This window comes from Gossypium hirsutum, chromosome D03, assembly GCF_007990345.1.
Source record: "Gossypium hirsutum isolate 1008001.06 chromosome D03, Gossypium_hirsutum_v2.1, whole genome shotgun sequence".
NCBI lineage: Eukaryota > Viridiplantae > Streptophyta > Magnoliopsida > Malvales > Malvaceae > Gossypium > Gossypium hirsutum.
This window is the reverse complement of record NC_053439.1, coordinates 53,019,172-53,082,987: the sequence shown is the minus strand read 5'-3', so window position 1 is coordinate 53,082,987 and position 63,816 is coordinate 53,019,172. Positions and strand designations below refer to the sequence as shown.

Below are 63,816 nucleotides of genomic sequence, written 5' to 3'. Positions count from 1 at the left end.
TGAGATTTAGGGTTTTATTTATCGGTTTGCTTTTTGAGATTTTGAGCTTTGTATTCAGAATTTTGGATAATATACGTTTAATACATTTAGGTTATTTTCTTCATATTGTACTCTCATATGTTTAATTATTTAGTGAAAAACCGAAGCTTCCTTTGCCCTTTTTTATCATTTTTTGATGAGTTTTTCACGTAAAATAATTATGTTCAATCTTCTCTACTTTTCTTATTCGTTGTTTATACGGGTCGATTTAAACTAAAACAATTTGAAATTTTTAAAATTCAAATTCATAAAAAAAATCTAATCGAACAAGAGGTTATCAAATGGCTGATTTTTTTTTCCCTGAAGGATTAAGATATTTTTCTTTTCCAAATTTAGCCTGGGACGTGTTAAAATTAGGATGCCGTGATGAAAATGAATCAAGTGGAACAAATATTGATATTCATCTACTTTGGCACCTTCTTAAGCAAAATCCAAAATGAATCAAGTGGACCAAAAACATTGCCTGTGTTGTTTAGTGGGCACATACATTCATTAAGAGACATTTTGGTACAACCTTGGCGTCTCATATGGGTGATGTTATGGCAGGCAAAATCAAAATCATTGCATGGCAATGAGTAGGAATATTAGTCACAAAATTATTAAAACACTAGTTTCAAAGAAAAAGGGTCAGTCCTATTTGATGCCTTTGGGGCTGCGATGAGTGATAACCCCAAGGTCAGGGTGTGCGGACCACATTGTCCTGGTTGTGCTTGCTCATGCAAACCAGCTGTCTCCCATTCAACTCTCATTTCTATATACTAAAAACCAAAACTACTTTGGAAAAAGGGTGAGATTTTGTGTTAATGGCTGAAATAAAAAGGTTGACTACGTAATATTTAAATTAAAAAATAACATATTCATTTAATAAATTTCAAAGTATCAACACAATTTTTTAGTTTTTAACGTGTTTTGGTCAAATAGCTATAATATTTTATTTTTATCTTTTAACTACAAATGTTAATTTTAAAAGGGATCTCACTATAATAATATCTCACTTTAGACGTTACTAACATTTAGTTGTTCAATATGTAAAAACTTTTTAGCTTGGTCCTTAAACCCTTTTTTTTTGTCCATATTAATCCTTAAATTTGATACTTTTTTTTGTTAAATTTTAGTCCATATGATAATGTGACACTTCATTGCCTAATTTTTTTTATAAAAAATGATTTTCAGTGGTGTCGTGGACTAAAACTAAAAATAGTTGTCAAGTTAAGGACGATGTTGGGAAATAATACCAAGTTCAGGGACTAAAAGTTGTTTTATCCTTTTATAGATGCATACATATAACATTTTGATTAAATTTAAGATTAATTAACATTTGGTATCTGAGTTTAACTTTAATGTATGATTTGGAATTTGAGTTTTTTATCTCAAATTTAGTATGTGAGTTTGACTTCAATATTTAATTTGGTAATTGAACCGAACAGTATCATGTGGCTCAATAATGTACTTAATTGGAATAAAATAAATTAATTACCAATTTGAACATCGAAATCAAACTCAAGAAACTATTAAAAAAATTAATATCAAATTAAATATTTAAATCAAACTTAAATACCAAATAATATATTAGTGATTTTATTTAAAATATATGTAAGAGCCCATCATTCTTTAATCTTATCCTCACCAACCAATGCCTCAAAGGTAAGCCACACTTTATTCACCTAATCATATAATTATTTTAAGATAATACCTTTATTTTAATAAACCCAAATTGTTTTGTTTTGTTTAATATATGAATCCACTGCATTGGATTTAGCTATGGTTAGATTTTCTAAAATTATTATGTTATGATATTTTTTTTAATAGAGTTTGAACATATTTAAATGCATATTTTTGTCTAATTTTAAGGTGGAAAAAGATTATGCGTAAAATTAGGAGAATTGGAAATGTCTCATTTTTTATTGATTTCAAATAAATATCGACATACACCCTCATAAAAAAATATTTTATCTTATAAATTTTTTTTTAGTCTTTATCTATCGACTCATGAAATCAGCTCAAATAAAGATTTAATTAAGATTTTTGAAATCAGGCCTATAATTAAACCAGTCAAACTATCGATTCGTTAATTTATTGGTTTGCTTAATTCAACTAAATAAATTATTAAAAATTTATAAAATAAATAAATAAAATTTTGATTCAAGCACGGATCCGGTTTCGTTCAAAGTATTTAAAATAAAGTAAAGAGAATGTTTTGTTTTGACATGCTGAGTCATCACAAATCGGATTTATTCAGAGGTGGCAAAGTACGATAGAGACGCCGCCTGGAATAATATTTTGTCGTGGTTTGGACAATGACGTCATTTTAACATGTTTTTTAGTTGCTCGATTTCCGACGTGGTAAAAAGCACGCCTAAAAGTGTGTACTGCTAAAACCACACGTGTGCTTCTAGTTGTTTCTCCACGTTTTCCTTTTGCTCTGGGCCCATTTTCCCACGTGTGGGCCTCTTACAGTACAAGCCTTTTCGCTTTCTGAGGGCCCAAATTTGATTTCATATTATTCTAATCTAATCCCATTTTTTCTTATTTAATTTATGATATGAAATAAACATTTTATATTTAAATTAGTGAAATTAATTTAAAAATACTATATAAACTTGTTTCTAATTTCTATTCCGACCTATAAAATACGAAAAACTAATTATTAAACTCGCTCTAATAAATCTTCAAAAAATTAGTTATTGGGCCATGAAAGCCCATTAAGTTACCATTTTCATTTTTGGTTTATAAATTTAACTTCATTTAAAACTTAATTTAACTTTTCCACTTAAAAAGAATAACTTGAATCATCTTAGTCTTTATTAACAAGTGTTGGGAGTAACGTAAAACACGCTGTAATTTAAAAAAAAAATTCATGTTCGAATTTTAAAGATATTATTGTTCAGAAGGGTAATTATGAACCTTGAGAGATTTAATCTTAATGGATCGTAAAATGAATACGGACCATACCAAATTACTGCAATTTCGAGTATATTGAGTTTGGTTCATTTTAGGTATGAATCATTAATGTTTATCAACGAGGTTTTAGGTTGGGTCATTGTTGGAGTTTGAAATGGATAGTTTGAATGGGAATTTCAACAGTTTTTTTAACATTTTTTCGTAATTTTTCATACAGTTAATATTTTAATAATTCAATCGTTGATTTTATCAAGATATTTATATTTGTGATGTATGTAAATTTTTGAACCAATCCAATATCTTTATTATATCGATCTAAAATATTGTCTATATTAATATATATTCAACAGTAGAAACTTTTTTTTTTAAATAAAACAAATAACTTAACATACATAATCTACATCAATAGAACATGAAATATGTTGAATCGTTACCATATTAATTGTATAAAATATTAAATTAGAGTGTAAAATCACAGTTTTACAATATTTTCGATTTGATTGGTTTGAAGTTTTGATTATTTTTTATGTAAGTAATTTTAATTTTAAGTTATTTCAAATTTGAATATTTAAAATATATTAGATTCTCAAATAAATTATTATTTTCGAATTTAACAAACTCAAATTTTATTTAAAAAATTAATTGAATCAATTTAAATCACTAGTTTTCAAAAGAAAAGAAAAACACAGTTTACTAATAGTAGCCGATTCCCCCAAAATAAGAAGAGAGAGAGATTAGTGATTAATTTCTGTATTATTATTTTTGATTAATTTCTCGATTATTAAGCCATTGTTTCGAAATGAGCAGGGGCGATCTCCTCAGCATCCATCCTTTAGAACTCAAGTTTCCTTGTAAGTCATTTTCTTCCCTCCTGTAATTTCTATTTTTCTTTGATTTTTTTATTTTTTTATTTTTTATTTTGTTTCTATGGATAGTTGCGCTGAGGAAACAGATCTCTTGCTCTCTTCAATTATCGAATAAAACCGATAATTATGTAGCTTTCAAGGTATATTCTTCATCATTCATATCGGTGTTTTAATTTTTAATTTTTTTTATTCTTTTTGCTCTGTTTGTGAACCTGAAAATTGTTTGAATCTCGAATTCGAAATTGTGGATTCCGTTTGTGAGTTAATTGATTTTATTTTTTCTTTTCAGGTGAAAACAACAAATCCGAAGAAGTATTGCGTTCGTCCTAACGCTGGTGTCGTCTTGCCTCGATCCACATCCGATGTTATAGGTACACTAAATAAATTACATTTTGTTAGCTCATTTACTGTTAATTTCTTATTATTAAGGGATGAATCCTATTACATTAGTGTAAAACTAATATTTTGACACTCCGATCATTGAATTCATCAATATTTTGTACTTGTCATGTAAAGTATCAAATCAATCTGATATTTCTATGGTATCTATCCAGAATACAGGAATTAACCGTGAAATATGATGGTTGAATTGTTAAAATATTTAATTTTACTGAAAGTTTACACTAATATAAGTAAATCGATTGGATTCCAGATAACTTGTAATTGATTTGTTGATATGAATTTAGTTACCATGCAAGCGCAAAAAGAGGCACCTCCTGATATGAATTGCAGGGATAAATTCCTCCTTCAAAGTGTAAAAGTAAATGATGGAATAACTGCAAAGGATATAACTTCAGAACTGGTATCTAATTATTTATATTATATTGTATTAGTATTATTGCTTGATGGTTAGGATGATCTATGGGGATCTTTTTTTATTTTTCCCAGTTTAACAAGGAAGCTGGGCATGTGGTTGAGGAATGCAAGTTGAAAGTCGTTTACCTTTCACCACCACAACCACCTTCACCAGTACATGAAGGTTCAGAAGAAGGGTCTTCACCGAGAGGCTCGGTTTCAGACAACGGACATGTCAATGCCGCAGAATTCTCTACAGTCAGATCTTGCTGCATATACTTATCGTTTCTCTTGTTGTCTGCAGTTCATTCTACAGATGCTAATGGTGTGCATTTTTGTTGCTGAATGCAGGCTGCTAAAGCATTTAACGAACAGCTTGAAGCTCAAGATTTATCTCCCGAGGTAAATTTCTTATTCTTTATTTGCTGTGTAATTGTTTGCTGCTGCATATGCATAGTTGATTTTAATTCATGTTTGTAAGTTGGTAATAGTCATTAGTTTTGGACCAGATGTAGTAACGTCCATATTTTTGGGTCAGATATATCCATTCACTTGCTTGGTTAAATGGATGGTTTCGAGTCAAATTATCTGCTTTTACAAACATTTTAGTTCTAATTGTTCAGACCAAAATGTATAGAGCTACCAACGGAACCCACCGACCCATAGTCTGATTTTGTTAGTCAGACAACAGGAGATCTATTGGAGTACCTGGAATTTGTCTCATATTCAATTTGATCATTGAATGTAGTGTTGCAGCTAGAAGGAACAATTGTTCTTGCGATTTTTCCCCCTTGTTCATGTGCATGCTTAACCGACTTTTGCAGTATTGAGTCCTGAAGCTCTGTAATCTTTAACATATATTGAATGTGATGTTGATACATGCCAAGTATATAATCCTCAATAATACTTTCTATAATAGCAGACAAGAACTCATATAACGAAGCTGACCGAGGAGAAAAAAAGCGCACTTCAACAATGTAACAAGATTCGTCATGAACTGGTGAGGGGAATAGATTGTGGCTTGATTGCTTGTAGAGTAGTAAAGTTCCTTGACCCCTTAATTTGCTAGTTAATGAAAATTCGATCAAACATCAATCTCCACCCTTTTTATTATGTTCTCTTCATCTCTGAGCCAACTTACACATAAAGATTACAAATGTTTTAGGAACTGTTGAAGCGCGAAGGCAACAAAAGCGGCGGCGGCGTGTCGTTCATGTTTGTCATCATCATCGGCTTGCTTGGCATATTTATGGGATATATGATGAAGAAGTCATAAGCGACTGTTTTCTTCAATTATCTCCTGCCTGTGCACGGGCCAAGACTTCAAATGCGGATTGTGACACGTGGCACCTGCATATTTTAGTTGATCTTTATGAATTTGATGAAGGAAAAAGGTTAGAAAAAGGTTAGCTCAGTCCAATTAGCAAAGACTTATTACAAGTGAATTCTTAATTCTTTGATTCTTGTAGTTGCTAGTTGTAGCATGCATTCTTTCTGTTACTTAGAAAAGAAAAAAAAGTGAGAAATTTTGTTAATGATTATACATAGCTTTGTAATGCTTAATCAGCTACCATTTTTTTTCCATGCATATTGATTGATGCATCATCATGAATTTATAAAGTTTATACCTAATTTTTTGAATTAAAATCTGAATATCATATTTTTTAAAAAATTATTTTTGGTTAAGATTGAATATCATAGTTGTTGTGGGGGGATCGACTCCTTCGGGAGAAGTATTTGAAGTGTAGTTTGCCGGACAGCCAACTTGGACCCCCCAACAACCGAAGGTATTGTCCCCGGGGGAGGGTTGTCTCCTGTGCTCTGCCAAGAGCCAGCATGCCGTGAACGGCTGCCCTAAAGGTCTGGTTCATGGAGCAGGGAGCACCTTGACTGTAAGTGGATGTACAGTCACCCACCAAGGGCGAGACGCCCCCCTCCATGAACCAGGCCCTCTGGGCAGCCGCTCACGACACGCTGTCTCTCCTCGAAGGCTGGGGACAAAACCCTCCCCCAAGGGACAATATTTTCGGTTGTTGGGGGTCCGAGTTGGTTGCCCGACGAACGACACTTCGAAGACTTCTCCCGAAAGAGTCGACCCCGTTCAACAATATTAATATCATACTTCGAAGACTTTTCCTTCGGTTGAAGGGAACCAATCAATTAGTTTGGTTAAAAAATTTGAAACTTCGACTTAACCAATTTCGTACTTTAATCAACTAACAAATAGATTTAGGTTTTAACGGGTTGAACCTTTGTTAGTTTGATTGTTTAAATTGGTTAATTTTGGTTAAAATTGTATATATTGCATTATATACATTTATTATATTCCGTAGATATTTTAAAAAATTATGTGTATATATTAAAATCTGCAAGTCCATTGATTTGGGTATAACTGCTAATCGATGGATATAATTCATTTTTGATCTCTTATAAGATCATCTTAACTATTATCATTAACTTGAATGAACTGATTCAAAAGAAAAAACATCGATGGAGTCAATTTGGATAAACAAAAGAAAGCAAGACCATAAAATCAGCTAATGGAATTGACTAATTGAGAGTTCATCCATTTGCCTATGGAATCAAGGATTAAAGTGTGAATAATAAAATTAACAGACACACGTCAAAACATTGAAACCGAATGATGGAAAATTACCAACAATTGACTTGCTAGCCCAAGAAATGAGCTTGAGCATGGCTGTACTTGGCATTGCAAAAGAAAACATTATTGCCTAAAGTGCAAACATGGTCCCATTAGGTCCCTAGCAGGTTCGGTTGTACGGACACAAGCTAGTTTAAAAGTGGGTGTCAAACTGGTGTGATTAGTTGGATTCATATAGCCGTCCGAATTCCAGCCAAGTTAATAGGGGGTTAAAAGTGAAAGCAGAAATCATGAATTATGAAATAAATTGATATAAAGACCGATAATATTAATTGTTATTGAAAGCTCAAAATTGAGATAGACATACGACAATATATTTTGTTGAGATGTTAACTATGTTATAAGATTGCATTCGATATTATAATGATAGTAGATATAGTTTAATATTTGGTTAGTATATACACCTTATGATCGTTAATCCATATCTTTATATGTTTTATATTTTGTTCTAATATTTAGATTATGGAAATACCACTGAGTTCATACTCAACGTACAATTTTATTTTCCGTCCATAGGTTAAGTGTTGGATCACATACATTTGTTGATATCAACATTCAGTCGTGATCTCCGACCTATCATGTTGGTGATACTTTAGTTAGTTTATTAGCATGTACTTAAGGGGCCTCATACCTATATTTTGCTAAATGGATGAAAGTTGATATTTTGGCATTGTTGGTGCATGTGTAAATGTTAGCTATTGATGATATGGATCCTGTGCTTATAATGTGTTGGATATGCTTAAAGATGAAATAGATACAATGCAAGGTAGTAAATAGATAAGGTATATTGAATGATGATTAATAGTGAAATGATTAAGTAAATAGCATGCTAATGTTAATATGAATTGGTAAGAAAAATATTGGTTATGTTAGACATGAAATGGTCATTTGTTGATAGATTGAACATGTATTGTGGATGACTTGGTTGAATTTGGGAATACTTTTTTATTGTGAATTGAAATGTTTTGGGTGTCATTTGAGGCATATTGGTATTTTGAATGAATGTGCTATGTCAAATTAGTATATTTTCTATTGGATTTATGCAGGTTTTGAGTAGGCATCATTGTGCATTTGAACATAGATTATGGTTTGAATATGGTTAGGCATGAAGTAGGCCCTAAATGACATATTTTATGTCACATGGTCTGACCACACGGCTATGTGTCACACGCAAGTTAGTGGCATGACTGTATGCCACTAAAATATAGGACGTATAGGAAACACACGATTTCCAATGGATACATGAGCTAGCCATACACTCGTGTGACTACTATAGATATGGTCATCTAGATTTCACACAGCCTCAGTTTGTTACACGGTCTAAATACATGGTCGTGTGACTTTTGTTGAATAATTGCATTTTTTACCCACACAACCATAGTGAGGTACACGGTTTTGATACATGGCCGTGTGACTCTAATTTCACACGGTTACAGCTTACCACACGGCCTGACCACACGGCCGTGTGACTCATGTTTTGCACAATTGCTCTTCTTTTTGTAAAAGTTTCAAAATGATTATTGTTTGATATCAGGTCAATTCTAGAGTTTTCGTAAGCTCAATTTAAACTCGATTTTGCTTGCAAAACATGATTTATGTGGATGTATGTAGTTATTCAATATTTAATTGAATTTTTTATTTATGAATTGTGTGTAATTGTTCCGATAATTGCCGTAGCATCTTATCGCTCAGATTCGATGACAGGACCTAGTGAGGGGTGTTACATATTTCCAATATTGCTAGAAATACTGACAATTAGCTAAGAATGCATAGCTTAAAGTAGTTGAGCAAGATGGTTTTCTATATTTTTCATAAAAGCTTTGAAGTAATGTTTGTCTTCCTCTAACTTGTTCATCCTAACATTTAGAGGTAATTTTCGTACTATTCTATGATTTCTCTCTTGATTATTAGACTTAAAAGGGTGCATTAATTATATGGTTTTTGCGGAGGCCTCAGGAAACTAGAGGAATTAGGATTGACATTGTTGTTCCATAAAAAAATTTGGATGGTTCCTCTATAGGACATTATAAAATCTACAATTATTAAACTTTTCTCCAAAGATTTTTTTATATGTGTTACCTTCATAGGATATCCATGATTCATTTATGTTAACTCTATTTTCCTAATTCGATCCATCTTTTTCTCATGGTTGTCATTGTATCTTTTGTGATAAAAATGACTATTACTTGAAATAGTAAATGATTAGTCATTTCATGATTCCTTTATATTAAACTTGTTTTCCTAATTTGATCTATTTTTATCTTGTCGTCATCATTGTATCTTCTATGATGAAAATGATCATTACTTGCAATAGTAAATGAGTAGTCATTTGTCCTAGACAAATGACTCGTGGCCACATGTCATTTTCATAATCTATACAATACAAGTGAGAGCATATCATTTACTCTTTTAATTGAGTTATGATTTTACTATTGTGAGTGAAGTTATGCCATGTATAAGTCGGGACCTAACATATCAACTTTCGGCTCATTACCATAAGAGCACAAATTTCCAATATATATATAAAAGGTCAATTACAACATAAAGGGCCTAAAGCCTAAAAAATACAACAAACAAAGACTAAAGGCTAAGCCCAATCAAACCCAATCCTCAAAAAACCCTAGAGAGGCATCAATGTCACACCATAAAAACAAAGAGCTTCTCCAAACAAAGGAAAGCAAGTAAAGTTTTTCAAAAAGCAAAGGCCACAATAGAGACTTGAGGAATGGATGGCCAAATCATGGGTGAACCCATAGAGCACCAAGACAACTGCCTCTTACTGATGGCCTAAGTCCAACGAAGAAAAGAAAAGGCGGGATCTTGAGTTATTATGCAAAAAGATGCAAGGAGGAAAACAAAACAAAATGGTAATAAAAAATGTGAGAAACCTCGGTCCGGAGGTCAGATAGCCACTCATATGCAAAACATGAACCAATGCCTGAAACTACCCATAACCCCTCACCAACCCATAAATAGGAGGATAATGCGTTTTAGCGCACTTGAACCCATATCTTATTGCTTTGGCAATAATGCCTATGCCAATCTAGTTAAGACTGAATCGATAAGAAATGATTTTTTTTTACTTTTAAATCTATTTTTTCGCAAATTTTTATGAAATTTGAATGTTTTAATGAATAATATTATCTATTTGATTATTTTCAGAAAAAAAATACTTTTTCTCAAATAGAAATGGTGACATAAATATTTAAATATCAATATTCAATTTATTATTTCAAATATTAAAATATATTAATGTGAATAATTAACTATATTAACTTATAACATTATAAAAATAAAAAAAATCATATTATATACAATTTTGAAAAGAACTTATAAACATAATCTTAAATATAGTACAAGTTACAAATAATACATGATTCATCAATTAAAATTAAAATTAACTCAAGGTGGTATCCTGGTTTCAAAATAAATATAATATGTGGACTGATTTACTAAAGAAGGCCTGGGCTGCCTTATAGCCTTGTGGGTATAATGGCACTCTTTCATATTCCTCAATCCTTATATAATTCAATATACATTTTCTTATATTTTAAGGTGATTTTTTTTCATTAAATTTAAGGTGAATTTATGTAAAAAAGTTTCAAATAAATTTTTATATTTTAAAATTATAATTACTTGATTTTATATATGTTATTTAATTCTTTAAAATTAACATAAAATAAAAAACTGAAGAATTTTGAATTAAATCAGAACAGTACCAGAGAAATTATTTTTGAATCAGGGTCGAAGTCAGGTGCAAACACTAAAACTATTCAAATTCATAATGACTTGATCAAGAAATCGACACTCAAGACTTGAACTCGTAATATATATAATATCAATTGTGGGCAGAAGAGAACAAAATTAAAAGCCTCACCTTATCCCAAAACCGAAAGGAAACTGATACAAAAGCTTTCTTCACTTTTCTTTTTCTTCTCTCTTACAAGTTGAGAAGATATATATATATATAGCTCACTGTCAAAAAGATGTTTAGCTTTTAGTGAATTTCTCTTTATTGGCAATGGACTAATTACTTTATTCATGCATGTTTCCCCAAATAAATTCGTCTCTTGCTATTACATTTTCCTTACTTTCTAGCAATTTGTATAAAGATGATGGGTTTTTTTTTGTGAGTGTCACTCTCAAACATTTGGCATGATGTACTATTTGGTTAATTGCACCCGATATCCTCAAATTATGACTTAGATTTTAAATTGATCTTTCCATAAACCTATTCATCAAATCAGGCATTTGAATCTAACGTAGAGTATATTCAAACCACGTAGATCAAGTTGAACCCCTCGTAAGACACCCCTTGCTTGAGCATACTTAAGACCCCTCACCCAACGACAAATAGGTTCATCTGTCACCTGTAGTTTTAAGGACAGCAATGCCAGAGCAAGATAACCTACGACAGAAGCGAGACCACGCAACACGTACCATAACGACAATCAACCTGCAACAGCAGTGGTCATTTGGGACTTGACCTCTGATTTGTCCACACAACCATATGGTCCGCCATGTGATATTATAAGGCAACAGACAACCCTTATATAAACCCAAGTGCACGAGAGAACGAGGATCTTCTTATTGAAAAAGTCACCTTCACCCCCTTTCCTTCTTCCTTTCCCATTGTCAGCTCTTAGCCCTGTACAAGTGAACCAAACCTCATCTCCTCCTCCTTCTCTTTGCTGGTACTAAGTATCAACATAATGCATGTACAACTTAAATATGTCATGTTAAATTAAAGAACCTACCTCAAATTGTGAACGCATAGATTTCCATGTAGTAAGTATATACTTGTTTACAATTTGATTCACATGTTTTAAATAAACTGGCATGATTGATACAATCTGATACTTGAGGGCTTAATTAGAAGGCTTTGAAGTTTGAGAGTCAATTTAAAATCTGAGTGATAGCTTAGGAATGTGTGGTGAAAAATAACCCTTTATTATTTAGTTGATACCAACAAATGAGTGTAGGGCAAGGAAAGCAAAAGAAGATTGAAAATTTTTGGAACAATAAGAGGGATCGACCACCGGGAGAAAGTAATAGCTGGTAATAGATGGAACCAAAACTGTCACTTACTATATAATATCTTTTCCAATAACAAAATGTTAGCCCATCCATGGAAATGACTCAAGCTATAAATAAAACGAAATTTCATTCATTTATTTTATGAAAATCGAGAAGTTAATCCCTTAATTTATAAGAATATGATTGTTGTACTTCAGAATTTTTTCTTCATATTTTGGTAAACACATGAACTTAAACAACTACTTTTTTTTTGTATATAAATTGTTGATATGCTGCATTTTACTAATTCATTGCATATAAATAGTGAGTTACTGGGTTTTATTGATTCCGAAATTTTAGTGACAATGTTTAGCATTGTCCAAAAATTGGACTAACTTCTCAATTTTTTTAAAATATAAAATCTAAATTCAGAATTAGAGATATAGATAAACTTCCTTTTGGGTACATTTTACAAAATTAAGATGACGAAAATAAAATTTGATCGTTAATTTTTAAAAATACTAACAAGAGATTTAAGCACTACTCTCTTATACTGTTTGCGGACAAATTCGATGATAAAGAAAGAGGAGAAAAAGGACCCATCATTTTGAAGACACCCAAGTTGTCCATTAAGGGTGTATTTTGTGTGGAACCAAAGCTCTCCACTTAGCTGTATGGTTCAAAGAAAAAGAAGGAAAAAAATGGTACAAATAGGTCCCCATGAGGACATATATTTTTTGAGATTGAAATGACAGAAGAGAAGGATGGGGGAAGTGTGTGTGTGTGTTAGGGTTTGGGTCCTATCGTTTTAATGGCTTTTTTGGACATGAATGCTTACTTTTATTGTTCTTCTTTATAAATCAAAGTAAATGCGTTTTTCTCACGCTCACTAATTATATATATATATATAAAAGAGACATAAAAACAATGGAAGAGATATATAGTGGCAAAAGCATCTATAAAAAGGCAAAAAAGTCCCCATCTTTCTTTACACACAAGTACCAATCAACCCCATCTTCACTCATATTTTCAGAATTAGATTGGTGGTTGAATCGATTAGGTCATCAGTTTATTGGTTTGATCGGTTTGAACGATTCAATTCTATTAATCCATATCAGTTCATGATTCAATTAGCCTAGTTCAATTTAGATAAATGTGGTTTACCCATTTATCTAAACTACATATGTTGGTCAACTTATGAGGTTTATCTTTGCAATTATATTGTGTCATAACCTAAATTTTTTATGGAAAATTATAATTTTTTTAGATGATGATGTAGTATAATTTCAAAGTGTCATGTCATCATAGGATTTAAAATTGAGAAAAACCGTCAAATTTCAAAATTAATGTAGACCAAAAAAGGCTCAAGGATTAAGTTGAAAAATTTTACAAGTTTAGAGACTAAATATTTTTTCCCTTTAAACTTTATAATTTAATTTTACATAGACCCTCATATTATTATTAAAGTCTAATTTTAGTTCAAATTATTAATACCGTCAAATACCCTAGTTAGTTTATGTAAATTTCTTTTAAAAATTAAAAATCTTAAAATTCTTAATTACCATTTAAAATAAATAAAATTATGATTATCAAAATATCTTATACATTTTTACCATCATTTTAATTTTATAAGATCTTATAAATATATTTATTTACTTTCACAAAAATTAACATAATATAAAACATTTTATAAATATTCATATCAAGTCAAGACATATCAAAAAAAATCATTTAGGGGTTAGGATTAAAATTAGATGCTCGGAATGAATTTAGATATTTATAAATGAAAGTTAAGTCAAAGACTGAAAAGCAAAAAAAACACATCCCATCCCGTCTCGCCTCATGAACATTCCTGCCATTCATTTATTTTCACGGATTAATACTTTTTAAGAGTTTGAATACAAATAAACATCAATTTTAATCTTTAAAAAAATTTTAACCTGAATCATTGAAAGACCATTCATTTTGAACTCTATCAATAGAGAGTTTTAGTTGATGCAACTCTAGCATCTCTTTTCCACCAATGCAAAGAATATTAGATAGAGAAATGACCTACAAAAAACATGGTGCTTAACTTGATAATCAAAGTGAAAAGTGATAACTATGACTAATCTTTAAAAATAATTTTCGTTTGACAAGGATTCAAACCGTATAATACAATATATATATATATATATTCAAAGGATGATTAGCAAGTAGGGTTTGATGGGGTGGGCATGCAAGTGATAACCCACCCAAGTGCTTTGGGCAACATGATTGAAGGTTTAGGAGAGCCAACAAATGGAAGAGCATCTATGTTTTGTCCCCAAAATAAAAATAAAAAATCTCTCACTCTTAGGAAGCTTGTTGATAACAAAAGCCCTTCCCCACAAAAAATAAAAAGGTGAAATAAGAATTTTAGTCCTTGTACTAAAGCTAAAATTTGCGATTTTAATTCCTCTGCTTTAGTTTGACTTTATTTAGTTTTTCTATTTTTATAATATTAGTAATAAGTTCAAATTGATCACACTATTTAATTATTGCGAAAATTTTATACAATGATCGACAATCATTCCTTTCGGAATACATGGATCAGTTTCAATCATTAGATACGTATTTTCTTTTGAGATGTAAGGCTAGGATTTAAATTTTAGTTTATAAGATTTATTATTTAGGGTTTGAAATTTAGGATTTAGAGCTAACATTTAGGATTTAAGGTAAATTTATTTTTGTAGTTAAATATTTAAATTATAAATATAATAATAATTTTTTGCCGCTGTTAAAGTAATTACGTGGGTTCGATGAAATTGATAACACAATTAACACAATTATCAATTAACAATTAATATTGTTAGAGGATTTAATAGTAGCAATTAACCATATTAGCAATTTGGATAGGGTGAAGACAGGATCAAAATTGTATTATAAATTATTGAGGGGTCTGCAAAAGAAAATTTTATCATTATACTAATTTATATTTTTATAATTTTTCAAGGGACCTTAAAAGCAATTTTACCATTTGGAGGGGTCACCTACCCCTTGCATTCACCCCTCAATTTGGACCTACTAATTACATTATAAAAATACATATTAATTTCAAAAAAAAAAAAAGGAAAATAGAGAACTTAAATCTAAAATATCAACATAACAAAGGAACTAAAAGTAAAATTAGACCAAATAAAAAACAACCCAAAGTAGTCTTGTCTTTATACTTCCAATGGTGAAGTGTTGTTTTTAAGTGCTTTGTCGTCAACAACAGCTTCATCTGTCCTTGTCTGAAGGACAGCTTCTGCCATATTTTGAACACCCAATGTCGATAATGACGAATAATGTCTTTGAAATTGTATATCATCATCCCCCAACCGATCTGTGTTATCATTGTCATGTTTTCGAAATTATAATCGTATATGACGTGAAATATATATATATATATACTCGAATCATGGAATTTTACAAAGGCTTTTCTTGGTTGTTCTAAGTACAACTTAATTCAACTTATCCAAAATGTCTTTTTATTGTCTCCAACAAGATAATCGTATCTTATGTATTCTTTGTAATTGCTTGGTTTGTGGAGATGAAAGGAACAGTGGAGAACAAGTTAAGGGTTTGAGAGTAAGAGTTGAAAGCATCAATGACATTATTAATGTCTCCCAAGGTTTTATTCTCATGTTGGTATGATTCTCTTGTTTTAAAGGTTAAATCACTTTTTGAGGCTTGAATTTAGAAAAAAAAATTTTAGTCTAAGTTAAACTTCTCAAGTTTAGGGACTAACTTGGACAAAAAAAATGTGAAAACAATTGCCTAGTTCAGGTCTCAATATAGAAGCAATTGCCAAATTCAAATATTAACTTGGACAAAAAGAAAGTTTAGGCACAATATAATAATCGTTGCCAAGTTAAGGTCTCGAATAGTGATATAACCATTTTTCCTATCGCTCTTTCTTGGACATTTGGATGATTATAATAAGTTTTTGTAATTTTTGTTTCACGTGTTCTTTAATCATGTTTTTCATATTGTAATCGTGTAATTATCAATGTTCGTGATTGGAATGTTCATGGGTCAAGCTAGAGGATAAATTCGATCTAGCTTGATTTGAAGTCGGATTAAATCAAACCGGCCTAAGGTGAAAGTTATCTTATCCAAACATAAATTAAATGAGTAGTCTAATCTATGGATAAGTCTACTCACAATAATTTTAAAAACTTACATGATGTAAATATATCTTCAAATCCAAGAATTTGGTATTTTTACTTTGGACTTGACTTATGGTGCCTTTAGATGCCCAATTGAGACCAATGAAGTACATTTAGCTCGTTTTTCTCTTGATTGTATTGAAAAGTCATGTTAGGATAACAAATGTTACGTTTTATTTGGATGTTTGCATCGGGTTGGCATCGGGTTGGAGTTAATTTTTCTCACTGATGAATTATACTTCAGTTGAGAAAATAATAGCCATCTTTCGTTCTCACCTCATTATTACAATACTTAATTTCACTGTCATTATTGTTTTTCACTAAAAATAATTTTACGGTCCATCTAAAAGAAAATCCTAAATTAGACATGTATTTTTTTATTTATTTAGCTCAATAAAAAATTATATAGTTACAAATCTAAAAAATTGTCTATAGATCCTTTAATAAATTGCAACTCTCATGCAAGGAATTTCGTTTTATCTATTATCTTAAAGTGCGATTTCTTTGCACTTTTACTTTCACGAATTTTGTTTTTTTTCTACTTTTTCAGCCTTCAAAATTCAAATTCAACTGTTAACACTATTATTATTTTTGTTTAATTTATTGGTGTGATATTTTGAAATAAAAAAATTCAATTGGTAGCAATATAACTAAAAGAATGATATTATAATAAACCTAAATTTAATCTATAATTTTAACAGGGTTAAAAACTCAACTTAAATTTTAAAATTTAAATAATAATATACCAACTACCAAAAACAATGTCCAAAAAAACATAACTACTCTTATCAACTGTTGTAATAAAAGTATACACATTTTATTTTGACTTTTGCATTGTATTAAAATTGATTTTATATGAAACAATGATGTATTATGTTCTTGTCAAAGCAAATATTAAAAAAAAAAACAATTTGCAAGTTGCTCCATATCCTCCTCATCAAACCCATCATTGTTAGGTGAGGAATATGGTTTTATTGAGTCAACTTACATGGTTTGATTTGGAAATATTGTTGGGTCAACTTATTTTTTATTAACAATAATATTAATATAATAAAGAAAGAAGTACATGATAGAAACAACCACTAACCCTATTTGTGGAATTGTTGTGTGGCCAATGTGACAATTTGAAAGGGGCACCCTACAATCATTTGGTAGGTGATTCCATTTTTATAAAAATTTAAACAAAACCCAAACTAAAAAAAAACTCGACATGGTATGTACTCAATCTCGAAATTTTTATCTGATCAATCTAAATTTAAACTCATTCTAATTCAGTTTAATTATAGAAGTGAACAATTCAAACTTGTTTAACCCTGATTTAAATTGACTTGAAACTAAATTATCTTTAACTAAAATTAACTCAAGCTTAAGATGACTTGAACTCAAAGCAGCTTGAGTTCGAAACAATTCAAACATGAAGTGATCAAAATTCAAAATTATCTAAACCAATAATATCTCAATATGAAAAACTCAAATATCTTACCTAAAATAACTAAAACTTGAACTCGAAACAACTTAAACTTACAATGATTGAAATTGACACAAATTGGAAAGGCCAAAACTTTTAAAACCTAATGGAAAAAGTAAAGGAGAAAAGGACCCATTTGAGTTAATTAAAAATGCATGGGTGGATATGATACATATGTCATAAAGGTTGAACATGTGATTTCTGTGTTTAAAACAAAAACTAGTCATAGTTAACGTAAGCGACACTCCACGCAAACTCAATAATAAATTTTTTAAATAATAAATATTATTATAGTGATATTTTTATCTTTTAATATTTTTTAATAAAAAAAATAAAATCCCTACTTAAAATAAACAAATTCTCTAAATATTAAACCTGATATTAATCAAGATTTATACATAAATCTTTTATTAATCCATCATGATTTAATTAATGAATATATATTTTTATATAATGACCTTGTTTAACAATTAGCTAATAGTTATTAGTTGATTGTTGATTGTAGTTGGTTTGATCAATTGATTATATTAATTGTTTATTTAAAAGCGTTTGGTAAAATTTAGCTAATAGCTGAAAGTTAATATATGTAAAATAAATAGGCTCGATTGAAAATTTCTCGCGACAATGTTGATTTTTGTAGATTCAGGGTAGAGTTTTTTTTTTTTTTTGAGATTTACTTTGAACTTTGGAGGTGAAAGTGAAAATGGGAGAAGAGAGGTTATTGATATCTTGGCACCCCTATTAGGTTTGAGTATATGTGACAAAGGGAGTAATTTTTTAGCGAGTATGGTCAGATATGTCATTTCATATATCTTATTCCCAATCAGCTATTAAACAAAGTTATCCATCCTAGAGTTTTTTATTTTAGAGGTTTTAGCTCAATAAGCTCTTATAAACTTCAATCCACCAAACACTACAATTAAAGAGTTTGACAATCCAATCCTTTATTTGTGCCCGAATTAACTAGAAGAAGTCCAAAACTCTGTTTACCAAACATCCCAAATATATTTTCTTTCCTACCTCTTGGGTTCGATGTAATCTAATAATAATAATATGATTATTAAAAAGCATAATCAAATTAAAATTAATTATACCGTTTAATATATCCATATTCAATACATATTTTAGTTAGTACAAAATATAATTATATTAAACATATTAAAATTCTAAATAATAAATATTTATATTAATATATTTTTATATTTAACCCTCACATTCATGTAGCTTGGACAACTTGAACCATAATATATGGCTCACAGCCAGCTAACATATTAGCATCTTGATTGGGCCTAGCCATACAATTAGTATTTTATTCTACTTTTTCTATTATTTTTAAACTCCTAAGGTGAGCCCAAAAATAGCAAAAAAAAAACTTTATGATATAAAAAAAAAGGAGTTTATTTTTTTATGGTCTATAAAAAATAACTTATTTAAATATTAGTATATTTTTATTTCTCCTTTATCAAATCCAACTACCATCTTTCTTATATTTGAAAATATTAGTAAAATGAAATTTAATAATTAATAGTAAATCTCTATCGAATATCGATTATTGAGGTTGGTTGACTTTGCAATGATTTCAATACGAGAGTGTTGGGGTTTCAGTGAAACTGACGTTTACCTTTGTTTATTTACTATTCTTTTAAGGGAAAATAAATTGAAAGGATTATAAACTATGATTATATATTTGTGGCATTTTTATCATGAATTTAATATTATTTTATATGCATAGATGGCATAATATTACAAGAATTTTCATTAAATTTAATGGACAATCTTCTATTTTTTTATGATAAGATTACAATTTGAATGAAACATGCCCCATGTGATTAGGAGCAAAATTTAGTTAATCTTAGGTGTCTTTCTCTCTACTTGTCTTTTTATGGCCTCTTGTCTACAAATTTTATATTGATTTATTTATAAATTTTGAAGGGACGCTTGTCCCAAGGGCTGAGGGGTTCGAAATAGCTTTCTCGATTTAACTCTTTGAACTAATGTACACCTATTAAAAATAATTGCATGAACCGAATTAACTCTTTGAAATAATATATAAGCCGAGTTTAAACCCGGACAACTAGCTAGTAATAATGATAAAATAACACTTTGTCATTTCATATATGATAAATTGGCAACTCTATTAGAGCCTAAGAAAGTACACTAATATCAAGACATCACCCTATCTTTAATTGGGTACGGGGATATGGATAAAAATAGTATGAAGATCGAGTTAAATTAAATTTTACCCCCTCTACTTAGAAAATGAACAAATTAGCCCTTATACATTAATTCAAACATATTAGCCATTTTTGTTAAAAAATTCATCCACTTGTACTACTAAAAACTAACAAAATCAACGTAATAATCAAAAAGTGACACGTGACATGCTACGTGTACATCACGCTTACATACAAAACTAATTTTTAACAATAGAAATTGATGAATTTTTAACAAAAAAACCAGTTTACTCGTTCATTTAATGTATAAGAACTAATTTGTTCTTTTTTTAGTAGTGAGAACAAAATACAATCTAACTCCTAATGCAAAAGCCTCCACGGTACAAGGCAGTTTTTAACATACAACTTCATAACTCAAAAACATATAAAAAAACACTAAAATTCTAGTAAGTTGTATTTGCAATTTCAACATTCATTTTTGCTTGTCAAACATACAACAATTCATCACCATTCACCACCTTTAAACCAGAAGAAAATACAGCTTTTCTCACAGAAAAATTCGAAACGAAATCGAAAAAGAAGACACCATAAATACCATAACAGCAATATCAATGTGTCCATAAACAGCAGAGAAGAGACACTCACAAGCAAAGGCAAATCACATTGTATTGATCAAGTCATAAAAAAAAGCATAGCATAGTTTAGTAAATGATATTCGAGTTAAATTCGTACTACGAGCTAGAGTCGATATATAGATTGTGAGTTGCTAAATTAAAAAAAAAAACGAACCTCCCCTGCTGGTTCCGATGCTGTTGTTCCTCAACACCTCCAAGCTGAAGCTGAGATAAGTTCCTTTTGTTGCCAACAAAGAACAAGTGAAGCATGGCATTTTTCGATATGAAAACCTCGAACCTGAGCCCTTTTCACCACGCATTCCGCTTGTGTTTCGGTGAAGTTACTGAACGTTAAAGGGGTGAAACCGGCTGAAGCAAACAGGGTCTTCCATGGTGGCATTTTCTCGAGTGAATGCAAACGACCCAAAACTGTGGTTTCGATTTTAGGCACAATAAGGAACCTCTCGATCTTGTTTATGGCGTCGGAAGTTACGTTAACGGCTGCATCAAGTGATTCCAACAGGCTTATATATGAATAAAATGCATTGATTATATGTTGTGGGAATGACAGATCATTCCTATCACACCCTCGGTCTAAAGACACCACAATTTTCGGTCTAAGCTGCTTCACAATCCGTAACAGATTAGGCAAAATAGAAGGTCGATACGAAGCAGACCAAACGGGAAAGTTCACAGCAAGCGCCTCGTTTTCATTCATTCGAAACATAGGCAATGAATAAGGGTTTTGATCTAAACAATCAAAGTTAAGTACCTCAAGCTCAAAATTTACACCGATTCCATTAGCGAATTGTTCAAGATTTTCCCTTATAAGACCGAGTTCGATAGGATGGTACGTCGAAAGGGAAACAAAAGCTGTAATTCTCAATGAAGGAACAACTCCTTTACTCCTCATAGGAAGTTCCTGCATAAAAGAAGCCCATTGAGCACCAAAACCAATATCGAAATCCACAACGTGGATTCGGTCGGAATTCTCGAGTGCTTCAAGGAAAGCTTGGTTACTCGTAAAGTTAACAAATTGAACGAACGGCGAAACCTCGGAAAAGACCTTGTAAGCTCCCATTTTGAAGATAACATCAAAAGGTGTCGGATTTTTCGAGACTGGGGTATTGTTATACATGAGGAGTAGTAATTGTAATGCCTCCTTGAAGTAAAAACCAATCCGTTGAAATGTTTTGCCTACTGGAGACAAGTGATTGAGCCGCGCCAATATCCCTTGCGCGTGTGAGAAATTCCCAGTCTCTACCATCTCTGCTACTTTACAAAGCTGGTCCAACAATGTGGCTGCTTGTTGTTGTTGAGACACCATTAATGGCTTCTGTTCTTGAAACCCAACAAGCTGTTGTTTTTTGATAAATAACTCATGGTCTGAGAATGGTAGCTTTGGGATCTGACCATGATTGAGTCTCTTTGGTAATGGTTGTTGTTCTTGTGGAAATGGTAAGAAAAAGTTGGGATTTGGGGGATTTAGAATCTGGGGTTTCATTTCCTGGTTTTCAAGTTGTTGATAAAGGCCAATACTTTCAGGTGGTGAAGTAAAGATTGGATTTTGAGGAAAATAACCCAAATTACCAGGATCCATCGGGTCAAACCCGGGAATAAAATCAGGACCAGTTTGAAGAAGTTGTTTAAGGCCATGGTCATCAACATCACCGGCGATCCAACGGAGGAGTGAGTTTTGGTCTTGACTCGGTGACACAGTTGACTCGAATAACATAGCTTCCCAATCTTCTATACCAAGATTGTTACATCTTTGAACACCAACAGGACCTGTTGTAACAAGGTCTAGTTCACTTTGGATCGGTTGAAACTCAAGTTGGGTACTTTCAGGTGGTACAATGGTGGTAGTAGTGAAATTACCGCCGCTACCGCCGCCCCCGGATCCGCCGTTGAAAGAAGAAGAAAGAGTTGATGCTGATGTAGGTGGACTTTGGCTTCTCATATGAAGAACAGAAGTTGGTTCTTGGTCGTTGAAACTATTATCTTCTTGCTGTTTTGCCCACTTGTCTTGATAAATCGAAGCAAACCCAGCAAGTTCCACCCCAACTTTAGGTTGGAACTGAAAGTGCATTTGTAAAAAAAAAAATCACAACAAAAAAAAACCCTGTTTTTTTCCTACAAGAGAGAAAACTCCATGAAAATCAATCTCTAAGCTTTAAAGAAAAACACCCATTTGTCAAAATAGCTCCTTTTGTTGTTCTTCTTCACTTTAACCCTTCTTTTTCTCCAAAGCTCCATTTTTTTTTTTGCTTCTATTTCACAAGCTCAAAGCAAAGACTCCATTTTTGAAGTTCCATTGGGTTATAAATTTTGCAGCTACAGCAAGTACCTCATCTGCCATGGATGCGTGCATCATAAAAAAGGCAAATAAAGTGCTCTCTGCCTCTTCTTCATCTTTCTCTCTCTAAAGACTAGTCCCTATCTTTCTCTCTCTTCTCTTTGAATATAAATTTTTAGTTTTGGGCAATTCTTTTTTCATACACAATTGTTTTCCCTCTCTCTTTCTTTCTATATCTTAAGGGTTACTGTCAATGGCTACTGTGGGTAAGTCTTTCCCATTATTTTAGAATATATTATTATTATGTCCTTAAAAGTATCATTAAATGAGTTAATTCTACCAAAAACCCTCAAAGTATGATATTTATTTTAAATTGGTCCCTAAACTTTAATTCATTCAAATTTAAGATCTTATGTGACCAACGAAAATTTTAAATGAAATATTCTAAAAATAAATGTTTTAAAATTCTTTGATTTGAAGTTTGCAAAGGTTTTACATAACCTTTACCGTTGACTCTTTTATTTTTAAAAATTATAAGAATACATTTTATTTCCTTAAAATTTTTATTTTAAATTTAACTAGATAAGACTTGATGTATCATTTAACGATTAAACTAATAATTTTAATAACAAAAGGACCTTGTTAATATAACATCGATAATTTGAGGATGTAATTAAAAAGTTTTTAAGTTTAGGGACTAGTTTAATATAAGGATCATAGTTTGGGGATGTTTAGTACATCTAATTCTAATTAAAATATTATTATATTATAAAATAATAAGGAATTGGGAGATCATCAAATTTTTAAGGGTAAATTATAATAGAGATCACTCAACTATGATATTCTTTTATTTTTTGACCCACCAGTTATGAAAAGTTACAAAATAATCATCTAAATATTTAATTTTATTTTTTTAGTCACCAGCTGGCTGACAAAACAATAGAAACACTCAAAAATCCAAGATAATTGGGTGACCAAAAAAGATAAAATTAACTAATTGAGTGATATTTTGTAACTTTTCATAAATAGATGACAAAAAAACATAATTAATTAACTACTATTATAATTTACCTTTTATAACATTATGTGATACAAAAATAATAAGAAATTTGGACAGCATCAACTTTTTAAATAAGATAAATTATATATAAAATATTATACTAATTATAATCCTAAACTAATTATAAAATATTTTAAGGTTATATAATATGACAAACTCTGGTGTTCCATTTTTCTTTACCTCATGGGGCACTCTTCCGTTATAATTACAAAATAGTCCTACCTTTCCTATTATAATTTTTACTAAATTAGAATTAGAGGTCTTCATGGAGATTTTTTGGTCGGTTTGATCTGCTTTGGATCAGATTTTTTTTTCTTTTTTACTTTGGGTTAGATTACTTTTTTACAATAAATGAGTTATTTGGGCAAATTGAGTTTAAGTTTAAGCCTGAAATGTTTTAGAATCTGAATTTTATTTAATCTTACTTGATTCATGAACACGTCTAATGAAATTTTATGTTTATGTATTATTTTTTTATAGAGAATTATTTATTGTATATAAAAGGACACTTTGTCGAACAAGGAATTGGATGTAATCAAGATAGGATTACAAGATAGGAGCCTAAAAAATCCTGAAAATTAGGGCATTGCCACCTTTTGTCGGAAGACTTGTGTTATAGGAGTTTTGATAGATAGGATTTGACAAAAGGACTTAGTCATAACATAAATAATATAAAAATGGATTGTGCAATTCCGACTAGAAGCATACAAGTACTGTAATCGGCCTTCCCGTGGGTATCCAGTAACCACATATGTAAGTGCATAACCGGCGATTTGACAGCTAAAGCAATAAGAAATCCAATATAGAATATTATTTCCAGTGCAATAAAAAATTGTGATTTGACTCAAACTTTCAATTGAATGAGTGTTGTTAATTTGGATTTAATTAATTATTATTTAAAAATTTTGAGTATTTTTATGGGATTAATTTTGGGTTTTAAATCATTTTAAATTTGGACCAATTTTAAAGTTAGATTTAAGGTTCGAGTTTCTTTTATTAGGTATTATTAGTTTAAATCGTCAAGTTCATGTCATTTCAAAGTATTTATTTGGTTCACTTCAAATTCATGATGGGTTTAAATTATTGACTTTTTATAATCAAATATAATTAGATTAAGATTAGACTCAAGTTGATTTAAAAGGATTTTTGAGTTATGGTCAGAATTGACATGTCTAGATTTTATGAAAGGTAAGCACCATACATCTTCAAATTATAACTTAGATTTTAACTTGGTCTCTAAACTTCAAAGCATTCTAAGTGAATCTTCAAAGTATGAGCATTGTATCGATCAAGTCCATTCATCAAACCTAGCCATTAGCTTCACGTTAATTCCAACTCAAATATAATTTGTAACATATTTAAAAATGCGGATCAATTTGTAAACTCATGTTTACATACTTAATTGGCAACTTATATCTAACATATTGAAAAAAAATCTATAAATTCTTTATTAATATTTTATATTTTTAACATATCAATTCCAATTTGTTAATGCAATAAGTATATCATAATTATAATTTGATCCACACATTTTAAATATGTTCCTTACCAAATCTAAATCAACATTTAAAGCTTAAATTGATGGTTAGGCTGATGAAAAGACGTCAATACTGATACTTTGAAACTCGATTAAATTGTTTTGAAATTCAGGGATCAATTTAAGTTAAAACAAAAATCTATGAGCATTTGATGCAATTAACCCTTTTTACTTTAATAGGGAAAAATAATGTATTAGGGGCAACGTGGACGTATGGTAAAAAGCATGATGGGCGCCCAAATCAATGAAAAAAAAATCTTGACACTTGTGTTTTAACCCCAGACAGACTGTGAATCCCTGCAGTAATAAAAGCAAAAAAAAAAAAAAGGCAAAAAAGTTAATGTTCTTACTGTCTCTGAATTTGCCCACATGTTTTCTCTTTAAATTTGTTTTTTTCTTGGTTTACGTCATTTGTTTGTGGTTGCCTCTCTCTATCTTTTTTCCTCTTACAAAGTTTACTGTGGTTTAATTAAAGGCTAATAATAAATAATTATAATTATAATGCAAAGCAGAAATTGACATCCAACATCAAATTTTGTAGTGTAATCTTCAAAAAGATTCGATTTGTGAACAAGTATCCCTTTTGCTAAATTCGGATTTATTGGGATTTGAGAGAAAAGGATTAAAAAGAAAAAGAAGGAAAAACTAAAGGGTTATCTTCAATAAATAACATGTAATACCAATGAAGAAATTTTTTAAAAAATGTGTTTATCATTATTGTGATTATATCTAGTATTGTATGATATAACATGCAAAGTATGGGAAACAGTGTTTGAACTTGTAATATGCAAACAAGCTTTATATATATATATATAATTCTTACACCTACTCATATTTTGAATTCTTTAATCGGAAGATAGTATGTATTTTAAAAGGAGTCAATGAATGCCAAGCAACGACTGTGTTTCACCGAGAATGCAGAGATCTTGCAGAAGCAAGGATCAAGGAGTAGGGTTGCAAACGAATCGTTGATGGACAATTTAGTTTTTGTTAGTTTGTCTAGTTAAATAAATGAAAATGAACAAAAATTTGAGGTTCATGTTTATTTATGTTCCTGAACAAACTTGTTCATGTTTATTTAAGGCTTGTTTAATAAATTATCTAAAATTTGTTTATTGGTCTATTATTAATATTTAATTATTTTATATGCAAATGTATATATGTTTATTTATTGTTTGTTCTTACTACTCGTGAATTTGTTCATTTAACTTAAACGACCGGAAATGAATACACATGATTTTAAATAAACGAATAACACAATTCTAAAAATCTTAATGAATACAAATAAACTTAAAAGAAAAAAGAAAAAAAAACATGAACAACGATTTGTTCATTCAAGTTCGATTCATTTACAGTCCTATTGATGAGTCACGGCCAACTAAAGAAAAAGGAGCCAAAACTCCAAGGGAAAATCGTGGAAGCCTACGAGTTGCCGAGAACCCTCGCCATTTCGGTGGCTAAAAGAAAAAAGAAAATGAGAGAGATCTCAAAGTAATTCTGCGAAAGAGAAAAGAAAGAAAAAGAGGAGGCTGGCGTCGGTAGACACAAAGGTCGGTCGCAATGGTTGTGATGGAGGATTTCTTTCTTCCTGTTCTTGAGAGAAGGCATAGAAGCTTATGAAAGAGTGTTTTTCCATTTGTGTTGAGAGTGGTGGACTTAATTACGACATACATGTATTGTTTTTAGTTACAAATACAACCATAAGTATAAGTATAAAATTGAATAATTAGCAATATAGTTGACTGAGAACGATTAGTTTGATAATCAATACAATGGTTTACCTACCCAAAAAATATTAAAGGTGGAATTAAAATATAAATTGATGAACACAATTCAATCATTAATATATCAGCTTATAGTTTTTTTATGGGACTTAATTGGAATGTTATCATTTTTAAGGCGTAAAACTTTTACTTACCCCTTATGAGGCTACCCCATGTCCACATATAATGAATCTTAAATCAGAATAAAATCTAAACTAAAAACTCACATATGTTTATCAAAATTGAAAACTCAAATTCACAAAACTTTAATCTTGGCATTAAGTCAATGCCTTGTTTACTATTATTATATGAGTTGATTTAAGTTGCGTTAAATTTTAAATTTATGTCTAAGGGTTAGTTTAGACAACACAGAATAATTCATTAGATATGTTTGGTTGACAAATTATAATTATATCGTAATTTCTTATGTCATGTTTGGTAATATAAATTGTAATTACAAGTTATAATTACATGGTTACGTAATGTATATTTTTAAAATATATATTATTGACCATATGATAGTTTTTTTTAAATGGGTAACGAAAATTAGGTTAGAAGACCTCTCCATACTCTCAATTTCGAAATTGAGCAATTAACGACAATTAAGCATGACGTTAATATATTCCATTGCACATAATTTTCATTGATATAGTAACAAATTTAGCCTTTGATGTTTACATATTTTGTCATTTTGACCACAATTCTAATAAATTCAACAAATTCAGCCTTAACATTTACACAAATGTTGCGAGATAAATTTGTTACATTAGGTCCAAATTGACAAAAAAACATGTAAACTTTAAGGGTTAAATTTATTATTATACCAATCAAGATCATGTACAATTGATCGAAAATATTAATGTTGTGATTAAATGTCCTTAGTTGCTCACTTTTAAAATTAACAATGATTAAGTTACTTCAATTTTTTTGAGAGGGACCAATTTGCTCAATTTCGAAATTGAGAGGGACTATAAAGGTCTTTTTGGTCACAATTTTAAAATTTTTAGGATTTTTTGTCATAACTATGTAGAATACACATAAATTATTTTTATAATATATGTTTTTAGTATTTATAACATAATTTAATATTTTTTTTGCCATAAGCATTCCAAACACTCCTACATCCTCATGCTTATAATAAAATTTTTTTATAAAAATATTTTTTTTAAAAGTTAAATCGTGTATAAGTGTTTGGAAAGGCATGTGATAATTGAATTTGGGTGTAAATACTCCAATTCTCACTCTCTCACTAAAATTTGTAAAGTGTAATTTGAATGTTCCAATTATACCCAATTTAGTGAGACCGACCAATTACAATTCTTAATCAAACATGTCATTTTTGTGTAATTACAAACAATTGCACTCAAATCCAATTATTAAATGGCTTTCCAAATACTATCTAAATTTCAAAACTTTCCAAGGTAGCGTTTGGGAACTAGAATTTAGATTGGATTTGGATTGCAAAATTTTAACTTTAAATATATATGAATTATGAATTCATTATTTCCAATTTTTTTTGATTGGGAATTAAAATATTTGAAATTCAAGATTTTGAATTAATCTAAATTCATTGTTTGGATAATTCAAATTTAGATTTAGATTTATATTTCAAACTAATTCTAGTCCTTAAAAATAGTTTTTTTAAATTTAATTGTCTATTTTAAACATTGTTGTTTGAACTGGATTGGATTAACCAGTCAAACTGGGAATTAGGCAAGGTGTTGGTTTGGAGAAAGGCATTAGATTAACTGACTCGGGAATTAGTACAGACCTATTGATTAGGTGGTTAAATCGGTTGAGCCAATTTTTTTATTTTTATGAATTCTTTAATGATTTATTTCATAGATCCGAACGGATAGGTCAAATAGATTGTACCAATCAAACTGATCGAACCGGTTAGACCAACAAACCGATGGCCTAATCAGTTCCACCACTAGTTAGGTTTTGAAAATCGGATTGGACCAGTTGGTCAGACCAATTACACTGGGCATAAGTGGACTTACTTAGGTCTAAATTGAAAGTCAAGGGTTTAAAATTAAAATTGTGCATATTATGGTATAAATGAAAATTTTAAATATTTATATTGTGTTAAATTAGATACATGAAACTTCGTCACTGCTTTCAAAACTGAATTGAACCGGTCGGTCAAACCAATTGGATCGAAAATCAATTGAGGTACCAGCCTAAAATAAGGGGTTAGATTGATTGACTCGTTAACCATTCAGATTGGCTGAACTGGTGTTTGAACCGAATGAATTTATTTTATCTATCTTTAAATATTTTTATTTTTAATAATTTATTCAACCAAACTAATGGATCGGTGGAATCGATTGAACTGATAACGGTGATCCGACTGTTCGCCTACCAATCAAATTCTGAAAACTTTAAGTTTTGGTGATGATATATTACAAATAAAATTAATTATTTATTGTTTGAATTTTGAATGAAGTGTGAAAGAAGAGAGAACAAAAAAAAATCATATTTTTTAAACAATCTTAGAGTTTTAAAATAGAATTTGATATTCAAAATTTAACTCTTATGAAATTAGATATGGATTTGCCAAAATTAAAATCCTACTTTTTATTTTTTTATCCAAACAAAGACTATAGAGTTTCAAATCTAAATCCAACAAATGAATTCTCAAATTAAAGTATTGGTTCATTTAGTTATTTTTGTCATCTTAAATGTTATTTTGAATCTAACATATTTCTTTTAAAAATACATTATGCACTAATATTTATTTTTGAAAATGTTAAACCTAAGTTAATATTTAGGTTAAATCATTAATTAGACTTAAACTTGGTAATTCTTTGATTAGGATTATTTTTTTTAAAGTTAGACCTTAAACTCAACAATTGTTATCACATTGTGGCCTAAAGTAACCAATTATTCTCACATTAGGGTTTGAACTTGACAATTGTTTCTACATTAAGACCTGAAGTTTAAAATTTTCGAGAAAATATTAGGAATTAACTTGAAAAAAAATTTAAACCCAAATAGGGATCAATTACTAAGTTAAGAATAAAAATTGGACAAAAAATAATTCAATCCTCAATATAAAAGAAATTGTAAAGTTGAAACTCCAAAATTCGATTTAACCCTAATATATAACGTCAAACATAATGAATGGACAAGTAAATAGAAAAAGGTAAAGCAAAATTTACTTTTTACGACATCGTAAAGGGAAAAAGAATGAAAAGAAGAGTAAAAAAAATATGCCCCCCAAAAAACAAACTTAGAAAAAAAAAATAGGACTCACAAACAACGAGATAAAAATAAGTGGTTGAGATCAAAAGTTCAAAAAACTCAGAAAAGAAAGCTTGAGGCGCACACCCAACGCGATTTAACAACACAGTCCAATCATATTCATCTTCTTAGATTACGGCCCCACTTTTGAGCAATCGTGTCTTTATATGATTCTAATAGCGCGTGGGTCTGAAGTCATTGCTTCGAGTCTTATCTCTGCGAATGGCGGCTCGCAACGCGCTGTTTGATTGATTTATAGTTAGCTTTCTTCTGTGTTTGGGTTTAATTTTCGATTTAGTCCTTCTTGTATTGTGAAATTTATAATTTAATATATTTATTTTAATTTAATCCTTTAATTTTTTAAAATATGTTATTATTACTCTAAATTTGATTAGTTATAGTTATTAAAGTCATAAATTAATTATTTTTTTTAAAACTTTACATCATGGATTAATCGAATATGGGCAGTGGCCGGAACTACGTTGGAACTAGGGGCCCAAAAGTTTGGAGAAGTTTGATTGTGCGCCTTAAAATATTTAAAAATGTTAATTAGCCCCAGAAATATTTAGAGATTCTAGTTAAGCTTTCTAAAAGTACTGAAAATTTTAATTAAATCTTTCAAAACTTTTGAAAATTTTTATTATTCCTTTTAAATTTTTAAATTTTTTTGAAAATTCTTTTTAAAAATAATTAGACTCCTAAAATTTAAAAAAATTTAAATAGGCCCCCAAAACTCAACGGCATACTCTACCAATTCAAAAATAGTAACAAATAAATTTATTAAATTGAACTTAATAATAATATTATAAAAAAATAATAAAGAATCAAATTTACGCCAAATTAAAATAAAGTGATTAAATTTAAAATTTGGTAATATTAGAGGCCTAAAATCATAATTATACTATTATGTTTGATATTCCCTTTTGATTTAACTTTTACTTTTTTACTAAACTCCGGCTGGAAAGGTTAGGCAGCCAACCTACCTACTTTTTTACTGTCTCTGATGATTCAGTGGGGGCTTCTTTGTCATTTCATACAAAAATAAAGTGTAATCATTTTTAATTATATTTTTTTTAAAATTCATTATAAGTTTCTATTATATTTGTTATTTTTTGACAAAATATCTAGAACTACCTATAGTCTCTTCTCAACCCATAAATAAAAAGATAATGTGTTTTAGCATGCTCGGACCTATATATTTCTATATTGATAATAATATTAATACAAATCGAGTTAAAATTTAACGAGACTATTTTCTTAATATTTTTATATCCTTTCTCAAGATCCATGGTTATTTTATTTATATGACGAAAATATCCCTATGAGCCTAAGATAATTTTGGAGGTTGCGACGAGAGGCTTTTCGAGATACAACAGCTATTTGCCTGTTGGTAGTTAGTACAGTAAACTTTTTTCTCTGCGACAAAAGTTGGAGCTAAAAGGTAAAAAGATCATCATTTTGTCTCAACCTTCTCCCTATTTTATAAATAATTTTGGAATGGATTTGATTATACTATCATTTTTTTAATTCAATAATTTTGTTTTAATTAAATAAATTATTAAAAAATAAAAATATATATTAAAACTTATACATCTCTTATTCAACCGGTTTAATTGGTTTTTATCTCAATTCAATCGATTTGTATTCGCTTGCGGATTAATTGGTTCTTTCTCTTGCTTCGGACTAATGTATCAATCAATTTTTAGTCTAATCGATCCGATTTCAACAACTTCCAATATTTTGTACCATTCTAAATTTAGCTTAAGATATTATTGTATTAATTTAAAAATATAATTTTTAAAATGATTTGAAAAGGTTAAAATTAAATTATAATTTTTTAAAAATTAAAATACAATTTTACTATTTTATTAATCTATAAATCTATAAATTCTAATAATTTTGAATGTAAATGTATCAATTTGGAAGTTAAGATCCTCTACTTGCCACCTTGACGTCACCCTTGATCATGGTGGTTAATTAGTGTTAATCCTTCAATGATTATTTTAGTGGTAAAATTTTGGGTTTGAACTTTTTAGTATGTTGAAATTATAGATTCAATTCTTATAATTTGAAATTTAATTACCTGATTTTTATAAGGTTTTTTAAATTATATATTAAAATTTTAAATATCAACATCAATATTGAATAAATCAATAGTCAAATCGGTCTTATCATTGATTCTCAATTCGATTAATCGATCCAGTTTCAATTAAAGAAATTATAAAAAAAAATCATGAAATTTTAAAAACATAAAATCATATTCAACTTATTTAATCGCTGACTTAACCGATTTTTTAATTGAAATTGTAAATCAATAGATTATTTTCGTTACTTCAAACAAATACACCAACCTATTTTTAATTTAATTGACGGATCCAATTCAATTTCAACAGTTTTTTTTATCACCATATTAGCTTTGAAAGAGGTCACACCTTTTATTTTTTGAAAATAGTTAATAGCTTTTATTAATTCCAATGTTAATTTTTAATGGAGTTGATTGAATGTTTGATGATGAAATAAATTAAGACTTTTGGTCAATTCCATTAGTTTATATTAAGCATAAGATTCAATTTTAATTGATTAGACATTTTAGGATAAGTTAAAGTTGTACACATTTTTTTCCCCAAAAAGATGAATTGTCAAATCATTAATTAAAATATCAAAGCATTCACACCTGTTTCTGAATAGTAATCACCATTAATTTATATGTTTTGGGGGGATCAAATTAAACATGGTTCAAAGTTAGGTGATTTGGCACTTCAAAAAAATATTATTTATTTTTAACAGTTTCACTAAATTCACCTTTTACAATACAAATGGAATTTTACTGGGTTCCACACGTTTCCAATAATTACCCACTAATCAAAATCTTTTTACTTAATTTAATTTATTTTTTTACTATGATTGCTTAATTAATTGTGATTTGATTGGAATTTAACGTCTCAACTACGATTAATTTGCGTGAAAATTTTGTTTTGGTTTCTATTTATGGAATCAAATTTTGTCAAAATGAAAGCAACATTTGAAGAAAGGAGGATTTAAAGCCACTTATTGAAAAATCTTGTTCAATAAGTATAATTTAGATTAGGATTACGTGTGTTTTTTTCTTTGAGCATGCTATCATTGTATGTGTTTTTTTTGTCTTTTTTATTAATTTTTTTTCTTTAAAAAAAACTGGTAGTTGAGTTGGGATTAGAAAATTTGATTGAATCAATAATAAATACCTTAATTACGATAAAAATAAATAATGACAACAAAATTGACCCGAAGAATCCCCAAAGTCCAACGATGAAATCGGACGGCCAAGAAAAAAAACCCAACCCCTAAAACCTGTCACCAAATTGGGGAAGGAGAGGAAGTGAGCATTAGTAGCAGCAAGAGCAAGGTTAATGCAACCAGGTACAAGCATGCATGCCTTCGAAGGAGACCATGCCACAATATCGAAGCCCCAAAAAGGGTGTCAAGCCACAAAGGAGACAGCTCAAATGCCAATAGAAAGAAACCAAAAGCCAACACGTGACAACAACCACAGGAAAGAAGGCTCTAGTTCAATGACTCCGGCGAGCCATGGGACAATCACTTACAAAATTATTTAGAGTTTTGTGACTCGAATTTCGTTTGATCTGATCTAAAAATTCGAGGTGCAATTCATTTATTAAAGAGATAAAATAGGTACGGACCTTGCCGCACAAGTCGAATCCGTATATGATTATACTTCTTTTATTAGACGTTGATTATAAAAAAAACGTGTACAGTCTAAAATTTCTTGTATTAGTAGATTTCTCTTCTACTCGTGATGTTTTTCCGATAATGACTTTTCATATAAAATCTGCGTATTCTTACTTTTCTTTCTTAATCAATTCTACTGTCATTATCGACGTATAATATAACAAAAATCATAATAAAAATTAACGGGACAATCGAGATCTAAACTGATCTCTCTTCGACAATAAAAAACAACATTGATAGAAAAAAACCAAAATTAATAAATATATTCCGTTTACGTATCATGAAACTTCAACTTAAAATTTCAAACATTATCATTAAATTAAAATCCCGTAAATTCAAATATTTAATCAATTAAAGTTGTGCACAAATTCGATGTACTAAATCTCGAATAAGATTTTTTATAATTCAATGGAACTTAACTTAGATCCGGTCCAATTGATTAACAGCCACAGGATCGAGAATTCTTCAATTTTTTTTTATCTTATATGTACTTAGTTGTTTAATATAATTTAATTTATTTTATCAAAATAAATCTAATAATGCAAAACCCTTTCCAATATATAGTATTTGTTTTTAGCTTTCTTCTCAAAAAGAAAATGGAACTATAACATAAAATTCATAAAACATTAAAGACAATACCCTAATTTCACTGATTTTGTCTCAAATGAATCTCTCTGTATCTGGAGGTTTAATTTTACTATTAGTTGTTGTACTATATGTAAGTTATGGATTTAGTCATTGTATTTTATTTTTTGTACTTTTAGGATTTTAAAATTTTAGTCCTAACCAAATAGTAGTTATTGAATTCATTAAATTCAATTATGTTATTTTCAATTTTTAATACGACAAATATATTATGGTATGTATATGACAGGTTACTATTTTCACGTATTACTAAAAACAAACCAGTTAATAGGTTTACTAATTGTCATTTGTATTAATATTCAAATGTTGTAATTTGAAAAATATATCGACTAAATATTATCCAGTTGGAGAACATAGACTAAATATATAACTTTACGCATAATATAATATTAATAGTAAAATTTAACCAAATCGATTTAACTTCCACCATTTAGCCTAGACTAAAATTTTAAAATTCAAAAAATAAAATGACTAAAATCGACTGATTCGAAAAATGTATGAACTAAATTCACAATTTATATAAGTATCTAAAAGCAGAATTTTACTTTGTCTAGATGATGAAGAAAAAGAACAAAACAATAATAGGAACTGTTCCATGGCAGTTGTGTTGGAGGCATTATCCTAAAAGAAGTGTCTCCTTGTCTATTATATATTATATTATATGCATTAATTGAAAAAAAGGGCAGATTTGAAAGGTAATTTTGTGTTGAGGGGAAAGATATGTTGGGGAATTGTTTAGGGAAAAACATGATTTGGTTTTATTTTATGTCCCTCATGTGATCTTCTTCTAAAACTCAAGAAATTTAATGTCACACTGAAATTAAAAATAAATATGGTTAAATTGTGTTATTAGACCATGTAATTTGTGTAAATTATGGATTTAGTACATAGACTTTAATTTGATCAATTTTAGGTATTATATTTTCGATGTTTGAAATTTTAGTTCCGATCCAATGGTGATAGTTAAATCTGTTTGGTTAAATTATGTTATTAGTCCTATATTATGCGAAAAGTTATAGATTTAGTCCCCATTCACCAATTGGATCATTCTTAGTGGCTATAATTTTTTGAATTTCAAAATTTTCATCTTGATGCAAACAACAACTGTTAAATCTATTAACTAATTTTTTGTGACTAATATATGAAAATAGCAAACAAACATAACATGACACATGTGATAATATATTTGAAACATCAAATTTAAAAAATAACAGAACTTAACTTAATGAATAATGGTTAGGACTAAAATTTTCAAATTCTGAAAGTAGAGGGATTGAAAATGACCAAATTAAAGTAAAAATATTAAATTCACAACTTACGCAAAGTATAGAGTCTAATAACATAATTTGACCAATAAATATTATCCTATTCTCTCTACAAGGATTAGAGGTAAAAATTGAATAATTTTTTTTGAAAAATTTTACTATTATACTAATTTATGATTTCCTAAAAACTAAAAGAATTATAAAAACAAATTTTTTGAGAGCAAGGCCACTGACTACCCCTTCGCTCCGCTCTTGCCTATCTGTAAATATATTTTCAAAATTTGAATTTTCAAATTTTTTATGGACAAAATCACTACCACTTTCATGAACTAAAATAAACCCTCTTCACTTCTTTCCTTCTATGAGGTTGAAAGTGACTTCAACTATGGTCTTCTTCTTTAGTACCCCATTACTAAATTTTCTATTTTTATTGTCCCTTTTTGTCAATTGATTTCTACCAACTTCTCCCTTCTCATAATTAAGGCTAGAAATTGCAGGATGAAGTCTTTATAATTAAAAAAAAAGTGCTCTAAGTCTTATATTCTTTGTATATTTAGAATTTAGTTTTTTTTTATTTTAAGAAATTTAGGTTGTCTAATTTTTAAATTTAAAAATGTAAGTTCAATTGTTAATATTGTTAAATTTTTTTTATTAATTTCAAGTTAATTACAACGTTTTTTTTTGTTACAATTCCACCAATGAGGATTTTTTGTTTATTTCAAAATGTCATCTCGACAAATTTGACAAAAGAATTTTAAGGTGGTGTTTAACAATTAGACTTAAATTTCGAAATTTGAAAAATATAAGAACTAAATTCCTTGAAATAAAAATAGAAGGATCAAATTCTAAATTTACAAAGAAACATAAAGACTTGGTGCATATTTTAACCTTTTTGACATAATTTGTTTTTCTTACTATTATTTTATTATGATCTTAGTCCAAATTAGTTGTTAAAAGATTAATTAGTTGACTGATATGAAATTTGAAAAAGAAAAACCCAAATTCAAACGAGGAGGGATTGTATGAAATTGTGATTTCATGTCATCCTTATTCATTTCCAATAGGAAAATGACAAATTGGATTTTTTCTCCTAATTTTCAGCTTTTTTTAGTTGGATTTGAATTTTTCAGGAAAAAAAAACCTGAAAATCAGGAGAAAAAATCTGATTTGTCATTCTTATTGGAAATAGATAAAGATGATATAGAGTTACAGTTTCATACAATCCCTTCTCAATCCAAATCTAAACTTTCCTATGACATTTAAAGGAGAAATTGATTTCTAATTCAACTTTATGATTTGAAAAAAAACCCCAAATTTGTTTTCACTAACTTTATCATTAAAAAAAAATCTAATTCAACTTTATGATTTGAAAAATCACAATTTGATAATTCTTTTAAAAAAGGAAAAAAATTATAAAACAAAAATATTGGATGATTTGTAGAATGAAAATTTGCTAGGCCAGATTATATTTTCTTGGAGCCTTATTTATTTTTCTCTCTTTGCTGCCTTTTTGTTTAAAAATGGTAATAGAAAAACAGCCCTAAACATGAAAACGATGAAAAATGAAGAAAACAAAAACATCATGAAATTAAAATTACATATAGAAAAGATTGCCTACTTTGCTTGACTGGTGAGGTAATTGTCCTCCATTTCCAATGGAAATTGAGAGACATTCAACATGATTATAACAAGGATGAATTATATTTGATGCACCGATAGTTTATAATATTATATATTATCTAAACGACACTTTATTGAAAATAAAATTATAAAATTATTATATTAAATATGTTAAGGGATCCGGTTCTTTAGGGATAAATTTTTGAAGTGTCGTTCCTTGACTAGTCAATCAATCCCCTAACAACAGAAGATATCTTCCTCAAGTCAAGGTTTTGTCTCCTGTTTCTACTGAGAGTTATGCACAGTTCACCGGTGAGGGGGCTTCCTAGGTGGTGATACAAGGATATAACCTATAAGACTCAAAGGAAAAGTGTTAGTATAAGACGTGATATTAATTATGTAGGTCACCTAGGTGTATAGGGACTCGAACCACCAACCTAAAGGACTTAGGCAGCATACTTTCAAGTATACTAGCCCTAGTATCACGCCATATACTGACATTTCTCGTTTGAGTCTTGTAGGTCATATCCGTATATCACTACCAAGGAAGACATCCCTCGTGAACAGTACATGACTCTTGGTGAAGGTGAAAGACAACACTCCGACATAAGAACAAAAACTTCAATTATTAGAAGAAGATTTTTCTTGAAAAAGTCGATCAACTCGCCAAAAATATAAAAAAAATAAATTTAGAAACACATGATACATATGCATGCATGGAGACAACAGCTTCGATTATTGGGAGGGAATTTCTTTTGAAAAAAATTATCAGCTTAATAAAATATAAATAAGAAAAATTAGAAACACATGCACGGGGAAAACGACATCGACATTAAATCCTTAATGTAATGTGTACAAAGATAATTTTTGTTTGCTGCTCTACATATATACCACTTCTTTGTATTAATCATTTAGGGCAACTTAAGAGGCTTCAAGTATCAACAAATAAGGACAAATTTTTATGAGTGATGTCTGTGTTAGATATGCCTAAAACTTTCCCACCCAGACACAAATTTGTAAGTGTTTTTTTTTTTTTGAAAAATGTATTGTTTTGGGTTATTTGATTAGGAAATTCTGAAATCAATGTGACCCATCTTTAATGACCTTTCAAACTGTAAAGCTGTGGACTTTTTGTTTAATAATGGTATTAATTTGAACGACTTTGGTCAGCTTTTAACCATTGTTATGCTAATGATATTTCAGACTCACCTACATAACCATACCTTGATTAATTTTTAGATATATATATACACACGGCTACTTCTAACATAAGTAACACATAATTAATATTTTTTTCATTAAAAAATAATATGTATGATTAATTTAGATTATATTGGGGGATAACTTGGAAGAAGTTTTAGACATGTTGTTTGATGGATAGTTAATTGGTTTCATAATAATAGAAGGTATTGTTTTTTTAATTTGGTGAGATTTTGTCTCTTATACTCCGTCAAGAGTTAATGTGCCGTGAGCAACTAACTACCTGGTAAGCCTGATTCATAGAGCTAATAATGCCTCGATTGGTGGACTTGCAATATCTAAGGCAAATGTGTCAATATAGAATGTGTAATAATTATAAAATTCATTTGCGTGTGAAGAGACTTGAATTACCAACTTGAAACTTATAATTCACTTACTTTCTATTGTTAGAAAATTGATTACTATACGACGAACGACACTTCGAAGATTTATTTAAAAAAAGTTGACCTCCTTAACAAATTACTATTATTATAGAAAGTAATAACAATGACTACATTTGGGCCATTATAAGGGGGAAAACCCTAATTAATTAATCAATTATTGCATATTGAGACAGTAAAAAGTGTTTTGTTAGGGCATGACATGATGAGTTGGGTGTCTGTCGGAGAGGTGGCTAAAGGGAAAAAAAAACTTGAAAATACAAGTAAATAGATCTGCGTCATAAGGAAAATAATAAAATAAACTCCTGAATAAAGTGGTGATCAAAGGAGGAGACAAAGCTTTGCTTTAGGTTGGGTTTTTTGGATTGTTGGTGTTTTCATCTAAAATTTTTCCCTTTGCTTATTGCAGATTCTTCATATATGTCTCCCCTTTGTTAAATGATAGCTGCGTACTTATCTGTTTGTTTCTCTAAAAACAAAAGAGAATAATAAAGGGGTATGGAAAACATGATTAGATTTGATCTAGTTGAATAAAAAGATGATTTTTGAAATGGAAATGATATTGCTTTTGAGTACTTAAAATTTGAACTTATTAATATAAGTTTGAGTTTAATTCAATCTAATTTTATCATAAAAAAAGGTTAATAATTATATCTTGTTCAAACCGAATTTCAAAATAATCAAAATGAAATAAAAAAGTGTTGGATGTAATTGTAATATACATTATACAATCAAGGAGAGAATGTAAGTTCGAATTTTAGAGATAAGGACAAGGCAAAGGGAAGGTGGTGGGCTAGGACCCCCAAAATGGTAGATTTTCCATTTAGCCCCTTAAATTTTTTATGAAATCATATGTTAGTATAATGATAAAATTACACTTTGCGCCCCAATAATTTATGATTCGTCTCGACCCTCCAAAGTAATTTTCCAGCTTCATCCCTATTTGGAGATGGCACTATTGAGAGGCAGCGATGAACCCCGGACCTCAAACATAAATTGTAAAACAATCATGAAGAATATAAAAAAATAATCAAAAGGAACAACTTGAAATGATCCAAATGTATGAAATGATACAAAGATGATTAAACATTGGTAAACCAAATGATATAAACTTAAATTTAAAAATGGTTGAAATTTAAAATAACTCAAATCCAAAACCAATTGAGATATCTAGACACATGGGATGCAATGCAATTAGGTACATAAATCTTTTGCCAGCAATTCAAGACCATGAAGATTTGGACATATTGTTAGACAACTTTGAGAACCTAAAAAGAAAATATGTTTGAACTTTGAACACTATCCCATTGGGGCAGGAGTAGCCCAGGTTAGGTGCATATAAAAGCCTAAAAGAGAGAAGTTTGTGACCAAATCATAGTTATATTGTTCATGGGGTAAAACCTATATCATGGCCTGGATGAAGTGTTTGGACTTGAAAGTAAAAAAGCCCTTCTTTTTTCTCGTAAGCACAAAATTGGCTTAAAAATGAAGCAAAAGTGGGGGAATCACGAGAGTATAGATGTGGATGACGGGTGTTTTGGCCTACAAATTCATTGAGACAAGACACCTTTTTCAAGCTAGCTAAGCTAAACTTGCCTTGTTCACTTTTCTAGATTATGGTACTTGGAGCTACTTTAACTTAAAAACAGAAAAGAGAAAAGTGCTTGATTAAGAAAAGGGAAGTGAATTTAAAATTTTATAGGGTAAACTATAATGGATATTATTCATGTATAGTTTACCTAATTTCATAAGAGTGTGTTTTTTTTAGAGTATTTACCGGAGTGAGCCTAGTAACTAATCATTCGCATTTTGTAAACCTGTTAAGGGGTAGATGTTGGCCATAAATTTTAAAGCTGCTTCATACTTAGGACGATGATCAAATCCTTAACCACTGGTTAAGGTAGTCATAAGGGTATGTTTTGATAAAAGAATTAGAGGAAAAAATTCATTCCATCAATGTTAAATATAAACTAATTTATTTGAGTAAAAATAACAAAAAGTTAAACATTTATATGGAATTTCAAAAAAAAAAAAACCTCTCAAATTATACTTGGCCTATTTTCATACATGCACAAAATTTTTAAAGTTTTTAATATTATTATAATACGTTTATAGTATATAGCTAGTTTTGGCAAGAACAATGTTAATATCTCTTCCCTTATTTTTGATTTAAAAAAAAACATTTTTTTAATAATTATTATTTGGAACAATTTATGTTCAAGAATAGTTACACCCGAAATAATTATATTCAAAATAAAACTTTAATTGAAAGCAACTTTTATTCGAAACAATTCTTGTTTAACATAATTGTTCTTCAAGAAGAGCGATATTCAAAATAACTGTCATTCAAAACAACTCATAGTTAGAATCCTTATTTTTCAAGAATAGCAATTGTTAAGAACATTTATGTTGAGAGCATCTAACTTAAAAAAATATACATATTTAGAATAATTGTTGTTCAAAATAGCTCTACCAAGATTAATTCATGTTCAAAACATGTTAAGAATAGCTCTTGTTAAAAACAACTCATGTTTGGAGTAGATCTTATTCAAGAATAACTCTTGTTCAAAACGTGTTATGTTCATAATAACACTACTTAGAATATTTTTTCTTCAAGAACAACTCTTATTCAGAAAATCAATGTTTAAAACGATATTGTTAAAGAACAACACCTTCATAGAATAACTTAGCATAGAACAAAATTATTTGAAAAAACATATCTTTCAAAAGATGTTTTACAGAAGATGTTTCACGTAATATTATTTCACCAAAACGGAGGAAGTACATATAACCTTCAAATATGGTAGGATTCTCGCATTAACTTCACCGTCTTAGTTTGGTAAAACATATATAAATCTAGTTAAAAGGTCACCTCTTAACTTTTCCTTGTGGTATTGAGTGTTTCTCTCTTTCTTTCAAAAAAATAGTGAACTCTTATTCACTATTCACCATTATCAACAATTTAAATTGTAGTATTGAATATTATGATCCGACCATGTAATGCAACTTAATAATTGTTAGACATTAGATAATCAATGAGTCAATATTTGCTTACATTTTTTTTTGCATGCAAAACTATTAATGATATATACAAATGATATTAATGTATAATTAAATTTTATAAAACCAATCTGTTCAAAAAATTACAAGTATAAATTGATGAATATACTACATTTAGGACACTAGATCTTAACAATTGACAGTTTTATTGAAAACTATAGTGTAACATCCCCAAAATTTTTAAAGTTTAGAACAGTGACAAATATATGATAAGTCGGTTATAATTTAAGAAATTCAAAAATTAGAAATTATCAACGTTATTAGACAGTGAAGACATATATTGAAGGTAACATGCAAAGTTTGTATCCTAAGAGAAATCAATATGGGGTATCGACTAAATTGTAAGAAAGTGAAAAGTATTAGGGCCAAAGTAAGAAAATTAAGAGATGAAAATGGCCGAATTGAATTAATGAAAGAGGAGGAGGGACTAGAGGTGGAAATTTACCAAAAGAAAGCATGAATCATCCATGGAATTGTAGGAAAAGTTGGAGGACAAAATGGTAATTATTGGACATAGATAATTATGGAAGTGTAATGATTAAAGATGAATCTGTAAAAGCATAATTGGTGGGGTAAAATGGTAAATATCATTTTATGATTATTATAATTAGATATTCTATTGGAAAAGTGTAGAAAAAATGTTAAAAAAATGGTGGAAAAGATTAATAAAAAGCGATCTTCTTCATTTGTTTTTCACGTCACCCTCGATAGCCATCTTCTCCAAGTTTTACTCTTTTTTTTAAATAACCCCTTTTCACCATTTACAAGCCAATTAAGCTAAATTCCTCCAAATCTCTTCATAATTAGAGAGTGAAATCAATAGAGAAGTGTAGTAATCACTTCAATTTCATGAGAATCCCAACCATAGTTACCTTGAAGGAGAGAGAAAGTAGGGATAAATATTGGATATAAGAGATTGAGGTAAGAAATAATAACTTTACATGAAATATATGTTAGTTTTACTTGAATAACATAGCTTGTGATATGTGAATATAATTCTAGTGTGTAAATATTGTATGTTTTTATATGGAAAATGAAGAAGAAGTGAGAAACAAAGAAAGAAATAAAGTAAGGAAGGTGCCAAAGGAAGATGGAGAAGAACAAAGCTTGATTCAAAGCCTTAAGTTGTAAGTACAACTAGAGTCTTATTTATTTTAAATATGTTGTTAATAGTTAAGCTTATTTAGATAAATAAATACTTTAATATGGTATTTAATCATAATTTTACATGTGACATAGATGAAGAATAAGATATGGTAATGATTGCGTATAAAGAATGATGAATTGATTGTGTTTACTAAGTAAATTATAACAGAGAAATAGAAGGAAAAGTCAGAAAAAGACTAAGGATGTGAAAAAGGGCTAAATTGTAAAGGATGGAAAATAGAAATATTACTGTTAAAAGTAAGTGTATACATGAACTAATATGTAAAAGATTGATATGAGAAATGTTATGGTAAGATTGTGAATAATATTGATGAAGTATGAGTAAGAAAGGATTAAATTGAAAAGTATGTAAAAGTGATATGTGATATGTATAATAAGGATTAATGATGAATTATGGAAATTATGATTAATGATGAATTATGGAAATTATACTAAGTAATGAAACATGTTACATGTATTAAAAAGATGAAATTTTTATTTATTGAATTGATGTCCTAAGGACTAAATTGTAAAATATATAAAAATGACATACGATAGCTATGATGAGAACAAATAGTGAATTATGTAAATGTATTGACAAGTAATATATGTTACATGTATTATTAAAAGTGGAAAATTATTGTTATGTGAATTATTGTTACAAGGACTAAATTGAAATACATGTAAAGTATTTGAATTTTGTTATGAAATATGAAAATATAATTGATAATGATAAGAATGCCCAAGTACACGAGATAAGAACTAGTGGGATATAGATAGCATGCCATTAAGGAAACTTAGCGTGCTCTCTTTTTACTTATTTCGGCGGTGTCCTGTTACGTACTTCTGTGTAGTCTCATTACTCACTTCGACGATGTCCCGTTCTGTTTTGTATATTCTGTGTGTTTTATTTAATCTACTAGGCCTTTGTTAAGGGTAAAAGACTTTCTTGATTAAATATTTGAAATATTGTGCCTGTTGAATGAAAAGGCAAAAAAGATTATTGCATTGAAAATGATTAAATTGTGATCATATAACTAACGATAGTGGAAAGAAAGATGTGATAATTGGCTGGTAAATCATATATTATTGAAGATAATAGGTCATTGAATTATTTTGTGTGAATGTTAATAAGTAAGCTAATGTTATGGTAGATAAATTAATAGTAAGTGAGAAGTGAAGTGTAGCAAGATTGGTATTAATAAATAGCATTGGTGAATGGAATGATGTGTTTAAAGAATAAATCAATTAAAGGCCATGAATAGGTAACATACTTTGAATAAATGTATGGAAGTGATGATTGAATAAGTTGGGATTATATGTTAAGTAAAATATAATTAAAAATTTTAGTTGTACTTACTAAGCTAGTAATATCTTAACGCATGTTTTATATGCGTAGGTGAAGAGAAGTAAAAGAGTTCTAAGGATTGTAGCATTTCATCTCATCTCATCACATCAACAAATCTGAGGAAAAGAGTAAAATTACTCTCTATTTTGCTTCGGTAAATGACATGTACCTAGGTGAGTGTTATGTTAGTAAATGAAAAGCTGAGGGATCTAAGTGTAAAGCTTGGTACCTGTTTAAAGTTTATAAGAAAATCATAAGTTATGAGTATCATGCTTGATTATGAGAAATTGAGATTGGATAATATATTTTTATGTTTTAAATGGGAATTAATGTGTCTTAAAATGATATATTGAACAAGTGAAGGTTTAAGTAAAATTTGGATTAAACTGGCAATTTATCCCCTAAATTTCAAACCATATGGTTTGCGAAAATCCACACGGTCTAGCCATATGGCTATGTGACCCGCATGTGCCAGCCACACGGCTGTGTGAATACTAGAAGTTAGTGAATTTTGGAGCCACACAGTTTCTAAAACCTACACGGCCTAGGCACATAGCCATGTCCTCCACACGACCTGGGCAGACGACGATGTCCCTTGTTTTTCACAATAGCCTTTATTTTACTATAAAACACTAATCTAAAAGCAAAAATGTTTAAGAAACTTATCGGACTCCTCCTTGACATTGGTAATGGTTAATTCAATGAGTTTATAAGATACAAATAAGTTATAAAAGAGGTTCCGCTTATTAAACCATGATTGATTAATACTATTATATTTAATGTAGCATTCCTATACTTGATCCGATAGTCGGGTTGGGTATAGAGGTGTTACACATAACACTTCAATTCCAACTTTCATTCAAAAATTGATGAACATGATCAAAGCCTTTAAAGAGAGAACATAAAATATAAAAGAGAATAATAATAAGATAATACAAATGCTTGTGTCCTCTTTTATACTTTCACAAGTTCAATATAGGAATAGAGATAGGAATAATTATGATGTTGCGACCTTTCTTGACATGAATAGAACTAGTAATGGAAATTACGTACCTGTTAACCTTTTACCATGAGGAAACACAATGTTGTGAATCATTCCACCACTTTCGTTGCCATTTCCATCATTTTTATGGTGTATATACAATAATTGCTTATGAGACTTCTTCTTAAATTTATATCACTAAGAAAAAAGCTTCAAAAGTTACTCGTGCAAAAAGAAAAAAAAATAGTATGAGATTTTTTAAGATTGATCTCAAGCGTCCATACCCAACCTATCTCAAACAAATTCATAAATAATAAAAAATCACAAGTCTAACAAAATAACTACTATGCATAATTTACACATAATAAAAAATTACAACTATTATAAAATAACACCTATGCACACAAAACTCAATTTCTACATGTTGAATTAGTATTATTAATGACAATTTTTTTTTCAATACAATATTAAGGGTAAGGGATGGGGATAACACAATTCAAGCTCGTGCCAAATAGGTATTTGACAAGAGCTTTAACCACCGCTCTATTCAAGTCTAGTTTATTTACAACAATTTTAGTTCCTTCCTACAAATCTATCCTACACATAATCAAAAAAAATTCTTTTAAAATGTTGGTTGGGAGGTTCGAACTCCCAAATAATAAAAATTTGCAACACACCTATGCACCCAATTTTTGCACAATGAATTAGTATTATTTACAATAATTTTAGTTCCTACAAATTTAATCTTGCACATAAAAAAAAATCCTTCTACAATGCTGGCTATGAGGTTCAAACTCACGCGCACTTATGTGCAACAATTCTTAAGTCTACCCCCTTAACCACTCAAGCAAACGAGCTAATGTTTATGCAAAGTACACTCTAATCTTTTATTTCTATTTTATTTATTATGATAATTGTAATTCATTAATATTGCACTTATTATTATTTTGTTTATAATTACTTGCATATTTTTTAAAACAAATATTGCATAAAATTGTATGGAAATTATATTCTTTTGTCGAGTAAATGACATTCTAGACTATACATTAATATAGACATTTTCAAAATTAAATGTCATAATAATATTTATATGTGGATATAAATTATAAAGTAAAAAGAATGACAATAAAATGATCAATTGTCAAAATGTAATATTGACATTATAATTCTTCTAGTAGTGGAAAAGTGTAAAGATACAAAAGAAAGAACGATGTTAATGAAAATTATAAATGCATCATGTATGTACTCGTAGTATGTCTAAAATATTAAATTTTGCAAATTCTTATTCATAAAATAGAGATGATTCACAATACATTATAATGAAATTTGAGCTAAAATTATACTATAATAGGGGGACATTTACGAAGATTTATGTTCAAACCTCCATAGTTGCAAAGTTAATTTAATCTTTTTTTGGTGATCTTATAATATTCTGTAATTTTTTGCTATAGGATATAAAAGTGTTAATCTAAAAAGGTACTTGTTAAAATGATTGATAAGTAATATGAATTTATTTTGTGTTACATTTAGTAAGTGCTATATTTTTTAATCAAAATAAGTGCTATATTTATACTTATTCCTTGCACATTTCTTTTATACAAATAAATAAAGATTTTGAGGATCTAAATCCTTTTATCATTTATGTTGAAAAGATGTGCAAAAGTGTATATTGTTTAAAATAAATTAAGCATTCATTGAGGTTATATAATAAAGTTATATTCTGATAATAGGTTCTTAAAGAGCGAATAATACATGTCATTATGAAAATTCTTCAAGAGTTAATATTACATCTCTTTGTGATGTACAATCTCGTTGAACATAATATTGTTTTATTTTTTTAGTCTAGAAGATAAATATTTTACTTTAAAACTATTGATGAAAATGGCTTGAGATACTCGTGTATTTGCATGATAGATTATAAATATTCTTCACAAAAATACGTTACACTTACATGATTGACACATGAGAAAGAGATAAATAGTTCTTTAGTGTTGGCATGATTAGTTAAGTGGTAACTAATGCAACAACTTTTAAAAATTTGCATGAAGATATTTCTACTCCTTCAAGATCCCGTTGTAAAGAACCTTATTGTTCCACGAGTTACAACTCCCACCTACAAAGTTGTTGATGAGTTAGCATCCATTGCACCCCTTGCTAAAATATCTTATTGAGGGGGAGTGTATTCATGCTACTACTAAGTGAGAGTATGTTGATGCTACAACTAAGGGAGAGTTTCTTCTTTGCCATGCCTTTTGCTGTTGATTCTGTTTCTTCATGATGATGCCTATATTGTATTACTTTGTGTTGTTGATAAAAATTCAGCTTATGGAGATGTTTCTTCAGTTGTAATTGCCCAAAGTTCCTTTGGATTTTTGTCCAAAAAAGGGAGAATAAGTTGAGTTTGAGGGGGAGTTGGAACTTGATGTTGATGATGCTCATGTTACATTCCTTGCTTGATTGGTTATATGGCATTCGGTCAAAAACTCTAAAAGGGGAGATTATTGAGGCAATTTATGAAGAGTGACAAGGAGTAGTGCCTATTGGTGTCTGACATTGCTTAAATCATAACTTTGCCTTATATGTTGGCATGTTTGACTAAAATATCTTAGTTATTTCTTACATCATTTTGAAGATTTTATACAAACAATCTTGTGTTTATTATTGGAGAAGAGATTGAATCAAGCAAGGTAATTGTTTTTATGAGATTTGGATAGATCATGATGTATTGAAGTTTTCTTATACCACCTTATTGAGAGATAACAAAAAAACTAAACTTGGTTGTAAGAATACTACTTTGCCAACAAAAAAATAGTTCAAGAAATTGTAAAACACACTAAGAGAACCAACAAAACCACTAAGTCCTTGCACAATATAAGAGAATAACTTTTACTCTGTTCAAATAATGCTGTGAATGATAAAAGAGATATGTCCATTACAAAAAAAAAAAAAAAAAAAATAAAAAGATTTAATTTTTAGGTATAAGGACTATGTCTCAAACTTTGTCAAATTATTGAGGTTGACAACATATTTTAATCTAAAAATAATCAAAATATATTATTTTCTTAAATCTGAAATATTAATAAGTAAAATATGATGAAATATTTTTAATACATTTTGTAAATTACCTTTTAATCCCCAAACTCCATATTAGGCGGAACCTGCAACATTTAAAAATTTGTAACAATGTTGATGCCAACTAAAATAATAGTCGCTTAGTAAGCAAAACATGATAAAAATACATAAAATTTAAGACATGCCAATTGGACAAGGTTAATTGGTTTTGCATTAGGTAACAAGGATTGAGGAAATTTAGGTTTTAAAATTTCTAAGCCATTTTAGTTTAGGTTAATTTCGGGTTTGGGTTATTTCAAGTTCTAGTCATTTCAAGTATAGGCCATTTCGAGTTTAGATTGTTTTGGGTCTAGTTTATTCAAATTTGAGGCTCGAGTTTTTTGTACTTGAGTTATTATGGATTCAAATCATTTTAGGTTTTGGTCAATTCAATTTCAAGAAATTCCAGGTTGCTTGTTCGATTAATATTAGATTTAGATTATTTCAACCACGAATCATTTCAAATTCAAGTCAATTCTTACTTAGGGTCAACTCAAATTCAAGTTGAACAAGTTTAAACTATTAACTTTTTGTAATCCAACCAAATTAAATTGAATCTAAATTTAAACTTATTGAATTAAGTTTTCATATTTTAATCGGAATTGACAAGTCTAAGATCAAATAAAAAATAATCATAGAGTTAATGTAATTCTTAGTCATTTGACTTAGTAACTATATCCACTTTGATTACTGTATTTATGTTGTCCAATTTTAAATTTCATAAAAATCATAATAACATGACATTCTGAAATTGTATTACACTCACGGATTGAAACATTTTAGTTAAAAAAATATATTAATTTTCCTTAAATTTCTTTTAGAATTATGGGGTCAAAAGAGTCAAAATAGACTTGGGTAAGATCCAATTAAAAAGCTGTTTCATCTATAGATCCGGGCATATTCGTATTATCCATTGTGACTCCCCACCCTGACCCCATACTTGCCACGTATCATCATCATCATCATCATAAGCCGTTGGATGATAGCTTGTAAACTACCATGATAAGTTTTGCTAAGCCCTAAACAAATGAAAACCAATGAAATCATCCCACGTGGACTAATTACCTATGATTTAGTACACATTAAGAAGTCTAAAAGGATTAATCTTTTCAACCTCCATAAATTAAAAAGCTGCAGATATTATTTTATTTTATCTTTTGAAGCAAAAGCCACGAGCTTTCAAGCCCTTGAAGGATTGTTCTTCCTCCATTGATCTGCAAAAAAAAGCTTTCTTTTTTGTGTTCATCTTCTGAAGGTTTGCCTTTACCCATCCTTTTTTTTTTTGTGGGTGATTACCAAGGATAGTTTTTTGGCCTAAAAAAACAAAAGGGATAGTTTCTATTTTAATTTGTTTTTTTTTTGGTTATAAATTTCTCTTTAAATTTTTTGTGTAAAGGAAACAACTTTCTGATCGGAAAACAAATTTGATGTTTTGGGTTCGGTGTTTTTTTGACTTTGGCCCCATCATTGCTTTTTGATTCTTTGAAATTCATCAAGAACTAAATAAGAAGTGTTTTTGACTTAATTTTGGTTGGTTGTTTTAGTAGGAATGGCAAAGAGTTACTTCAAGCAAGAGCATGATCTTGGTATGTACTGTAAATCTTTTATTTTGTGGTAGATCAGTGTGAATTATGGTAATATTTTTGAAGTTAATGAATTTTCTTTTTGGCTTTGGCTTTAGAGAAGAGGCGGGCTGAGGCTGCTAGGATTAGGGAGAAATACCCTGATAGAATACCAGTAAGGATTGAGCTTTTACCTTCATATATTGTGTATTGCAATAGATTTTGTATATAGTTATAAGAGTTAAACAAAAGAATAACATTTTTTGTTGTGTTTTAAGGTGATCGTGGAGAAGGCAGAGAGAAGTGATATACCAAACATTGACAAGAAAAAGTAAGCATCACTAATCACCATTATTTTGGTTTCATTGCCTTTATATAGTTCTTTATCTCTTGCATTGTATCTTCACCTGGTTTAGTGTTTGTGATGAATTGCTGATAGGCATCTGTAGTTAGAATGAAATACGATAAAGGGGTCATTATTTGATGGTTTGGAACAGGTTTGATGATGTCAATAATGCTGATGATGTTTAATACTTCTTTGTGGTATCATTGTTTCTGTGTTAATGCTGAAGCTAGTCCCTGTTTCCGTGTACCGATTAGTTGCCTTGGACATATCGTGTCATGCAATTGCTTATTCATTTCGATTTGTTGATTTTTCCATTGGGAATCATTGTTTCATTCTTAAAAACCATATTTGCATATACCAATTAGTTTGCCTTGGATGTGCGGCGTCATGCAATTGCTTATTTATTTCCATTTGTTGATTTTTTCCATAAGGAATTATCGTTGCATTTTTGAAATTAGTTGCCTTGGACATATGCCACCATGGAATTGCTAATTTGTATCCGTTTGTTGATTTTTCCATTGGGAATCATCTTTTCATTCTTGAAACCCCATTTCTGTATACCGATTAGATGCCTTGGGCTTATGCTGTCATGCAATTGCTTATTTATTTCGATTTGTTGATTTTTCCATAAGGAATCATCGTTTCATTCTTGAAACCCCAATTCCATACACTGATTAGTTGCCTTGGACATATATCAAAGCTATTTCTCATTGTTTTACACCAAATAGTTGCCTAGGAAGCTTAGGACATATAGAGACATGCAATTGCTTGTTATTTTCCATCGAGCACTCTGTCCTAAACTGAATGATGACAGGTACCTTGTCCCAGCCGACTTAACTGTTGGTCAATTTGTATATGTCATTCGTAAAAGGATCAAACTGAGTGCAGAAAAAGCAATATTCATGTTTGTTGAAAATGTCCTCCCACCAACTGGTAATCCTATGGAAATTTATAAATCTTTCATTGCTTGTTAGCCGAACCAAAGAAGGGCGAAGTCCGTTTCTTGGTTTTTTTTAAAGGTGCCATTATGTCTGCCATATACGAAGAGAAGAAGGACGAAGATGGATTTCTTTACGTTACTTACTGTGGGGAGAACACGTTCGGGGATCTGAGTTCTGAGTAGTCTTTGGTAGATTCACCGGGACATTCGTTTTATGTTTTTACTCGTATTCCACTGCATTTTATCTACCATCACCATTTCTATAGTCTTTGTGCTGGTAATGTGGTTTTAAAGACCTGATGTACAGTTGCTTGCTGTATATAACTTTTTAAAAGATTTCTGCACTATGTTTAAAAATTTCCCTTTGGTCTTATTATCACTTAAGCTTGGTAGATTATAATTAAACCCACAACCAAAAGAATGATTAACTTTACTTGATGGGGTATGAATGTAACAATGGATTTGGCATTGTGCTTAACCAGCCCAACAAAGTTTTGTTACCAGTTTAGCCCATAATTTGGGCCCAAATAAAGGACTTAGGTTTTTATTGTTATTTTTGGTGAATTACAATAATAGCGCAAACTCTGAACAATAAACATGACTAATGAGATTCAAACTTAGGTCACATTTGGGGCGGTGAACACCCTTGACTATTAAGTACTAAATTTTGAGAATATGAGAGAAGACATAGTATGTTTTATTTGGTTTTTAAAAATATTTTTTTATTTTATTACAAAATCTTGCTTGAATTCATTTCTTTGTCAAAGCCCGATTTTTAGTTTTATATTTTTGCTCAAATGTTCTCATTTCTCGGACGAGTCTTCGAGCTTGGGTGGGTGACCTAACTCTTGATTAGGTCTAGTTCAGACTAGGGTAATAGATTTGATATTTAAAAACTATTTAAAAAGGAATGTTTTTTAATAGGTTAGTTAATTTAAAGTTAAAAATCTTTATTTTCAATTTTTTATTGTTTTATAAAATATTTTTAGTAAAAATATTAATTGTTATTTTTAAGGTAAAAACAACTTACTATTATTATTTTCTAATTTTCACATTTTCATATTCCAAAAATTACTTTTAAAATTTTCAGTCAAAGAAATCTTTTTTAATAGTTTCTTAAAATCAAACGAAGTATCTTTCTGTTTCACTTTTTTTACTAGTATCAAAAGTCTTAATATAACATTTAGTCATTGAATTTTTTTTGGCCCACGTTAGCTTTGAAATTTGATAGTTTTTCTCAATTTTAATATTTGTGGTGATGTGACACTTTAATATTGTGTCACATCACCATTTATTTTTTAAAAAATATTATAAATTTTTAAGCACTGAAGTGTGACAATTTTAGAATTTCACATTATCACATATAACTAAAACTAAAAAAAGTTATCAAAATCCAAAATTAACATGGATAAAAGAAAATGTAGAAATGAAATAAATAAAAATTGGTAAGTTGAGGAGTAAATGTAGGAGTCTTCATGCTCATAAGATGTAATGTTTCTTTTGGCATAAAGAATGAGCACGTGATCCCATGCAAATGTTCGAGGTTGATTCACGCAGTGTATGGTTATATGATTTGAGTATAAATACCGTATGCATGGTTATATATAAGTATATTTATGTTGTACCTATATAGTTATATAATTATATGTGTCTTCCATGCCATAAGGTATTATAGGACTTTTATTATTATTATTATTATTATAATAAAGTCTTCCTTAGGTAAGTGAGTGCTCCCTAACGTTTTAGAGAAAGCTTTCTTGTAAGATAGGCAACGTATTGATACCCCAAACATTGTAGCCAAAATTTAGATAATAGGGGATCAAAGTTTCTTTACTTAATTTTTGTATCAATACCTTCTTTTTTAAGGTACTGATATCTTATGTAAGGGTATCGATACCAAAAGTCAAACTTAATAATTGATGATAAGATCGTTGGGTTTAGATTTTTGGTTCTTAATAATTAATTATTAGTTTCCTATCAGTGGAATAGTTTTGATTAACAGTACAGAACATCTTAAAAGAATTAAAACTACTTTTGGTGTCTCCAGACATTGAGTGTAGCATTGCTTGATCAAGACTATTGCTGGTTATGGTTAAGGGTGTCGCATGATAAACAAGGATCATCTCCAATGTGAGTAAGAAAAGCACAATTCTTTTCAATATTAACTTTTTTCCAACTTGTAAATCCTTTAAATATATCCTAACCGGGTTACTCATTAAGTTGAATGTTAAAAAGGTAATATGATAAACAATATAGAGCGTCCGTAGTTAGAGAATACTCAAGCCATGCAAGAAGAAAATTGAGCAAACCAAGAATACAGGAAACACTTTAGATGCTTTTCTAGTGAATATGGATAACTAGGGAGATGATTTTGATATAAATTTACTCTCAAGTGAGCTTCTCGAGTTCCATTCCGTTGATTAATTGGATACTCTTACATTAATCGATAAACGAAGACAATAAACTTAGGAGGAGATTGACTAAACATCTAAGTTTTTGGCTTTTTTCAGTTCATAGCATGTGGGGTCATTCATCATATTTATATATTCATAACATGGGCATCTTCTTTTTATATAGATGAAGTTGAAGCTAAACTCAAATTTATAAATGTGATGAATGACTCACATGCTATGAATTGAAAAAAAAAGGAAGAAGCTGAAGCCCCAAAGGCATGTGTATCCCTTGATAGTTTCTTGGAGAGTTGAGACAATCAACTAAGTTTAAGCTTATATGAGCAGCTAATATTTAAAGAAATAAATTTAAATTAACATGTTTATGACTTATATTTATTATAAATAATTAAGTTGTTAATTAAAACCATAAAATTCATTTTAGTTTATTTAGTATATACTAAAAGAAATTCAAAAATTGTTGGGAGCCAACTTAATTTATTATATACATTTAGAAAAACTGATATTCAATGTTTTTAAAATTGAATTGATGGTCGAATCAATCAGATTGTCAATTCATCGGTTCGACCAGTTTAATTAAAAAATATTAAAAAATTTAGCGATTTAATCAGCTTGTATCGGTTTTCAATCTAATTAGTTCAGTATCATTCTCCAGATCAATAGCTCGATCGATTCCTGATTCAATAAGTTTGATCTGGTTCAAACATCATTGTCGATATTAAAATATATTGTTATTAAAAAATGTGTTTTACAATGATAAAACACATTGCACATCGAAAAATAGAACATAGATTAAGAGATAAAATAAACGATCGCAACATTGAAAAATATTGAAGTTTAATTTAGTAAAACATTTGAACTCAGCCATAAAGAGCCCCTGGTTTTTCATGTACTTGGGAAACCAGCACAGCAAAGAGTACCAGTCGGGCAAACTTGGTCTTTGCTGTGATCTTCAACCACCAAATACAATTGTGTCGTAGAAATTGGAGGCAGATGAAAAGTTCTCCTTTGCTGAAAATTTGGGAAAATAAAAGCTATCTTGGTTTCCACAAGCTTGATTAAATAAAAGAAAGGATTTTGAATTTTCTTACCATGCAATTGCTGTTTATGTTCCTTGTTTAGAACTCAAACCAGTGGGCTCCAACATTGTGATTCAAGGACTGGAATTTCTTCTAATGTTGCAAAAGTCCTATACTTTGGTCAAATTGTTTCTTTTGGTCCTCCTACGATTAGTTAGTTGTTAATATTATTAGATATTTTAGCTGTTAATTTGTTTGCATTATCAAAGTAGAATGATTAAATTAGATTAAATTATATTTTATTTTTCATAAAAAAATTAATATTTAAATATGTATTTCTTTTACTACCATTTCAGATATTGATAACAAAATTTTAATGTATGCCTTATATATTATATATTATTGATTTAATATAAATGAAATAATATACAAGATGTAATATAATATATTACATAATTAAAGAACAAAAGTCAGGCAGATCAGACATAAATTTTAAATGTTGAAACTCAAGTTTAATCTATATTTTAAATGAACTTAATTTTTTTTTGTCAAAACTCATTTTGTGAGTTTGATGTTTTTATCCAAATCCTACCAAATATCAATCAAGATTTTGAGTTTAGAGTGAGCAACTATACCTTTAAACAAAATTAAATTAAATCTTTAATTTAAACATAAAGAGGTACCAAAACAAAAGTTTTATCTTTAGTTTTTGTTTTAATATTTTTAATTTTTTTAATAGATCAATTAAAACGAGACTAATTCTTCATATTTTATAAATTCAGTAAGAAAATAAACTCTGAAAAGCTGATTGATATAGATTAAAGTAAAAAAAAAAAACCCTTTACCGCTTAATTTTTAATATTATAGAAAATTGGAACGTGTAATAAAGCATGCCACTAAAAATGGAAACTTGGGATCTACCAAAAGGAAAAAATTATGGAAACTTGGAGAAGTTGTCTTCCAGAAACGATATTGTTGACCGTCGAAATTAACTGAAAAAAACCCCAATGACACGACATTCTTCTTCTTCTAAGTTCAAACCCTCGTGTTTTTTACCAGCTATAAATCCCCCCTCAAATGAATCATTCAAAACAATTCAAATTTAACTTCCAATTCTCATTTCACAATGCAAATGAATGGTTCATCTTCTTCTTTTGGTCCAGGTGGTCTAGACTTGGCTCAATCCTTTTTCAAGCCTATCCAAAACGGTGCCCCACCGTCTACCACTAAGCGCCACACCAAAATCTCCGTCGTTGGAGTTGGAAACGTCGGTATGGCAATAGCCCAAACCATCCTCACCCAGAACTTAGCCGATGAACTTGCCCTTGTCGATGCTAAGCCCGATATGCTCCGTGGGGAAATGCTTGACCTGCAGCACGCCGCTGCGTTCCTCCCACGTACTAAGATCAGTGCTTCAGCTGATTACTCCGTGACTGTTGGGTCGGACCTGTGTATTGTTACGGCTGGAGCACGTCAAAAACCTGGTGAGTCCAGGTTGAATCTGTTGCAGAGGAATGTTGCTTTGTTGTCGGATATTATACCTCCGTTGGCGAAGCACTCGCCGGATTCGATTTTGTTGATTGTTTCGAATCCGGTGGATCTGTTAACTTATGTATCGTGGAAACTTTCGGGATTTCCGTCGAACCGAGTCATTGGTTCGGGTACGAACTTGGATTCGTCGAGGTTTCGGTTCTTGATCGCCGATCATTTAAATGTCAATGCTCAGGATGTGCAGGTCAGTTTGGTATTAATTTTCTTATAATTTATGCATCAGTATTTGTTGAAAATGGCGGAAGCTTTGGGAGATAAGTTTTGAAGCGTTGTTTGTTAGATAGTGGTTCGAAACAATTAATAACGAAACGAATTGTCTTTGTGATCGAACTCGACATTAAGGGCACATATTTTAATTTTATATATAAATCCAACGAATAAGCCCACCTATTTAATGGGCTAAACACCAAACTCACTTATCAAAGTTATAAATAAATAATTAATTAAAGTTTTTATACCATATATTTTTCAGTAATATGAGATTACTATCATTACAAACTACTAACTATGCGAAATGCTTGTGAAAATATTTGCAGGCCTACATAGTTGGAGAGCATGGAGACACCTCTGTGGCACTATGGTCGACCATTAGCATCGGTGGAGTACCGGTTTTAAGCTTCCTAGAGAAACAACAAATCGCCTACGAGAAACAAACCCTTGAGAACATTCACAAAGAAGTTATCGACAGTGCATACGAAGTGATCAATCTCAAAGGCTATACATCTTGGGCAATTGGCTATTCGGTGGTTAATCTAGCTAGAAGCTTGCTTAGAGACCAAAGAAAAATCCACCCAGTTTCAGTCTTTGCAAAAGGGTTTTACGGCATCGACGGCGGCGATGTTTTTTTGAGCTTGCCGGCACATCTCGGTCGAGGTGGTGTCTTGGGTGTCACTAATATCCATTTGACGGATGAAGAAGTGGAAAAGCTTAGGAAATCGGCTGAGACTATACTTGAAGTTCAAAACCAGTTGGGATTTTAAGGAACGATGGAGACTATGGAGACTTTAATGAATAAAAGTACAGTAGAAGCCTTTATATTAGGAGTCGGATTGTATTTTGCTGTTTCTACTTTAAAAATAGGTAAATTAATCCTTATATGTTAGATCAAATAATAACATTTTGTTAAAAATTTCATCTATTTTTATTGTTAAAAACTAGTCCTTATACGTGATCAGTATACGGTATACTCGACATGTCATATGTCATTATCTGATTATTCTATCAGCCAAGTCAGTTTTTAATAGTGCAGATGGATAAAATTTTTAATAGATTGGACTAATTTACTTTTTGATTTAACATACACAAACTAATTTGTTTTTTTAATAGAAAAAATAAAATACAATTTAACTTTTAGTACATAAACTTTCATAGTAGTTTTACCAAATTTAATGTTGTATTGGTACCTTTATAGTTTATATAAGGACCTTTTAAACTTAAATTTTCGATGATTGGGTTTATGGTTTAGTTAATGTTGGTGTTTAATGAAATATTTCCATTCAACATTGTTGTATACTTTTGAGGGTTGTAAGTTTGAGTGAAATTAGATACAAAAGATGACTATTTTGACTAGAATGTTTATTTTCTCAATTTGAAATGTAAAAGGTGTGCTTTATAAATTAAAAATTCTAGTAGGAGGAGAATAAAAAGTGGGAAAAGAAAAGGTGTAATGATAAATTTAATCTTTAATCTTTAATCTTTATATTTTTATCAATTTGGCCTTTATTTTTTTTTGAAATAAATTTAGTAATTAATCTTTAAAAATGAGTTAAATCACTATTTTTAAATAAAAATACTGGTTAAAACATTAATTTTAAATAATTTTAGTGTGACAACTTGTGTTATGTATGGTAATCTATATATACTTCATGCTAACATGATATTATTTATCTTATATACTAGGAAATAATGGTGCAACAACTCTTTCCACTATAACAAAATGGTTTCAAGAGTTGTAAATATATATAGTTATTAGTTAAAAAAACACCAAATGCAGCCCATAAATTGCCCATTCATTATCTGCCAAAGCAGAGGTTAGGGATGGGAATGAAACAGGGTGAAGGTAGATGTTGTTAAATTCACCACTGTTTCATAGTTAGTACACTTTGCTCCACTATCCGTCCTGCTCCCCTGTGGATGTATAATCTTAAAATCCACTATCATCTCCATGGATGTTGGATGCATCTATCCTCGCTTTACTTTGATCTGTTTCAATTTAATTTTTGCTATTTATTTTTAATATTTTCAAAATCAAGTAAAGATTTAAACAAAATTTTTTAGAAAATAATATTTAAATATAAAATATATGAAATTTTTTATAATATATTATTACATTTTGACTTTTTAATAGTTATATATATAAGAATAAAATGATAATTTTATATAATGGAGTAAGGTGAAGTGGAGTGAAACAAGCAATTACCATAACGACTTTATGCCTATTGTTTAAAAGAAAAAATCCACCCGTCCTACCTCACATTCACGTTTGAAAAAAAATTCAATTAAAAATCTATAGGATCTGGCAGATATTAACAGTCATTTATGCGACTGTCCGCTATTCTCAGTTAAATACATGTACCTTGACAACATTGTTGGGTTCTTAAAATTCGAAGTGTTGGGCTCTTATCATATCATGTTCCACATCCCATAAAATCTAGAATGCAGATCAATGATCCGATCTCTTTTGTCGAAACTATTTTTATTATTTTGAAAAAATGGTGATCAACTTTGAAAATAAAGATGGGAGTTGCCACCGATCTTTTATTAAGGTGTGACCGGTTCACCGTTAAAAAATGAATTTGGTCTGCGAAAATTCGAGAAAATAGATTCGGGAGTCGGTTACGCACGAGGAAGGGTTAGCACCCTCGCACGCCCAAAATTGGTACCGAATTAATTGTTTAATGCCTTAGTACCGAAAATTTAAAAATATTTTAAAATACGATCCTTTGAAATTAAAATTTGAATAAAACGAATTGGGTGATAATATTCACTTATTTCAAAAAAATAAATTGTCATACTCAGTGAGTTAGAGTGCAACATTTTAAATCCTCAAAATTAAACTTATCTTTTAACTTTTGAAACTTGTGCATTTTGAGAAAGATATCTGGTTATTTGGGTCAAACGAAAAATTAAACCCAGTAAGTTAGGGTTTAATCTCTTGAAATTCCTAAACACCAAATATTGCCTTTATTCTCATTTGTTAGAAAAATCCTCATCTCGAGAAAACGACTTTAATATTTAAATCGAATATAAACTTTTTGACGAATAAAACGAAATGGGACGACAATGTATATCGCGAAAGAAAAATTTGTAAGCTAAATATAAGCTAATGAGCAACAAAGAATCAATATGATACAAATATTTTATTTTAAAATGTATATGTATATGTGTTTACAAAATATATAAATACAAGCACAAAATACAAGTAAATTTGAAAATATGTGTTTGCATATATTTAACACACATATACAAGTATACATATGTAAAAAACATGTATAGCAAGGAACTTATAATAATCTCCAAAAATATGCATGTATGTTTCATAAAAAATGTATATGTACAAAAATAAGGAAAATGCATATGTATTGTAAAATATAAGTGTACATACATATATACATATATATATACTTATTTATGAAAAGTATGAAAGCATAAAAAATATATACAAATATAAGAATTATGTATGTATTAAAATATGTATATATATATGTACATATATGAATGCAAAAACTATAGGAATAAAATAATATAAAAAATAGATATAAAAGTATATGGATATGTATATATTTACAAAATAAAAGAAATGTATAAGTATATATATATAATATAAAGTATATAAAAATTAAAAAAGATAAAATCATAAAAAATAAAAAAACGTATGTAAAATGCATGCATTTATAAAAGTTTAAGAATATATATATATTATATAAAGAAATATGTATATATATACTATATAAAAAAATGCGTGGATAAGTATAGGAATAATAATAAATGATAAAAAATAATATAGTAATAAATTTAAAAAAAAATTAAAAAAAACGAATTGCAAAAAAAAAAACAAAATAACCAAAAAAATGGAATTAAAATAGAACAGAGACCAATTTGCAACGCACTCATAATATGAGGGGGCCCAAATGGAAATAATCCGCTTTCCCCCAAGCGGTGCGCAGCGACAGACTAAAATAAAATAAAAAGCAAATTAAAGGGTGAAATTTAAAAAAAAGAGAAGAACCGATTTGAACCCAGAACAAAAGAGAGAGGACCAGGAGTGCAATTATCCCTCCCCCTACCAAAACGAGCGGATCTAGCCGTTGTTGGATCGGGTCATTGGGTAAGCTCAATATGGCACCGTTTTGGGAGCCATTAGAACGGGCTTCAAACGGTGCCGTTCCCTTGCATGCATAAAACCTAAGAACCTAGGCATTAAGCCATTTAACAAATCTGCAAACCCTAAATGCCTTTCCTATGCGCCGTTTCGGGCCTCCATCCCCCATCCGACTTCTACTGCAACGGAGCGATGGAGGACTGGCCACCAGGTAAGTTGGTTTCTCAACATCTTTCTATTACTCTTTCATACGGTGAATAATAAAAACAAGAACAAAAGAGAGAAGCAAAAGAAAATAAAGAAGCGGAGAAAAAATGAATCACCTTCCAAAACTCAAAAAAACTTTGTTCTTTGATTCTTTTCTATCTATATTTCCTGATTATTTTTCTTTATATACAATATCCCTGTTTTCTTGTATGCCCCCCTTTTACAGATTTCCAATCGGCCTCCCTTATAGCCGAACTGAGAAAAAGAAAAAGAAAAACAAAAATCCCTCTATTTTTTACATTTTCTTATTTTCTGCTAGTTTTTCTCTGATTTGCTGTCGATTTTTGCTCTTCTTTGTTGCGTTCTCTGCCTTTTTCGTTTGTTTGTCCTTCTTGCAGGTATACGGAGGTCGTACGGTGACGTGACGTGGCGCGGCTCGGCGCAGCGCATGGAGAAGCACGTGAGAGGGCAGAGCCTGATTGCAGCGCGATAGCTTGCTGCAAGCCGCTAGGGTTTCTGATCCTCTTTGGGTGTTGGGTTGTATAATTGTTGGGCTGGGTGTAGTGGGCTAGGCTAGTGTTTGGGCCACTTGGATTTAGGCCTGCTATTGTAACAAAAGAACTGAACATTTTATTTATTTTATTTTATATTTTGGTTTTAATACTAGGGCTCAGGTTTTAATTCTTATTGGGCCATTTGGGCCATTGTAATTTTGGGTTTGTTTTACTGGTATGGTCCCGGGCAAAAATGGGCTCTTACATCTTTCATTGGGATTCTAATAGGGTCCAAAACATTGGAAAATTTGAGAAATAATCGAAAAAAGGAACTAGAAATAACATATATTTAACAAGTAACGGTAAAAGTATTATGGAGGTCTAGGAATTTGATTGTATTTTGTCCATTCTACTAAAAAATGAGTAAATTAGTCTCTATATGTTATATCAAAAAGTAAAGTGGCCATTCTGTTAAAAATTTCATTTATTTCTACTCTTAAAAATTGGTCCATATGCATCAAAATGAGGTGCACGTGGCATGACTGTTTATTCTGTTAATTACACTTGTTTTTAATAGTAAAAATGAATGAAATTTTTAACAAAAAGACAAGTTTACTCTTGATCTAGGGTGTAAAAATTAATTTACTCATTTTTTAAATAAAAAATAAAAAGTAATTTGATTCTTTAACACGAGTGACTCCATAATATTTGTACTAAGAATAAAAAAACTCACTAATTAACCCTTTTTCACTCTTCCAATGTGCCCACGTGAACCATGCACGTTCAATTTCTTTCTTTTTGAAACCCAAATATTTCCTTTCTCTCATCTATAAAAGTCTCTTGGTACATTCAACATATTTCGCACCACTCAACCCTTTCTTAATTCTCCAATGTGTTACAATTTTCTTGAGAGTGAGAAATGGCTTCAAAGGCTTTAGCAACAATTGCTCTGATCTTTCTCTCCATCAACCTGTTGTTTTTATCAATGGTCAATGCTCACAACCAACCCAAATGCCGACATTATGCCTTACTATTGAATGTAAATGTTGCCCTTGGTTAGTCACATAGGCCATGTTGCAACCTCATTAAGGGTTTGGTTGGTCTTGAACTCGATGCTTGCCTTTGCACCTTCGTTAAAGCCAATGTCTTGAGACACATCAAAGTGGAGGCTCCTCTTCAATTGACACATCAATATAATAATAGTAACATTAAGAGTTATAAGGAAAATTCCGATACAGAATATTATCATCTATCATCACTCATCAATTAGCCTAACAAATGATATAAAGGCAAAATTTAAATTTCTTAGGTTTATATTATTAGATCATGATTTGAAATTAAAAAAAAAAGAAAAAGGACTCCATAGAAACAACAGTAAGTTCTCACATTGATGCATCCATGTCCAATCCGAAGCTTGGTTCTTGAGATATGAGAAACTAAACATAGGGCATGCTCTTTAAGAGTTTTCCTGAAAGGGTTATGCATGAGTCTCCTGATGCCCATTTCATGTTCTACTTGAGTCCTTTCCTAGCAAGCTTTCAAGGTTGCTGCTTTCCTTATTTGGATAAACTGTTTCATCAATCTCGCCCTTCCTTTCATGACGACCTCTATCTCTTTAATAATAATTGAATTACTTTTTCTTTCTCCATTGTTCCTAAATAGTACTATGTTGATCATCGACGCATTTTCTTCAATCAACTTAAGTGGGAAGCTCTAAACACCGGGTTTTGTTTCAAAAATGTATTTCTCCAGCATTTTCTTGGAATCTAATTTCAATTTCACATTGTATTCAATGTTTCTTACACCCTAT

The 63,816-nt window shown here is 29.8% G+C and overlaps 4 protein-coding genes and 2 long non-coding RNA genes across 11 annotated transcripts; 4 read left to right on the top strand and 2 right to left on the bottom strand.

Annotated features, from left to right (window-relative positions):
- The first annotated feature begins 3,594 nt into the window (after window positions 1–3,594).
- On the top strand, window positions 3,595–6,164 carry LOC121215613 (vesicle-associated protein 1-2). 2 transcript variants are annotated; one of them, XM_041090555.1, is made up of 8 exons: window positions 3,595–3,791; window positions 3,876–3,946; window positions 4,096–4,177; window positions 4,493–4,608; window positions 4,695–4,859; window positions 4,953–5,003; window positions 5,524–5,601; window positions 5,767–6,164. In XM_041090555.1, the coding sequence occupies exons 1-8, from the start codon at window positions 3,740–3,742 to the stop codon at window positions 5,875–5,877; spliced, it is 726 nt and encodes a 241-aa protein (XP_040946489.1). In that variant the 5' UTR covers window positions 3,595–3,739; the 3' UTR covers window positions 5,878–6,164. The 2 variants fall into 2 exon arrangements, with proteins under 2 accessions (XP_040946489.1, XP_040946488.1); XM_041090554.1 differs by having other exon boundaries at window positions 5,521–5,601.
- A 3,589-nt stretch (window positions 6,165–9,753) lies between these two features.
- On the bottom strand, window positions 9,754–11,205 carry LOC121215612 (uncharacterized). The gene is made up of 2 exons (XR_005911547.1): window positions 11,141–11,205; window positions 9,754–10,050 (listed from the first exon to the last, which is right to left on the bottom strand). It is a non-coding gene; the product is annotated as an uncharacterized lncRNA (long non-coding RNA).
- Window positions 11,206–20,665: 9,460 nt separating this feature from the next.
- LOC121215611 (scarecrow-like protein 6) lies at window positions 20,666–23,215 on the bottom strand. The gene has a single exon (XM_041090553.1). It carries the CDS (start codon window positions 22,794–22,796, stop codon window positions 20,913–20,915), a length of 1,884 nt encoding a protein of 627 aa, XP_040946487.1. The 5' UTR covers window positions 22,797–23,215; the 3' UTR covers window positions 20,666–20,912.
- A 27,045-nt stretch (window positions 23,216–50,260) lies between these two features.
- LOC121215610 (autophagy-related protein 8f) lies at window positions 50,261–52,350 on the top strand. Of its 5 annotated transcripts, none has more exons than XM_041090549.1 (6): window positions 50,261–50,410; window positions 50,703–50,741; window positions 50,837–50,892; window positions 50,996–51,048; window positions 51,878–51,996; window positions 52,083–52,350. In XM_041090549.1, the coding sequence occupies exons 2-6, from the start codon at window positions 50,705–50,707 to the stop codon at window positions 52,184–52,186; spliced, it is 369 nt and encodes a 122-aa protein (XP_040946483.1). In that variant the 5' UTR covers window positions 50,261–50,410; window positions 50,703–50,704; the 3' UTR covers window positions 52,187–52,350. The 5 variants fall into 5 exon arrangements, with proteins under 5 accessions (XP_040946483.1, XP_040946482.1, XP_040946486.1 ...); XM_041090548.1 differs by having other exon boundaries at window positions 50,262–50,410; window positions 50,700–50,741; XM_041090551.1 differs by having other exon boundaries at window positions 50,281–50,410; window positions 50,842–50,892.
- A 4,197-nt stretch (window positions 52,351–56,547) lies between these two features.
- On the top strand, window positions 56,548–58,054 carry LOC121215609 (L-lactate dehydrogenase B). Its single transcript, XM_041090547.1, has 2 exons — window positions 56,548–57,168; window positions 57,521–58,054. The coding sequence occupies exons 1-2, from the start codon at window positions 56,560–56,562 to the stop codon at window positions 57,962–57,964; spliced, it is 1,053 nt and encodes a 350-aa protein (XP_040946481.1). The 5' UTR covers window positions 56,548–56,559; the 3' UTR covers window positions 57,965–58,054.
- A 3,189-nt stretch (window positions 58,055–61,243) lies between these two features.
- Window positions 61,244–62,175, top strand: LOC121215608 (uncharacterized). The gene is made up of 2 exons (XR_005911546.1): window positions 61,244–61,516; window positions 61,911–62,175. It is a non-coding gene; the product is annotated as an uncharacterized lncRNA (long non-coding RNA).
- The last annotated feature ends 1,641 nt before the right edge of the window (window positions 62,176–63,816 follow it).

Excerpts from the sequence above, each read along its gene's own strand:
- LOC121215613 (XM_041090554.1), top strand. The coding sequence starts at position 3,740 with ATGAGCAGGGGCGATCTCCTCAGCATCCATCCTTTAGAACTCAAGTTT. Across the intron at positions 3,792-3,875 it reads TTTAGAACTCAAGTTTCCTT|TTGCGCTGAGGAAACAGATC; the intron begins GTAAGTCATTTT and ends TTCTATGGATAG. Across the intron at positions 5,602-5,766 it reads ACAAGATTCGTCATGAACTG|GAACTGTTGAAGCGCGAAGG; the intron begins GTGAGGGGAATA and ends CAAATGTTTTAG.
- LOC121215611 (XM_041090553.1), bottom strand. The coding sequence starts at position 22,796 with ATGCACTTTCAGTTCCAACCTAAAGTTGGGGTGGAACTTGCTGGGTTT.
- LOC121215610 (XM_041090549.1), top strand. The coding sequence starts at position 50,705 with ATGGCAAAGAGTTACTTCAAGCAAGAGCATGATCTTG. Across the intron at positions 51,049-51,877 it reads CCAAACATTGACAAGAAAAA|GTACCTTGTCCCAGCCGACT; the intron begins GTAAGCATCACT and ends GAATGATGACAG. Across the intron at positions 51,997-52,082 it reads AAATGTCCTCCCACCAACTG|GTGCCATTATGTCTGCCATA; the intron begins GTAATCCTATGG and ends TTTTTTTTAAAG.
- LOC121215609 (XM_041090547.1), top strand. The coding sequence starts at position 56,560 with ATGCAAATGAATGGTTCATCTTCTTCTTTTGGTCCAGGTGGTCTAGAC. Across the intron at positions 57,169-57,520 it reads TCAATGCTCAGGATGTGCAG|GCCTACATAGTTGGAGAGCA; the intron begins GTCAGTTTGGTA and ends AAATATTTGCAG.